Source organism: Lepeophtheirus salmonis, chromosome 3, assembly GCF_016086655.4.
Source record: "Lepeophtheirus salmonis chromosome 3, UVic_Lsal_1.4, whole genome shotgun sequence".
Classification (NCBI taxonomy): Eukaryota; Metazoa; Arthropoda; class Copepoda; order Siphonostomatoida; family Caligidae; genus Lepeophtheirus; species Lepeophtheirus salmonis.
The window spans coordinates 40,835,137-40,907,225 of record NC_052133.2 but is presented as its reverse complement, the minus strand read 5'-3'; the positions used below and the strand labels follow the sequence as shown (position 1 = coordinate 40,907,225).

The 72,089-nt window shown below is 30.5% G+C and overlaps 1 protein-coding gene across 1 annotated transcript; it reads right to left on the bottom strand.

Annotated features, from left to right (window-relative positions):
* Positions 1-18,220: 18,220 nt before the first annotated feature.
* LOC121115121 (ras-related protein Rab-23) lies at positions 18,221-38,300 on the bottom strand. The gene is made up of 5 exons (XM_040709295.2): positions 38,096-38,300; positions 24,172-24,293; positions 21,532-21,774; positions 19,618-19,842; positions 18,221-18,599 (listed from the first exon to the last, which is right to left on the bottom strand). Exons 1-5 carry the CDS (start codon positions 38,141-38,143, stop codon positions 18,386-18,388), a joined length of 852 nt encoding a protein of 283 aa, XP_040565229.1. The 5' UTR covers positions 38,144-38,300; the 3' UTR covers positions 18,221-18,385.
* Between the last annotated feature and the right edge of the window lie 33,789 nt (positions 38,301-72,089).

The following is a 72,089-nucleotide window of genomic DNA, read 5'->3' as shown; positions in this document are numbered from 1 at the left end:
ATTTATTCAGGCTATTCCAGGTTTATGGGCAGTCCTATTGGTCCTTAGGACTGTCAGAAACTAATGGAAAAAAACTAATTAAAAAATCATGATATAAAGTTAAGCGACGCCATCAAGGACCGAACTGATGCATTTAAAACGGTACTATACCTAACTGATATTACAACCAAATACATGCACCAAAAAGGTGTAGTTCAGAAAGTTGGCGTCAGGGCTGTTTGAGGTTCAAAAGTGTCTAATAAGGGTTCAAAATAACTGAAAAGACTCATTCAAAAGAGTCTTGCAACGGTGAAGATGGTTTTTGTTTTCATTGCTGGTATCAAAAGTGGCCTCTTCACCCTCACAAATAACTTTTTTGATAGATATCCGGGCAATCTAGTGTGAAATCCCGAGATCTCTTGCATGGTCGCATCATGGACTTGAGGGGATTGGCCTGGTCTGTTTTCTTTAACTCCTCTGGGTCCATTTTGGCCTTTTTGAAAAGAACCCTTCTTCCTCTCTAACATTTCGGATATGCTGACGGTGCAGACGGTAGTCCGGGAAACGACGAACTGCTTGTAGTGCCGAATTGATATTCGTCAATCCCATTAAATTCTATCACTCTACCTTTATTAATTCTTGAACTAGTAAGATTTTAATGGACCACCAGGTATATGGGGTACATACTTGAATAATATTGCTACAAAATCGATTATTTTGTGTATAAATATAGGAAATATTTGCACAGTATTAGGAACAGATATATTGTATTTATTCAAACTGGACCTAATACATATTTTGCTATTGAATTTGTTAAAAGTGGAAATAATTGGTTTTGGAAGTAGGTGTGCAAAAATAAATATTGTTTGGAGCTCAGGCCTTCCAATGAATAGATAAACAAAGAGGAAAAATGCCAATACTTGTCCTTAAGAAATCTATAAAGAGCAGTCACAACCAATTAGGTACCACAATAAATATATGTCAGTCTCGTCAAACTCCATTATATAAATTTGAAGATCTGTGTCGTCGCAGAAAATGTGCTTATTTTTTTATATTATTAGAAATTAGAAACAATCGGAGACGGTTTATGAACCACGTCTGATTTTCTCCACAATATCCCCAGTTGTTTGGTATCATTAAATGATGGCAGCAGTCGAGTCTAAATTTTTCAAAATGTATTCTCTTTGGCTTAAACATTAACAACTCCTATGTATATTTTGTAAGCTGTCGATTTTCTGCCTCACTGGCCCCTTCTAAGTAGTGCTCTAAACGTTGATTGGTTGAACTTAAATGAACTTTTGTTAAGTAAATGACTACTCCCTACTCGGTTTATAATCTATCACAACCTCTCCTTCAAAAATAAACAGAAAAACACCCAAAATTAGAATTTTAATGATCTCAATGCGTTGTTGAAGCGTGTATCGTTCCATTTTTATTAATGACGCAGTTTGTACCTGTCAAATGTAAACAAATTAGAGCTTCAAGAGTGATATCTACCGAAATATTGGGCTGTTCAAAATAACACCACATATGGGACAACACTTTATTATCTTTATTAAACCTATATAAGGATACAAAGTTGACCTCTGTACCTGAATATGTTCCAAAATTAAGATTGAGTAAGTATATTTAATGTACGTTTTCTCATACCTTGTCCCCTCATAAGTTAAAAAAATAATCTTAAACTAGTCAACCAGCAAAGAAAAGTCTTAGTCACAGCTCTGTCTCTTTTTAGAATATGAGGGATATGCTCTTGCATATATATATAAGTCTAAATACAGGACTGGTCCTACGAGTTAATTTCTGATCAATTTTCCTACTTTTTTTTTTTTTGAGGAGGAGGAAAGGTTTAGAGAGTCCATAAAGATTGCCATGTCTACAGTAGGAATATAATATGTTCATACAATACCAGAAGCTATTATTAATGATATAAATACGTATTTGTTTTTTGTTCGTATATAAATAGGTAGAAAAAGAATTTTAATTAGAAAATAATTAATTAATTTAATGATGGATCACTAATCTCCCCTCCTCTCATCACTAATAGTAGTTTCTTTCTTTAATTTCCCTTACTCTCTCTCCCTCATACTATTATAGAAATCGGTGGGTAATACAGTAATAACGGATGCAAATATGGCAATGGAGTCTCTATGGATGCAATTATTCAAATAGTTGGGTACATAATAGGCCTTCTCTCTCGGGATCCTGGGACTTCTTGTGGCTCTCAATATAACTTTCATTTCATTATCCACCAAAAATTAGCTCATTCACCATTTACTATTTTTGTTGTGGATCAAATTTGGTAACGAAGTTTAAAATTAGTAGCCGCAGGTTCTTAATAACCATAAATCGAGACCCAAAACATACAGAAGTATTTTATTACAATTTCATTTCATTTATTTTTAATTACGAGGTTTCATTTTGTAACCAAACGACAGCTGAAAAAAACAAACCACAACAAGTTGTCTTTTTCATACAATGTGTCTAATAGTGTTGAGTTTCGGTCTTGAAATCCTAGACCGCTCTGAGAACGTTATATTTTTTGGACCGGTGTCATAAATAAATTTGGTCTAGATCCCTCCCAAAGAAAAGTTCGGTATAGTTCGCCCCCAAAAAAATCGGTCTAGACCGATTTTACGTATAAATTGTTTATAACATGACATCATATGTTTTTTCAAGTACTATGACGTTATATAAAGTTTAAACAGATATAACTCAGCTTAACTTTGATCACGCCGTCTCTTATACAGTTGATCTTGAAAAAAATGGTGTTTCATAATATATGAGACCAAAAAAAATGGGTACATAAATTGAAACCGAAAAAAATGGGTCCATAAATAGAGACCGAAAAAAATCTGTCCATAGAGGGATACCGAATCAAAATCGGTCCACGGTCTGTACCGAAAAATCGGTCTAGAAAAAATTACTTAAGACCGAATTGAAAAAAAAATTCGGTGCTGGACCGAGTCTCAACACTAGTGTCTAATTGTAAAGATATCGGAGGAACAACAAAAAGGCAACTCGTGTGTCATCCCCATCACAACATTGTCAGAGAAGAGAAGGCTGCAGAGACTATTTCCAACTCCATTTTGAATCCCTGCATTATCCAGAAGTCTATTACAGCACCATACAGCCAAGAAGAAACATGCAACAATATTGCAGTTTGGGGTGTCTTTGAGATGAATGTCTACCGAACCTCTCATCCAAAATTGTATTTACTCCGAGTTGCTATCATGACAGTGTCGTACGGCACCATGGATACGGTCTTCATTATCAATTGCCGCCAATCTGCTCTCAGGCATATCGAGACTGTTATGGCTTGCAAAGGAGGACATATTGAATAAAAATATAGCTAAACATAGTATTTAAACAATTCTCAAATTAGTTTTGAGTTGCCTTTTCTTGATCCATAAAAGATATGTTTTTTCTAATATATAATAATGCAAGTTTTGAGAACCCACTCTGTAATAGTGAATAATAATAGAAATGATGAGCATGATAAATTAGAATATATTATGAGTAGGATTATCTTATAATTTATTCCTTCTTCCTAAAATATAAAATAAATACTCAAATTTCACAGTATTTATTACTTACTTACCCGTATGTTAAATATTTGTTTGCAGGGAAATTAGAAATAATATAAAGTTCGAATGCCCACAGTTCTATTTCTCGTAAACACCCATAATGACCAAGTATCAATATAATAGATAAAAATGAAATGAAAGCATTAGTCCATGACAAGTAATTAGAAGGACGAATTTTGTAATTGAATTAACTGATATAAGTTAGAACTTGTATACAACAGATACAGATAACCGCTCAATATTTCATGGGCATATTTTGAAGAATTATATGCTTTGTATTGAAATTTTTTGAATGAGTTGAGATGCCCCGAATAATATTAACTATGTACAGTTATGGAACCTAGATACTATCAACTTCATTTAGTTTTCTTCTTTTTCCACTCAAATCATAGATCCTTTTTCTTTATATATAAATATATATGTATATTATACACTAACAGTTCTTAGTACTTAATTTGTATTTAGATACATTTTTCGAAGGCGATTCATTGTAAATAAACATATTAAAGGAATTCTATCATAAGTAATGAGGAGAATGAGGATTTATTGATAAATTTTGCTTTATTATATCGACAAATTGAGTTGTTATAAGTATTTTTTTCTGTTAATTTTTGCATTCGATTAATAATTGTTGGTTAAAACAATGCTAAAACCCCTTCAACGTCCATATTAGTAGTTTGAGCCAGTTTGAAGTTGGCGAGATCTTAAAGAGTCTTGTTAAAGGGATGCATATCATCTTCATCACAACTGATTATACATGATTGCCTGAATGGAAGATTAGGATTTCTGTGATTTCTATAAAAAAAGTTATTTCTCTCTCAAGAATTTTGTCTTATAATCACTTTTTCTGATTCAGAAATTATATTCAGAGAATCATATTTAAGTTGTTTTTCCTTTTCGAGATTTGTAACAGTTTCTGATAAGAATGATTAATTTTAAAAATTAATGCTTAAAAATCAAAAATAATTGCTTAGATAAAAATTTGTATTGAAAAGAATTTCTACATAAATTTGTACTTTGGCATTTAAAAAGTATTCAATATAATATATTTGAACCTTATTTTACTTTGATATATTATTGTATATAATATAAGAAGAAAAAAGAAAGGTTAAAGTCAAAGGTAAATACAACGTAAAAATGCATAATCGACAAATTACTTTGGAAAAATTTCTAATACAAAACTCAATTTGATTTTAGGCGGAGCTTTTGCACGAGTGCCTATTCTAGTACTTTTATTGTGACGATGAGCTTTCGCTATTGTTAAATGCAATTTGCAGTCTCTTTAAATGATTAATTAAATTAATTTGTTGATAAAAATTGATGAATTATCCTGCACAAAGACAGTTTCCCGGGAAATGAGACATCTTAGTACCTAACCTACATACATAATGAGAAAGAGAGAGAGATAGACAAAAAGAAAAAATATATTTACATTTTCACTCTGTTTTTTTTTACTCGTATAAAAAAAAAGAAAGATGAAGACTTAAGATAAGAAGAAGCTAAAGAACTAACGGTTGAAAGGGAAATGTTGCTCCATACCTACAAAATATATATGATGTAGGTACTGTCGTAAAAGTAAGGCCTTAGGGCTTCTCGACCACACGAATAAACACTTGTACACATAACTCAATAACATATACTTTATTCTAATATATATTATAGGTATACATAGGCATTAGGCTGGATTACTTTTCTTTTGTTTGGTTTTTGACATCAGGGGCGAACGCAACATTATATATATATATTTTTTTGGAAAGCGGGCTTGGTTTTTGGATTTTTTAGGATTTTAAAATAAAAAATTAAACTTTTTCGAAAAAAAAAATTCAAAAATCGACAGCTGCTCAGAAAAAAATAAATTTTTTTTGGAAAAAAACTTCAAAAATTAAATTTAAAATATTGAGTATTTTGGATAAAAATTTCAAAAATCCACAGCTACTCACAAAAGATTAAATTTATTGGGAAAAAATTGAAAAATTAAATTTTATGGAAAAAAAAAATCAAATATTAAATTTTCAAGTAAAACGCAATTTTTTTTTTTGGGGGGTACAGCCAATCTAGCCTACCCTTTGCGGACGCCCTGGACAGTCATCTGATTCAGAGCCATTGAGACAGAGGTCCAAAGGAGTGAAAGTCTTAAAAATTGGTTTTAGGACCGGTTCTAAGATGTTATACTACAATGTTTACTTATACTTAGTCAGTACAACTCCATATAACCAATTAAAGGAACATAAATAAATAAAAACATGATTTGGGAGTACTTTAGCACTAAACCTCACCAAAAGTCTCATTCATTTTTTAAAATTTTATATAAGGTACTTCCCCTCTTTCCTTTTTTAATTCTTAAACGCCAGTGAGATTCATTTTATAGACTACTCCCTGTGACTATTTTTCATGCCTTCAGACATAAATAAATATAAGCATTGCTTTATTCATATAAATTAGATAAATCCCCAAGAAATCCTCATTGTTACTTGCCGTTTTTCATAAGTACACTAACACGTAGCTACTCAATACATAGATGTTCTCTCCTTAAGAATAAAAGAATAATACTAACAGCTTCAGAAATAAAATGATGAGCCAGGAAGTACTTTAGTCTCTAGACTGTTTATAAACTTTTTTTATAAGATTGACACAATAATAACTTTAATCAAGATGCGCGACGAAAGATAACATTATAGCCCAACAAAATTTTGCATTGGTTGTTTTCTTAGACCTTTACGGCTTTTCCACATTAGCCGTAAACGAAATTCGAAAAAGGTTAAAGAACAAACATCCCTAACGGGCATTTCTTTTTGGATCTGTTTTATTTGTTTGTGATGTTGGTGTACATATACATATATATTATGAAATTCAAGGAGGAACTTTAATATTCTGACATCCATCTTGAATCCTCTCTCCTCCCTATTTACTTCTTCATTAAAAGATATTTATCAATGTAATATAATGTAAGACATTAATTTATATACTTTTATATTAAGCATACGGGGTGCGGTGTCTTTTTTATAACGTATATAAATCCATGCATTGGCTACAAGATTTAATAGAGAATAAATATTATTTTTTAATACGATAAACTATACATATAAATGATCAAAGTCTATAAAAACAACTGCATTCTTATAGGGAAAACAGTCCGCAGAAAGTGGGCTGGAGGTTCTGGTATCCCCCCCTCCCTAACTAAAAAAAAAATCTCCAAATAATTTTTTCCAAAAAATTAAATTTATTTTGAATATTTGTTGATTTTCAAAAAAAAAAAAAAAAATCTAAATATTTTAGTTTGTGGATTTATTTGTAAAAAAGTTAGAAAAACCAAGCTTCCAAAAATATATTCTTGCAGACGGAAAAAATCGCCTTTGAACATGAAACACAAATTCATTCAAATACGTACCCTTTTATGACAATTTTTTCGATGCTTATTTTGAACCGAAGACCGCAGTTTCATGCAGTTCAGTCTTCGCCTGGTCCAGTTCAGTCCTGCATATCAATCCTTAACCTTCTAAAGTTTGGTTTTTTATTTCTTCTCTTTTTAATCTATCAGTACATTGTACTAACAATTTTGAAGGACCAGTCTCAAGAACTGATAGAGCGGTTGTAAAACTGGACTAGACCGTAAAAATAAGACTAACTCAATAGTTTACATGACACGTACAATAATTTCCGGTAAGGTCTGCACTAGTATTTATCTTTTGGATTATTTTTTTTTAAAGGAAAAATTTTAATGCCCATTTTTGATAATCACCGATTATTACATGTTCTCAAATTGCTCATGACTACTCCTGCCTTTTTGCACTGAATATTACAAATTTCCCTAACATCAAAATTACCAATTGCTATATCCATAAGTTGCTCTCATCCCCTACTTTCGTCAATAAAGATCTGATTTTTAAGTCTTCTGTTTACAATATTATGAAGAAGGTTGTTATCAAAAGGAATTGTGGAAGTGTTAGAGAGGCTTGTAATCTGGTTCATCTGAAAACTCAATGATCTGGTTTTCCACTGGTTTTTAACACAATACGACTGAATACATTAATGGGTGGGACACCCATTTTAATCTATTGGGATAGAAGTAACCTCTCTGATGACAATGTAGTCCTCCTGCAGAATGCAGAACCTTCCCACACATTTAGCAAAACTAAAGCCTTCCACACATTTAAAAGTGACTTGTGGGAGAACGGTTTAAAGTCCTAATGCTAATCAATTAGAGTATGCTATAGGCCCACCAGAGCCGTAAAGTACTTGAAAGTTAGGAGGGGGTAGGATCAGTAATTATTTCCTTAAGAGGGTTTTTCTTAAAAATGACAACTTGTTCTTGCTTTTTTATAAATGCCAAATTTGACAAATAAATTTTCTTTAAAAGAGATAACATTTGTTAAGTATTAGAGTTAAATTAGCAACTTTTTTTAAAGAAATTTTTCAAATTTGGAAGGAATAATTTTGAAAGAATAACTTTTTTTAGAGAAGACAAATTGAAAAAAAAAAAAAAAATCCTAAAATTTGACATTTAAGTTGTTTTTTTATATAAAAATTTTTTTATTGCTATAACTATAAAAATTTATTAAAGGGGGGGGTAATGAACCCTTGCTCGCAAAGGTTCCGATGCTATTGAATAGGCCACATGTGTTGAGTGCAACAGCATTACCATCAATGATATCAAGAACTCTTTCGGTGAGTGTTGCTGGGCTAAGATGTTTTCTCACTGAATAATGAAACTGTATTCTACTTTCAAGCTGTAGCGCCTGGAGATAATAATGACGTCTAAAGGAGGTAAATTAAATAAACAATATCAATAAGTGACAGTTATATGCTATGTACGTTTTCATTTTGGTATAATGGTAAGCAAAACAAGCATTTTTTCATAAAAAACTTGTCAAGTGTCAAAAAATTCTTTTGTGCACCCACTTTATGAAAGGTTTTTAGATCTTCTTAGATCGATGCAACACGGTGGTCCAACCATCCAACCAATCAAGTGTTCTTCGTGTTATTGCTCATACTCCATAAATTATGATGTGATAAAGGAAACACGGCATAATTTGTGAGTGAATTAAACTTAAAGTTATAAATTACTCTATTGTACATTAGGGTGGATCAAACGCACTATGATTTTTACTTATTCTCTCAAATAGCGACACTTGGTGATTGATGCATCTATGCAAAAAATTAACTAAATCGGAGGTGATCCTGTGTGGCCACACAGCCATTTTTAAATATGTCATAACATAAAAATACTTAACTTTATGTACATTAAGAGTTTTTAATTTTGTATCAAACATTACTAGGTTTAAGGAAGTTGAGGATTTTTAGTTTCTGGCCCTAGTACATATATTGGATGTACCTTTGTACCATGAACGAATTTTTCCAAGCTCAACTTAATCACGGTGACTAGCTTCGATCCTAGGCCTAAAGACATGGCATGCCATATTCACGCATTCCTTTAACATCCATCTCCACGGCCGCCTTTAGGTCTTCAACACTCAAATGAGAGGAGGAGGAATAGGGCTTCCTCTCCATGGAACCCCAGTTCCCTTAGTCAAGGAGTTGCAGTCTGTTGAGAACGGAGGCCACATTGACCAGGACCACAAATTTGCCAAGTTGTACTCACACCACTTTTGAGAGTTTTTTGGCTTTTTTAGCCTCTCAAAGATTTTGTTGTCGTCCTTCAGCTTTTTAAATTTGGTAATGAGGCCCTTGGAGCAGGGGAAGATGCAAGAGATCTTGTCATAACTCATTCACGCCTCAAGAAGCACTTACAGACGATTTTTTTAATTCTTCATCTTAGTTGTCATTGGTCGATGATGAAGAAGTTTAGTTTAAAATAATTGTTTATTTTTATTTCTCTACCAGTAATATTAGTGGGGGGGGGGATCCTGTAAACTAATTAGTAATTAGCAACCTTTCCAAAGCTTTATTCACGATTTGCTGGGACACGCTTTGTATAAGCACTTGATGTCACACAGGAATACCTACGCTTTTGTTGATTTTTGCATACATGTTTCTATTACCAAGTGTTATTATATCTGAGAGAATTGATAAGAAAATCCAAGAACATAAGAGCGCTTGATGAACGCTAATGTATGTATATATAAGACTTTTGGATAATCTTTATTTATGGTAGGTAAATGAGGAAGGGAAAAGTGGAGACGACACGACATAGTTTTTACAAAAGGGAGAGAGATAATTTCCTGGATATTGTTGTATTTAAATTCATTGTTTGTCAAAGTTTTTTATTAGTTTTGTGTCGAAAAATTATTCTTTTAAACTCTACATATGTGCTTAGATTTTTTGCACGGACATTGCATGAGGAAAATATATACATTATGTTTAGTGACTTCAAAGAGACTTCCTACGTTAGATGGAGTAAATCCAATACTATATTGTTTACTTATACTTAATCAGTGCAACTCCATCTAACCAATTAAAGGAACATTGAAAAAAATATTTGAAAATTGGGAAAACCTTAGTCGATTTCATATTTTATTATATTAACTTGGTTATTGTTATTGGAAAATCTCATCAAATATTGTGAGTCTTCTGGCTCTGCTGTGGTTAAGTGATTTATAATTCATCACAACTTTTCATGAGGCTTTTCGAATCTCTGAGGAGACAGACTAGACATAAATCATATTTTAGGCATGTTAACCAAATATCAACATGGTAATCCTGACATCCTGAATGTTTTGGTGGAGAGGAGTTTGACTGATCTAATGTTCCATTAGCAGCTGTAATCAAAAAGATGAGAAGAAGGAAATAATCAAGGATATTGGCAGGAATATCTCCGAGGTCGATCCTCAATTATATTCTGAGTCCAAGAAGGACTTACAATTATAAATCACTAACAAATCTTGAGCGTTTCTCTCGGTCTTTCATGATCTCATGCAAATTTTTATCGCACTTTCGTATATATCAATGACAGCTTGTATGTAGTAGAAATGGAAGTTCACTCCACAGAAATTCAATAATAAAGACAACAGTTTAGCAGCAGATAATTCACTTTTCAAGTTGTCATTTTCAAAAAACGGTCAAGCCAAAAAATGCAACCGATTAGCATCACTGTATACAACCACGGTTTTGTAACAAATTGCACGATCTCACAGTTACTTAAAAAATATTTTTTTATTATATTCTCAAAAAGCAAAATAAGAAATTATTTGGAAGTATTTCAGTGAATATAAATAAATTAGAGGACCCTGGACTGGCGTAACCCTGTTTCTTTTTCTTCCTTTAATTTATTGATCAAAGTATAATTGTTTTTAATTCGTGAAACATTTCATTTTCGATATCACTCTATAGAATAGTTTTCTACCGATCCGAGGAATACGAGTTGTACACATAAATCACTTTAAATTTTATATGACGTCATTATTCTGACATTTTAGTTAGAAACACACATGACGTCACCAACAACTCCTCAATAAAATTGGTCTAGACCGAATTTTAAATAAGACAGATCAAAATTGATTTTTTAAGGAACTTATTTAGTCGAATTTATCGATCAAATGTGTCAAACCAACTTTCTTTAAAGGACCAAATTAGTTCGGACCAACAAAAATGTGACCACTCCCAAGCCAGTCTTATATTTTCAGACCAAAATCAAATACTAGTTGTTATATTCGTTGTAACTTTTAGTATTGCTTGATATATTAGTACTAAAGTTGTATTGAGAATTATTGCTACTCAACTAAATCATACAAAATGGTATGTCGATGATTTAAACCCTTATATATTTCTAAATAGAAATATATAAGGGTGACAAGTTGGGAAATATCTTTATCTCAATTTCAGCTGTTAACAAACATGGATTTAGTAGAGAAGATACAAAGAAAGAGAACACTTGTATACTCTTTTGGCCAATCAATTCAAATAACTAAGCTGTTGTAAAAAACACAGCAATAAGTAGGCTTAACATTGAATAGTCTAAATTTGTTCCTTACACCAAAGACATCCCCACCCTAAGTATTTTAATAGCAGCGGAGTTTTTCTAGCCGAGCTTTATATGCAAAAATACCTTACATTACCAAACTGTATTAAAAATAACTTGTTGTCTCTGTAAATTTATTTCTTTATGTCGTAATCATAAAAAGTTGCTCGTTATAAAAAAACCCAAAAATAAAGATTTTGTCATATAAAAAAAAAGTCATTAAATTTCTGAGCCAACAAACCAAATTCTACGTACACAACTTTACGTTCCTGTAAATGTATCAAAAAGTAGTTAAATATACCTAATTTAATATGAGATCCAGTACGAAAATATTTGCATCGTGACAAGACTAATTTGTTGTTTATCAAAGTATTCATAGTTTGATTATTATAAAAAACATCCTGTCATAGCAAGTTAAGTATAAGTTTGTTTTTCATTTTGCATTGCTCTTTATTTCGCCGGGAAACAAGTTTTTAAATTAGGGGAACCGTTAGTAAATAATAAACACTGTGAAGTTCAAGTATTTTTTTTATATTTTACGTAAAAATTATTTTTTTATTCTCCAATCTCATTTCAATAATTATCACAAATTTTACAATGGTTGTTTTTTATTGCCGGCAAGTTGGGTTAATTCCATGGCATTATTTCCTTTTTTCCGCGTATCAAACGAGTATTATATGATGGACTTGTATCTAGATTAATAGGGCAAAGTTTGTTTGTCTGTCTGTACGAAAAAAAGTAACGGGATGAACTGCATATAGTGCTCGTATTAATAAAAATCACTGGTGTGTATATGTAGCATAGAGCGTGTATAGAGAATGTACTGGATATTTTGCTCCCTGACGTATATCATTTATGAACATTTGGTTTGTTTTTGTTATTGCTCTCTTATATGCATTTACAGTATTTAGTAGTGTTGGGGTTCAGCCTGGAAATCCCAAACCGGTCTGAGATCGTTATATTTTTTCTTGGACCGAATTAGTTTGCTCCCAAAAAAATGGGCCGTCACTGATTTTACAGTTAAATTGTTTATAATATGGCATCATATGCTTTTCAAGTACAATGATGTTATACGAAGTTCAAACAGAGATGGCTCGGATTAATTTTGATCCTGTCATCTCTTATATGTATACAGTAGTAGACCTGAAATTACATAAAAAAAGTAGACGACTGAATGAGAATAAAATAGAGGAAGAGGATATACCTACAAGAAAGGATCTATACCGGTCGAGTCGTGAGAAGTATGTGAAAATCTTTCTCCAAGACGAATGTATTTGTTCTAAAACTTATCTTGTACTTTTGAATTTTTTTTGAAAAAATGAATGACAGTTGATCGAGAAAAAAAAATATGAGACCGAAAAATCGTCCATAAAGTGAGACTGAATCAAATTGGTCTACAATGTAGGACCAAAAAAATCGGTCCTCGGTCTGACACTGCAGTCTGGATCGAAAAATTGGTACAAATTCGTCTAGAAAAAATAACTTGAGATGAAACCGAAAAAAATTTCTGTGCTTGACCTAGTCTCAACACTAATATTTAGCATATGGTGATCACTGGTGTGTATGTTTTTGTTAGTGAGTGTTCGAGAGACCAAAGTACTCATAGTTCATCCCATCATATTATTATTATTTTTTAAAATCTAATAATTATTCTTTAATTTGTGAGTACAGAAAAGAAATATATATTATTGTATTGAGTAGTTACGTGTGCTCATGAAAATGGAAGAGTAACACTGAGGATTTTTTGGGAATTCAAACACGATTTGTCTTTGAGCCGATGCCTAAATACTCTGGCAATGCCCTCTACTACCGCTAGTATAACCATATAATAATGTTAATGTATGTTTGGGGTATTAAAAAAAGGGGTATAGGAACGTATAAGATTATTGTTGCAGAAAAATGCAATCATACAAAATATTTAGATATTAAGTTCGGCATCACATAGATTATAGATGAAGTACATATATACTATGCAACAATTATATGAAGGATTTCCCGTATGCGTAAACCCCAAAAAATCCCAGGAAAACGGGATCCTGAGAAAGAAACCCTACTTTATAGATATATACATGAGAAGTCACATGAATAAAATGATGTATCTGTGTACCTCTAAATTTTCCCATACAATAAGAAGCTTAATTGCTGTGAAATGTGTATACTTTATAAATAGAGATAATATATTAAGATGACGCTTTGTCTCTGAAGTAGAAGAAGTGATGGATTTAAATACTGCCATTTAAAGGAATCTTTTGATTTATTGTTTAATGATCACGACCACAACCGAAAGAGTTAAAAAATGATTTATGGCTGTCTATCATAGCTAGGAGATGTGAAAAAATATAACTTTTAAAGTTCATCCAGGAAATTAACTAGAGCAAAAGTATCGGGTCCCCTGACCAGAAGTACAGCCAGAACAGTTTCTGGTTTTTCCTATGAGATAGGGGGAGGGCTTTTACTTTTTAACAAAAAAAATTATAATTTATGTACACAAACTACGACCTTTGGATCAAATGTGGCCCATCAAAAGCTTATATAAAGATTATGAACCAGAAGAAGTTTTTTTTCTTAAATATTTTTAAATATAAATTCATAAAACCCATAGCCATCTTTATAAATTTATCTTTCAAGCTTTTCTTGAAAAATTAGAAGGAAAAACGAACTAAAAATATATAAGTATTTACTCGTTATTCTCATTAGCTATGACACTATTCTTAATTTAATAGTATGGAATTAAAATTCGAACAAACAACGTTCAGAACACTTATAAGTAGTGCTCGAACGGTCTAAAAAAATAAAAAGACTATCGGGGAGTTAGTGCGGTCCTAATAAAATTTGTCAGTCCTAGAACTGGACCTTATTGGTCTTTTATGGTACCTACAACAGCTCAAATGGCGTAGTTTACTAACTACGTTACAGAAGATAGCTAGGACTGTGGGACTGAAAAACCAATTAATTGGCTTGTATGACGGTTGAATAGTAAAAAGATTGGACAATAAAATAAAAAAACGACTGATTAGGAAATCAGTCCTAGGACCGATCCACCAATACTAATTAGAGATAACAGCCACCATTATTTCCGTAATATAAGAATTTAAACTGTATTTAATCATTGTCAGCTGTCAATGTTTCTGCTCCCCCATATCTGTGTGCGGAACGTAGATTAATTGAATTGTAAAGATCTCTTCTTAAGATACTTTGAATAATTCCCTGGCACTATCAAATATTAATTCCATAGGTGGACAAAATTAACCAACAAATCTTGGGCCTACTCTTTTGTCTCCTTTTAAAAGAAAGGTTGCAAAATGCAATGACAGTAACAATATGAAGAAGAGTCAAAAATCAATAGCTGACAAAAAACATAGCAATTGTGACTGATTTGGGTATACCATTGAAAGAAAAAATCAATTATTTTTTCAAATAAATATGTGTTCTATTTTGCCATTTATTTTTTACATATTAAATATTTTCATTGAAATATCTTTAAAAACGTAGTTTTCTATATACAGCCCATTAAAAAATACAATTTCTTTATTGGAGCCAATTTCCTAAAAAGTTTGCCCGCCCTTGCAATATTACACACTTGTTCATTAACGATTTTTCATAAATTACACGGATACAATCAAATGGGAAAGTCTTTTTTTTAATCAATTCATTAAGGAAAAAAGAAATATATACAAAATGAAATTTGTTCGTGGAAAAGTAAATAAGAAGCAAAAAATAACAAAGGAGAACAAAAAAACCAAAAAAAACTAGAATTGCATCTTCATACTCATTAATATTGGTCAGTCCAACCCCTCTTTACGGACTCGAAGTTTTTAATTCACGTGAGACTTGTATTTATTTCCTTCCTTTGATAGATTTCCTGCACCAAAACATTCTTCAAATTGGCAAGGTTACCATTTCATTTTTTTTTTACAAACTGAACATGCTTAATATTTACAACTCTATTCATAATGTTCCACAAAGTACTTTTGTAATATATGAACTAGTATTGTGTCGATCCTTATTTAGGACTGAAACTGCAGTTCATTTCTGTATATCAGTCCTGGACTTATAAAGTTCGGTCCTTGATGAAGTCACGCAACTTCTTCTTCTTTTTTTTGATCAGTTCCAGAAGGACAGTCCGATTGACTGACGGTCTTAAGGAACAGTCCTAAGACTGAACTGGACAGCACCAAATAAATAAGTATACTTGTATCGACTATTATTTAGGACTAAAGACTGAGGTCCCGTCCGGTTTAGTATTGGTTTGGTCTTGTTCAGTTCGGCATATCAGTCCGAAAACTTGTTAAGTTCTATCCTAAAATAGTCACTAAACTTTATGAACTTCTTTTCTTTATAAGTTCTAGTGGTACTGACAGTCCACTGATGGTTTTAAGGACTGGTCCCAATGACTGGACTGGAATGGATTGAATAAATAAGCACTGACACAATATGGACCATCCATTAAATATTCAACTTTTGAAGTACCTTCTCTACAAATGCTGAAAATTCATCATTTAAAATGATACAACTCAATATTCAACTAGTACAATAAGCTTATATAAGTTTTATCTTGTATACGGTATATATAGTGCGTAACAACTGGGTTTTCTCCATACAAAAAGAAAAGAAAATAACCGTTGGTCTGACCTCAAAAACGGATTTGGAAAACCAAGTGTCGTCTTTTTTTATTTTGTTATCTCAAAAAAAAAGAAAAAAAAAAGAAGAGTAATATAATATTTTACATACATACAAGCTTTTAAGCATGTTCTTCTTCATCTTCCAAGAAACAAACCCTTTTAGGTAAACATCAAACTTATACTATAAAAAAACGTTAATAGAACCATGACTGCAGAATATAAAAAAATATGCTCAATGTGTACACATAAAGCAACGACGTAGGGTTTTGCAAAAAAAAAAAGAAAAAACTAAACAACAATAACAAAATATATAGCATATATTTTTTATTTGACCATATGGTTTTAAGACACATACGCACACTAGTGTTGGGTTTCGGTATGAGACCGTTATCATTTTGGTAAGACGTAACCATAAATAAATAAATTCATAGAGCCTTTCCATATTAGCACAAAAATGCAGACGCTATTTTGTTGTCAGATGTCGATGTTTCTACATGTTTTCTCCTAATCAGTGTTCTGAACATTGGTTGGTTAAATTAGAATTAACCATTGATAGCCTATGAACAAATCCCATGAGATTTTGTCTAATTTTCTGTTCCTTTCCTGAAAAAGGTTTGGTGATATGACAAAAGTAACGACGTGTTAGTGTTCTAAATATTGATTGGTTGAATTAAAATTATTTCTCATTAAGCTATAAATAATTCTCAATTCTTTCATATTTGGGAAAAATTGACTAATTACTACCAACTGATTTTGAGCATTTTTTTTTTAAAAAAAATATAGAAAGTTGCAATTTACAATAAAAGTATAACGACGTGAGAGGTGATAAAATGTGCCATTAATTGAGCAAAGACTTAAATTGAAAGAAAGCGTGTATGACGTAACATTTGTTTTTCTTTCTTGCATTAACAGGATATTGATATAATCATTGATAATTCTAAAGTTTTTAATCAAAGTGGCTAACGAAAATCATTCAAATTTTGTTTCAAGGTTTGAGATGTCAGTTTAACCCGAAATATTGGTCTGAAAAATAATCCTTTATTATACGAAATGACCCATAACATTCTGGACAAAATACTCTGCAAAAGTGTTTATCCTAAAAATCTGTGAGAGTGAGCTCAAATCCAGGTTGCTCCTAGAGAAGGAAAATATGTACAATTAATAAGTTAAATATTATATATATTAACTTCAAGATACAGTCAAAACAGAACAAAAGATTTTTTATTTTAAGACAAAAGGTTTCTCTTATCCAAAGTTAATAATATTATATAGTAAAATAATTGTAAATGTTGTAAAATCAACATGGTCACCCTGACAATGGGAGAAAAGCAGATTCGCCGTCACAACCAGTGTAATTTTATCTTTCATTTGGGGGATGGGGTGTGTGTTTTCCCCCGCATTAATTTAGCTGCAAGCAGGGATGAGATGTAACAAATTAAAACAAACCCCCTCTCCGTATCAAACAATGATTCTAGAAGAAATTAATCCGATGTCAATCCTCAATCCTACTCCTACACCAAGGAGGACTCATATTTATAACTCTGCAACAAATCCCATGTGTACCTCTTTGTCTTTCACGCACTAGTGAATACTCTATACGTATTGTTCTCTCTTCAAGAATAAAATAATAATCCAACAGCTTTGGAAAAAGAAAAACACCTTTTTCACTTGGAACTACCATAATTATATGACTTTCATCTATTTGAATTGTAGTACTACAATTTCCTCATTGATGAAATTCCATCGGGACAGTAGAGGGGGGGGAGGATAATCCACAAACCAAACCGGACCAAGCTCAACACTAATACACACATATATATATCACTTATCATGTACATTCATGTTTGAATTCATACACTAAATTTATTAATCACGAATAATTTACAACTTCTATCAACTGAGACAACTGCTGTTATATATGATCAGAGAAAGGCTTTAATTGCCTTTTAAATCAATAAAACAGAGTCTATGTAATTGTCCGCATCAACATATTTTATGTGAGGTATTTAGGAATCAATAAAATATACAATATATCTTTTTACTGCATACGCATATGCCACGACTATCTCATTAGCACAAGACGTCTAAAGAATCATTCTAAAGAAATGAATAAACAATTTGTAATGTCATACCTCGGAGGTACTTTTATATTTTTTTAAGGATTTTTTAAACGTACAAATAAAAATAATAATAATAGTTTTAATATAATAACATACATATATTTACAAATTATTTTGACTAGATGCAACAAGAAATAAAGATGGCGGCCTGCACAGTCCACATTACAAAACCTTACAGCTCCCTTTTCCAAGGGGGATCTTGCGTTGAAACCCATGTTTCTTAAAGTTGACCAAGGGTTTGAGTGTAATGGTACGGTCTGTGGACCAAATGCGACGGTTGTGATGGTGTAGAGAATCAAACATGGGATTATTTAAGTAGTCTTGCGGCGTAAAGGATCCTCGGGTGTAAGAAATGTTCTTATAACTAAAAGGATATCTAAAAATAGAAAAAGACACATATTAATGGGTTTAAGATTACAACATTAGTGTTGAGGTTCGCTCTGGAAATATAAACCGGTTTGAGATGGTTGTAATTTTTGTAAGACCGAACTAATTTAAACAAGTTCTGTCTGTATCGGTCTATAGCCGGGCCGGTTTTAAGAAATGTAAACTGGGGACACTTGCCCAAAGGCGAAACTCTTGACTGAGGGCTATCTGCAATGGATATTTACTTGTTAAAATTAAAATACAGTAAAACTTGTATTAAGCAGTCAGGCATGAAACTTTAGATACCTCAGAAAAAAAAATAATAAAAAAATTGCGAATAAAGACGGTATTTTTCCTTCTTCCCAAATGACACATTTTTTTTATTATATGGGTTGATCATTTTAAGCGAAATGAATCACTCAAAAGCAGAACCATCTTCGATTTTTTTTTTCAAATTTGCCACATATTTTAATATTAGTTAAAAATTCCAAAAATCCAAAATTTCTTATTTTTTTGTTCTCAGGTTTAGGATTTAAAGTTTCGTCCAGGACGCCACTTAAATACTACAAATAAAAATGTGTGCATATGTAGAACAGCAAATTTTTGAATATATATGTATACTAAATATAATATTCGAGTTTTTGCAATATATGTGGATTATATTGGATTACAAAAGCCAGCTTGAAAAAAAAGGTCATTAGAAAAAAAGAAAGGGATCCGCATTTAATTTTCTAAAAGAGTGATTTTTTTTTGGGGTTAAATCAAATTTTTAAAGAAAGAAAAAAGTGAAAGAGCCCCTACACATTTATCTTTCTCCTACGGCCCCACTCATGCAATAACCAGCCCTGGAATACACACAAACAAAAAAATGAAAGAAATTCGATCTACAACCTAAATTTCCATAGACGGTTTCATATCAGGATCTAGATCAAAATGTCGATCTAGAAAAAATGACTAAGACCAAACTCATCGGACCGAGCCTCAACACCAATATTAATGGGCCCTTCATTAAGATAAATTATAATTACTTGTTGGTTTTATTGGAGGATGTGTTGGTGTTGGGCTTCTTAATAATGGGCTTTGTAACACCTATTTGCGAAAGACCATTGGAGTAGTCCTCCAATTGATTTAAATAATAATGAACATAATTTTCTGCCAAGTGTTGAAAAACATTGACTACATTGAGATCTTCCTTTACGGATGTGCGATAGCATTTCATGCGGCAATCATGACACAGTCGATCCACTTCATCGCTGAAAAAAAAGGATAATGAATAATTGTACTGTGTATTCTGGAAACATAACACAGTAGTACCAAACGCTGATTTTGTGAACAAAGGACATTAAATCACTTAGCTTTTTAATCTCCTAAATATATAAGTGTAACTTTTATCAACATTAATACTTTCAAACAATATTTCAATTACTCATGAATCAATAAACGCTGATTCAGTGGCCATATATTAAATTTGAAAAAAAATTAAACTTGAAAAAAAGTATTTCATTTAAAGAAACCGAGGAAATAAATACTTTTCTTACGAATTTAAATTCTTTGTCAATTTAAAATCGGTCTAATGATACAACCATAGAGAAATAAATATATAAGGTGAACAAGTTTTTTTTATGGTAGTTTGCATAGAAAATGTACTTTGTTTTAAATTTATAGCTCGAGAATTCAGCTGTTATAATGATAGATTGGATTGGTTTTATGAACAAATTTGAACTATTCCACGTTAAACCATGGAATTCTATACACATGGAATACTCCCGCATCCTACATTCCTAAATGAGGATAATATAAAAGGAGTGATTGGTTAAAGAAAATAGAAAAGTCTAGTCAATCACAATTTAATGTCATCCTTTATGAGGAAGAAAAGAAAAATAACCTCAGCTGCATACGTGATTATTCTATGTGTCTAGAATTCCATGATTAACCTATAAATTGTTTTTCTTTTTTATTAAATCAGCTAAGTTAATTGAATTGATTCCATGATTGACCAAAAAAAATATCCCAAAAGAAAGAAAAAATCAACTCTTAAGTCTTGGGATAATTAACTCGTTGAAACTAGTGATGGAAACATTAATCGGAATTGGAGAATCAGGTGTTTTTTCTGAAATCGGAATCTGCATGGGTAAATAAAGTTCCATTTGCAATTCAGATTCTTATTTATTTCTGGATTTTAACTATTTATTACTTTTCTAAGTTATGAAAAAAAATCATAAAATACATCCGCCAAAATATAAAAAAAGACCATGTGAATTTATTACTTGAACTTTATAATTTTATAAATATTGCAATAAAAATTGAACAAAAACTAAACGTGAACAAAAGTGTTCTAAACACATGTGGTAGAACCAGATATTGATATTTTAGGGGAATAAGTTTTGTAAAGGGATATAAGAAAGCTCGCCTTTGTAAAATATGTATTTGGAAAGTTTGAGGTTGGATTACTCGAACTGGAAAATTTGTATGGGAAAAAGCTCACTGGTCTGAGAAAACGTCTTCCTTTATTTAATGTCAATATTATTAAATAACCAAAGGTTATTTATTTTATCAATTATAGTTCTTAGAAATTTATAGCAAAATGATATTTTTTTACTATTATTTAAAATATTAAAGAATGTGAATCGGGAATTTTTACTAGAATCGGATCGGAATCACCTCTACTAAATCCATGTTTGTTAACAGTTGAAATTTAGATAAAGATATTTCTCAACTTGTCGTCTCTATATATTTATTTCTATGGTATATGGACACAACTTTCAAGTACCATATCTAATTTCTTGGAAAAGATATCGACTTGATATATGATCATTTTAAAAGGTCAAAATCTTTAATTTATATCCCCAAAAATCAATAACATCTAAAGTGATTTATTTAGCCTATCTGACTGGACCCACTATGCATATGTTTCAAATAATAATAATGAAGTGACGACATACTTATTTACGACAGATTCGTGCTCTAAATCAATTTTGTTTTGAACGAGAACCATTGGAATTGAGCCACACTCATCCTCTACTTTTTTCTTCCATTTCCCCACTGCTTCAAAGGAAGATCTGTCCGTGGTTGAAAAAGCAATGACGCAGGCTTGTGCTCCTCTATAATATGCTTTCGTAATTGCATCAAACTCTTCTTGTCCAGCCGTGTCCCAGAGCATTAATCGTACATCCTCACCACTTATTCTATGAAAAACATAATTGTACATATAATAAACAGAAAAAATATATAATTTTAATTTTTGAGTTTGCCCAAAAGGTAGTTTTTATGAGTTCTCATATTTTATGTTTTCTCCGTTTTTTATGCCAACTTTTCTTTTAAACATATAGCGTCATACGTATTATATGTGATACATGAGCTTTGGATCCCTTGCTTTGAGCAGTTTGACAATTTTTGGCTCAAAATTAATGCATACAATTGCAGTTATATTTAGATCATTAAATCAAAAAAATGGCAATATCTTACTTAAGACCTTCCAGTGTTGGAAAAGTTTTGCTTCATGGAAAAAGTAATACAACCACGTTTTTTTACAAATTAAAAATCTAATTTTAGGTATGTCATATTAAAAAAACCATTCTTTTTTCTTACAAACATGAACACAACCAGTTTGTTTGTTACTTTGAACATATAAAATTATAAATTTTTAAATAGCAAAACTAAAAAAACTATCAATTTTAAAATTTCAATTTTTAAATGTAAAACTTACGATTTTCTAGTTAAAAAAAAATCATATATCTTCGATTTTCACTAATTTTTTGAAAAAACAAACAAAAAAAAACGTTTTTACCCTTAGAGTTGGATAAACATTTTAATTTAAAAAATGTCAGAAAATGACGACTATGTATAAACCTTTTGGGCTTTATAAGGATAATACAAATATTTTGAGTTATCTTTTTCCTGCTCTTTTAAAAATTGATTAATCATTACTCAAATGTTTCGAGTTTTAATTATAATTGGAGTTCAAACAAAATAAATTTTTCTTAGGAAATGCATATTTCGGACGAGTTCAAGTAATTATTTTTTACAACTTACAGATAAAACCCAAACGCCTATATCTTTACAGAGACATATAGATTAAGAAGGTCTTAAATGGTAAAACATTGTACAACCAATAAAGCTCAATGTAGAAATAATAATATGACTCAGCAATGGGATGAAATACATCGTAAAAAGATGTTGAAAATGATTGCTCGTTAGCTAAATTTTAGATAATGGCTCTCACATGTTCAAAAGAAAGTTTCTAGCCTTCATCATAGAACTGGGTTTTTTTGGTAGCAATGGAAGTCGCATTGGGTGGCTATATATTTTTTTTTTTTGCTGATGTAGATTACGCCTATAAGTCTTTTTGAGCTCGTAAGAAGTGAATAATTGCTACTAGATAACCAAATTATATAGATGTGTAATTTTAGCTGTATATATCTGGCGCATCAACATAAAAACACCTTTAAACAAAATTAAGAAGGTGTCAACTTATTTTTTTAACTTCGTATATATATACAGCCCATTATCCCATGGCCCTATTTCGGTAAATTGTATGCTTGTATTCAACTTGGTGGGATCATTTTCTAAGATAGACAAATTTTTTAGCTATATTTTAGTCTGCATTTGATTAAAGAGATATATATTGGCCCCCAAAAAAATGTCCATTTCTCATTCTTTTATTTTGACAATTAATTTTGGGTACTATCCAGAGGAATTTGCATAAATAAAATAAAACATATTCAATTTTGACTGATTTTCAGAAATAATTTTCAAGTTTAGAAATGTACAACGATTCTTATTTTAAAATCCTACAATGATGACCACACATTAACTTTATAAATGTTATAGGGTTAAACTAATAATCAAAGAGTTGATAGTTATAAATCAAACACCCTCCAAAATATCTTTTAAAATAAAACTAAAACTATGAAGAGTTCAAACAACTTTTTTTATATCTATCTTTGATTTGGGGCCTTAATATGACCTCAAATGAGACACACAGTTTAATCAATTAATTAAACTTTTATTTTAAGCCAAATAAGTTCGAATAAATGAAGTAGCTGGTGCTATAACATAAAAATACATCTTAAACGAAAATCAAGAAATTGAGAAAATCCTAGTAAGTTTTTATACTTCATACATTTAATAGCCGGTAAATTGTAGACTGTAAATTCAAATTTGTAGTATGCGTTAAGATGGTCAACCTTTTTAATTATAATTTAAAGTCTATATTTGATTTAAGAGACTTATATTGCCCCCCTCCCCCATATATTTTTTTATAAAATGAAATCTATTAATTTCTTATTCTTTTATAGTGATAATACATTTTAGCTAATTTAAGTGCAATTTGCGAGGCCTCCAAAGAGCTAATAAGAATAATTTATTAATATAAATTGACGATAGTTTGCAGAAGAATACAAATATAATCCACCCTTAATTTTTTAAACAAAAAAATCTAGTTTGCTTCTATGTTGAGGGTACGAAAATGCCGTAAATTAGAATATTTTTTTTCTCAATATTTTTTTACGGATTATCTCATCGACCCTGTACTTGGATCTAACATTAATACGTAACTATAAGTATTTAAATGCATAACATACCGTAAATGTTTTTCAAGGAAATCCACTCCAATGGTTTTCTTGTAATTTTTGGTAAAGATGCCCCGACAGTATCTTTGAATCATGCTGGATTTACCGACTGCACCATTTCCAACAATCACTACCTAATAATATATAATAATACAATCAAGGAAAAGAATCAAAAAAATGTATAAGTATAATAAAGAAAAAATTTCGTGACTTTGATATACAATAATAGTATAAATTTCGTTGACAGATCGCTTCAAGGTTCGTGATATCTCAACTTTCTATTAAACCAAATAATAATAATAAAATAAAAATTATTGACTTCAAAATGAGGCAATATAAATGGTTTCATGTGTGGAAATGAAGAGCAGCATAAACTTAAGAAAAAAACGAAAAAAAAAAAAAAAAAAAAAATTCGTATTTTCTCTTTCTATCTTCATTCTAATGGTGCTCACTAGGGGGTTTGTTTTTGAACGATTTTTGAATTTCGGTTTTGTATCAATTTTTAATTCATTTTGTCTTTATTTATAATTAATTTCACATACATTTGAAGTTAATTTTCATCATGCCTTGTTTGTTTCACATCAAACCGTACCTTTGATTAATTCATTGATAATACCCTGTCCTGCTTTGGCTCAAAGCCAACTACCCCAACATGAAACTATATATGGGAACAAGACTGTGCATCCGCTCACAGGCTCTATAAGTCCCATAAGATATGCACGGACAACATGAACAGCTTCTGGCCCAAGGACTAGTCCTTATCTCCCAAGACCTGAACACTTTAGACTATTTCCTGTGTGGTTTCATTGAGACCTTGGCCAATTCTACCCCTTATCCGAATGTGGAGGCCCTCAAGGCCACCATTGTGATGGAGTGGGCCGCTTATCGTGAGGAGATAATCTGCAACACTTGTCGTACCTTTAGTCAACGTATTGAGTCTGTGAAAGAGGCTAAAGGTGACCACATTCAGTGAGGGCATTCATAATACATTTATTTGTTTGTAAATTAAAAAATATAAATGTTATCTCATTGAATAAAAAGATAGAAGTGCTAAATTTTAAGCATCGTATTTCGGGAAAATTTGCCTCTGCACCCTGTACATTCTATGACACAAGGGCATGATTAAAAAAAAGAGGACTTGTCCTTATAAAGAGAACGACTACTCAATCTAATGTCATACAAGTATTTGGAAGATAATGTCTCTCCAATGAGATACTCCAGGGTATGGCATTACTGGGGGGATGCAAATCAATTAGACTCAAGTGCGGTAGGACTTTACTTTATTAACGAGGAAACTTTCCTGAAGTTGGATACATGAGCAGTGCTTTTTCAGCTGTTATAATTATTATTTCATTCTGGAGGAGAGAACATATAAGTATAATGCATAACTACAGGTGAAAAGGCTCATAATTAACGAAAGGTAAAGCTGAAGATTTGCTCTGGGCTTATAAATGCAAGTTTTTATTGAAATCCATGTCATCTCTCTCTATTTTTTTTTCTCTATGGTGAAGATTTGAGCTCGGTTCTGCAGTTTAAGACGTAAGACTTGAATTGAGCTCAAAATCAAAGATTCAAGACTTGACTTGGTCTCAAAAGGAAAGACTCGAGTCGTCTTTACCCACTTTAATACCATTTCGTATAATTTTTTTCTCACAATCAAGTAAATATTTTTGATTAGAAATAAAGTGTTCAACCAAGTGCATTTGATACGGAAAAAACTCATTTAACATAAGTAGCAAAATAAATTAACAATACTACTTAACTGTTGAGATTTGGCTCGATTGTGAACATTACTTTTGATTTATGAGGTTCATTAGATAAACCCGGATAGTTTTAAACACATATTTATAACAACCTATACAAAAATTAGTACAGGATAATCATCATAATTATCTCTACATTTATTTTTCTATAGGTCTCATCTTTAGGCCACACATCTTGGTCGTAGTTTGACAAATGGTCAAATTTCAGATTTAGTAAATAAAGATTAAAATAAGTACTTATTCATTATTTTGCATAAATCCATTTTGATAGGCATTTGTCTAACATATAAAAAATATTAATATACTTATTTTCTCCAGTCACTGGAGGAAAAAGATAGGATAACTTAAGGAAATTCGGATGATCCCTGAATGGAGCGTATCTTTTCTTTCCCATTTCAGAAAGGAAACATCAAAATATATGTTCTCAAGTTTCTTACTTTATATTTTCTTTTATCCACTACAGAATGACTTAACACAATCAATCTAATAATATTTTTGTTTAAGTTAGAAAAATTTCTATCAAAATTATTTTATACAAAATAAAGAAGAATGTACTATTTTCATATTTATTGACTATATTATTAATGACATGGTGGTAGAAGAATGGAATTTTGAATAGGTTATTGTTTTACTACATAACATTTTTTGCGCACTAGCCGTAATCGAAATTCGAAAAAAGTTGAAATACAAACCGCCCTAATGCTCACTTTTCATTTACTTCATCAACAAAAGAAAAGTTTATCTGAATTTTCATCTCGACTTCTTCATAGAGAGAGAAAAAAAAAAGAGAAAAAATAAAATAAATAAACATGTGAGACCACCCAATCTAGCCACATACTACACCATTGCAAAACCAAACTTATGTATATATGGTTTACTCATTAATAATGAAAACATTATCTGCCTTTTACAGTAAGAGGGTTAATTTTATGCAATAGAATTGTGGCAATGGTGGTTTAACTGGCCCCAAACTTTTTGATGATTTATCATCAAGAAATTATCATAGTCCATGGTCTATCGCAATAAACCAGAAGCAAACACATGAAACTTAAAAACAAGTTGAATATAGAGAAAAAATATTTACTACTTGAAAATGACTCAATCATTAAATAAAAGTCTTGTTCAAAGTAGGATAAAAAAAGAGTTTTGCCACTGATGACGTGATACACTTACGCCCAAATTAAAGATGTATACAAATATACATTTGCATTGATTTTTTTATTACTAAGAAAATCAAGTATGGCTAATATTCGACAAAAAAAAATTTCGCAGTTTTTGGATGGAGACAAACATGTCTCCCACAGGTTTGGGGTCGCACTGTACCACCGTTTACAGGGACAAATATATCTACAACGACACTGGAGAAAATGACAAAGGTTCTTCAATAGCAGTACAACCCAAATCTGTTCGTTAAAAAAGGTTTGTGCAAAATGTCAAAACCAAAGTGCAGGAGAATCCAAGAGCTTCGGTTCGGCAACTAGTGAGAGGAGTGGGTCTGGACTCAAGATGGGACACCCTGTAACACAATCAACACCGTCCAAATCTACCTGAAGAGCAAGTAAGGGTCCAAAGAATTCAGGTCAAAAGACTTCTGGCCGACCTTAAGCCCTGAACTATTTTGTGTGGACGCATCTAAAGCAAAAAGATCTGTGCTATCCAACACCGAAATATGTTGTCCCTAAAAATAGTTTTTAACCTCCACTGGATATCTACCGACAGTCGGAAGTCCGCCTGTAAGTTCTACAGTCACCGTGTTGATGTCTGCATCAGTGAAAATGGTGGAATCTCAGAAAAATAAATATATTTTTTCTGAAAAATGTTGTTGTGGAGCCACTTATTACCGCGATAGACGTTTATAAAGTTGAATATAAAAAGTGTACCCCATTTTTCTGAACACCCGGTATTGTTAGCTACTATCATACATTTTTGTCTACCAAGGGGCTCTGAGGGCTCCACGAATATTACTATATATATTTTTAACTACCCAATTCCCATGAACTCACTGACTTAAATGATTATTAACAAGGTGAATTCTAGGATTACTCATATTGTCTTTGCAAAAATAGAAAAAATGCATACGTTACGAGGAAAAATGATTAAGCAACGTCATTGTTCGCATCTCAAAATATATATCTTGCGGCGGAAAAAGTTTTATCGTTGATATGGGTATATCTTCAAGCCAACATATTTGTTATCGTTTCTTTGTTTTATAGTTTTGGTGTATTCCTCACCTTCTTATATTTGTTGTATCACGTAGCATTTTTCTCCGAAAAGAAATAAGGCCCAAAATCCGTTAGTTGTTTGTCAATTATTCGCAACTATGGAATTTATATTGAATTATTCCTTCAGCCAGTGCCAAAAACATGCTATTTGAACAAAAGATTGAAATGAAATATTTAACTTTCAATATTTAGTTAGCTATATTTTTACCAAAATTGATATTCAAATTTTGCAATCATTAATATAATCTAGCCACTAGATTGTAAGTTTTTAATTATGTATGGCTCGAATAAATATCAAATTTATAAAATGCATTTACCAGATAGTTTTTGCAGACAAAATATCTTAAATTTCGAGCTAAACTGTGCTATCTGGTATGGAGGCTATATTATATTTTACACTACAAGGATATGTAACTATTTTATTGAACTATGGGAAGATACAGTTTACTAAAAATATAGTCATAAATTCTCTGAATGAATGCAACACTGCTTTGCACTTAGGTTCCAGGGGCGTCCCCAGAATTATATTGGGGAAGGGCTTGGTTTTTTGGAGTTGTATAGAAAAAAATATCCAAAAATTTCAATTTTAGATTGTTTTTTAGAAATCGAAAGCTATTCTAAAAAAATCCAAAATTAAATGTCAAATATGATTTTTTTTGCAAAAAAAATTCAAAAATCCTTAGCTTTTCACGAAAAAATTATTTGTTTTGAAAAAGGAAAGTTCAAATATTACAATTTTTCCCCAAAAAATTGTAATATTCATAGTTATTCACAAAAAAAAAATAATCCAAAAGTCCACAGTTGCTGAATTTTTTTTCGAAAATTTCAAAAATCCATAGTTATTCACAGAAAATTGAGTTTTTGAGATTTTTTTTGTGAAGAATATTTTTATTTGGAAATTTTGGATATTTGGAGTAGGAGCTTCAGCCCCTCCAGCCAACCACTTGCGGACGCTCCTCTGTTTGGCAAAGTCACATAACATGGTTACCCTCAAAAATTTCTTGAAGTCATTATTTTTTGCCAGTTATTATGTTTTCGTGCAAGGGGTAACGAATTGCTGGGAATTAATCACTACTTAAGAAGAGTTTATTCTAATTCAATCAATCAACTGAAAACTGAGAAGGGGAAAAGAAGCAGAAATATCGGCAACTGTCAAGAAAATGCACTAAGTGAGGTAACGGTCCGCCCTACATTGACAGAAAATATTTCACTCTCGAAAATAATGCTTATTGGCTCCTCATTCATCATTTTTATTGCCCAATTAATAGAAATAACAAGTAAACAAATATGTTTCTATTTTAATTGGAAGCTTTCTGCAGAAAAATCCGTAACCAACTGACGCAAAGTATCTTCAACGGTATAAAAAAAAAAAGTTTGAGTAACTTAAAAAAATAAAGATTAAAAATGTTAATTTGCCTTATTCTACTTATGATAATAACGTAAGTAATGAAAGAAACATGGGGGATATTATGAGAATAATAATTATAATTACTCACATATGTTGAAAATCTCCCTTCTTCTAAAAAGATGTTCCACAAACCCTACCTACAGGATGACACACTTTAATCTGGACAAAGTTTAAAGACTAGTAGCGGCCAAGTTACAAATTTTATAAAGAACACATTTCGTGTAAAAGATAAGATAGGGTGTGGGTCTGGCTACAAAAAAAAAATCAGCTGAATTTTCACACAAGCCAAAAGATATGCCATTTGTAAATTGGCTACAATCCCAACACTCCAGCAGCCATTTCCAAGGGGAAATACAAGCTGTACAGGAGTAGGCTTATAATTGCTAGCAGCATCAACATGTTTCAAGAAGAAACCTTCCTGTGTAAATGGAGGGAAAAATCGAATTTCTCGTATATCGATACAACCATTACCCAAAAAAGACTGGGAGACAATGAAACAGGTTAACAAGATTGATGTCGAATATATAAAGGGCCATATTCTTACCAACTCGATGAAAGTAAGCGAGAGATGAGCGATTGAAGGAACTGCTGAATCTCTTGTAACGGAACAAAGACAAAGTTATCTTCATTAGGGACAGGGGAAAAAATAGACTGTTAACATACATAGCCTATCTGCAGATTCTTTTGTTTAAATCAATTTTTCCCAATATTTAATAGATTTTTTTTCAAATCAAAACGCATATATGAAAGCCTTTTTTTTACGATTGAAGGTTATTTTCTTGTTAAAATGAATAAAATTCAAAATTAAAAAAAACTCTGCGATACCAAATTTTGAACTTTTCTCATTTTGATACAGTCTTCATTATATAATGTGTTCAAATTCCAAACACAAATACAGGATGTCCGCAGGGGAGGGGGTGTTGGAGGGGATATAGCCTACAAATTAAGGAATTATTACTTTTAATTAGAAAATTAAATATTTGATTTTATTTTTCAAAAAATTAAATATTTGAAATTTAATTGAATATTTGAATTTTTTTTTCTACAAAAAATAATTTTCTAAATATTTGAAATTTAATTGAATATTTGAATAGCGATATATTCTTAAATTTTTAGAAGAAAAATTTAAAATTTGATTTTTTTTTTTAAATTTAATATTTTGAGACTAGCTTTGGATTTTATGTATATTTGTACTGAAATTATTTGATGGTTTAGAGGGGGAAAAGTGGGGATTCGTCTTGGACGATTTAAAAAAAGGAAGAATTAAGGCTCTCATAAAATCAAGCCCCATCCCCCCCCCTCCCATCCAAAATATATATATAATCCTGCGGACGCCTTGATATAAGTTCAGTTCAAATGACCAAATTTATATTACTCATAATTGCAAGATACATAATTTATTATTTCAATCGATCAAAACCAATAAATAGTCTATAATTGTTGTTATAATTAAATATGGTGTTATGAGACGTATAAATTTTAACTTGCAGATTATACAAGTTACAATTTGTAAATAAATAATTAATTGTCCACAATAATTAATATAAATATATATGCATATTATATCAAAGTAGTGCTCCAAGAAAAACAAATGGTACTAAGAGACATGTGATAATATGTAGATCCACATCACAACCCAACTCATTCAACAACGCCCCAGGTCAAACAGACAACAACAAGCTCCCACAAGATAAGTACCATCACGAGTCGATGGAGGTATAAATATGTATATGCTTAATTGAATTAACCACAGAGTAATTAAACTTTGTTTTTGTTGTTTTGTATCTATCTCTTCCCTATATAAATAATTATTATATTTTTCGAATGAGGAAGTGAGGTCGACTAGAATACTTGAATATTATTGTTGTTGGTGGGATATGTTTGTAATAATTTGTGTTGAAATTCGGTCCAAGATTGAATTTTATTCTGGTTATTTTTTCTAGACCGATCTGGACCGATGTTTTGGTCCAGACTTGTTCGGTATACGGATAAAATATTAATAACAAAATATTAATGCATTTAAAACGGTATTATTATGAATAGGGGATGATCAAACTAAAAATGTATAAATTATCCGCAAGGCGGTGTGATAGTCTATAGCTTCTTGTTTAAAAAATGACGCATGCTAAGAATAATTTTCACAGCACTCTCTATATGAGTAACATACCAATTTATTGAGTCCAATTTAATTTGGTATTAAACAATAATATTATCTTTCATAGTCAGCTATTAAACTTTGCCACAATACGGTACCACTCTCTGCCATTTTGTTTTCAAAATAATATAAGTAAACAACAGTCATGTCCCATGGGTATCGGAACCACGACTACTTACTTCAGCGACATTCCATCATAAAAATAATCTATGGACTTGAATCCCCTAAATAAAATCAACAAATCCTTTGAATTCCCCTTCTCCCACTACCTAAAACAGAAAATTTGCCCCTATAAGTGCATTTGAATTGGTCTTTTTTGTTATGTTATCAAAGAGTATCTACCTAAATACTTTTTGCTCCATGAAGCTAGCTGAACCGCTACAAAAAAATTGATATCGTTACAACAATATTCTAAAACGAAATGCGTTATTTTTGAACAATCTGGAACGATATTTTGATTCAAACCAAAATACAAACCATTGACCAAAATTCAGATCTTGAACCTTAATTATAATCGTACCCCAAAAAGATGCTTTTCTAATAACGCCATAATTGTTTTCTCTCAAATTAATTTTCTAAAAAAAAATCACTTGAAACGGGATCAAACCCGTTTTTTTACTACAAGATCGGGTCCAGATCAAAATTCGACCGAACTAGCTAAAAATATATCTGCCTCAGACCAGTCAAGGATTTCTAGACGGAAGCCCCACCCTAGTGATACATAATATGTACTGAAATTATTTGCTGGTTTGAGAGGGGGGGAAAAGTGGGGTTTCGTCTTGGACGATTTAAAAAGAAGAAAGAAATAAGGCTCTTTGTAAGGTATTTAATTTCTCTAAATTATACATAATTGGAGGAGGCTTTAAAAAAAGAAAACACAAAGCAACGGAACTTTTTTATGAATAATTTTTCTTTTCTTTATTTCACCAAAAAGCCACATGAGTTTAAATGCCTCTCCCAACTTCCAAACTAATTATTTTCCTCGACAAAAGTGACTCATTTATATATTAATCATTATATACATATGGTAAAATATCATAAGTTTGAATTCCAAACAGCATTTAATTTCAAACACTTCAAAATCAGTACATATAGAATCTTGTATAAGTAAATTGTGCAAATAGCAATTTCTTCGTCTTAAATTATCTTATTTTAACTACAACACTGATCATTTTAATTATCAACTATTAATTGATACTATCATTTCACTTTTTTCTATTAAAATTACTTATTTAACATTTATTTATGAGTAATATGGCTGAAAGCATTTGGACTTTATGATGTGCTCCAGAACACATTTGATCAATTACTAATTCTCATAAATATACGGACTATCCACAGAACATTTAATTCTTTCATGATTCTCATCAAAAGTACTCTTAATTCTTTGATTTAAAAGTATTTTCTGATGCACAATATATATATTTACCACCAGTGTAAGATTACATTCAAATGAGAGTTCCTTAATCAAACTGGGCTGATGCATATTTTGCTTTGAATCAGTTAATAGTGAAAATAGGACTGTGACGATTCACGATTCTTTGAAACCGTGAATTAGAGTCAATTAAAGATTAACTGTCAACATAAGACTTACGAATCAAATTCCAAGACTATTTTAAATATATTTTTTAATAGACCAATGATAGCAATACATAAAATAAAGCATATTATACTTATTGTGTGTTAATTAAATAAAATTCATACCTGAAGCAACTTAATTGTCTACAATATAAATTTAGTCTATGTTTATATTAAATGAAAATTTGACCACCAATGTTTTAGCCATATTTTTAAAATGATTTAAAAACAGACAAATTATAATTTTATCAACAAATAAATAAATTTCGAATATACAACAAAAATATATATATTGGATTTTGAAACATGGATTTATTTTTTGACAATAAAAATTTTGTACAAAATATTATTTTCTTCTTGATTTTTGTTCTAGATTATTGTTATTGTATTAACACACAAAAATCGTTCACCTATTATATTGTTCCCTCCCCCCCCACCAGTCATGTCCCTACTATGGTATAAATGGCGAATTGTGACTCACGATTCCCCATTGTTTCGGAATCGTCTCATTCCTTATAAGAAATAATCAATCAATTTTTAGGACTTGTGGTGTGTTAACACAGGAAAACAATCTTGAACAAAAATCTGGAAGAAACAGAAACAAGTCCAATATTTCATGGAGATGTATTTGGGTTAATTATAGTTATTTTATTCAAATTGCTGGGATGATTTGAGATGCCTTAGAATGTTTGCTATAGTTTAAACTTAAAACATTTTTTTAACTTATTACAAAGTTAATTTGTTCCCAATATGGTCCTTTTCAGGGGCGTCCGTAGGGGTTTGGCTGGAGGAGCTGTAGCCTTCTCTAAATTAAGGAATCTTGATTTGTACTAAAAAAATTAATATTTCAATTTTTTTACCAAAAAATCTAATTTTCAGGCAAATAGCTTTGGTTTTTTTAAATTTTTCTCCAAATATTTAATTTTCTATGAATAGCTAGGAATTTTTGAAATTATTATAAAAAAATTTAATGTTTGAAATTTTTTGTGAACATCTGTAGATTTTTAAAATTTCGTTCCAAAAAATTTAATATTTGGAATGAAACTTTAGAATTTAGTGTGAACTGCTTTTAATTTTAAAAAAATTATTTTTTTTGGAATAGCAATGGATTTCTGAAAAAAAAAATTCAAAAATTTCATTTTTTGTTAATAGATTTTTGTATTTTTTTTTTTGCAAAAAATTTAACATTTGAATTTCAATTTACAAAAAATAAAAATAAATTGAGAATAGCAATGTATTTTTGAATTTTTATTCTAAAAAGCTATATATTTTGTGAATACCTCTGAATTTTTGAAATATTTTTCCAATAAATTTTAATTTTTTTAAATTTAAAATCAAAAAAATTAGAAAAACCAAGCCTCCTCTAAAATATAATCGTGCGAACGTCCATTGTTTTAGATAAGACATATAAATTTCTAATTATTTCAATGTGAAAATTAAATTTTTGGCACTTTAACTTGAATAATCTACAGTATCTCCGAAGGACTAATCAAAATAATTTGTCGATAGAATTTGAAAATATAATCACGAAAAGGATACAAATGTAATCTGTACAAAATTTTAATAAAAACATTCTAATTTGCTCTTGTAATAGTATAAATATATCGTATATACAAGGTATTTAAATATATTCTTATTTGAAGGATGCAATGCAACTCACAGAGAAAGTTGAGATAAACAAAAAATCTGATGGGTATTATAATACCATGAAACAAATATAGGATAAAAAATATATAATACTTACATAAAACTATTTTTATATTCTTTAAAAAACCGCAAAATTACAGCCTTAAGACATTATTAAATTTATATTAGTATACAAGCTGAATAAAAGTAAAAAGTACACCCACAATGGAATTTACCTATAATAATAACAATAATTATCATGATTAAGAGAAACTTTATTCCCCCCCCCCGAACTAATCATCATTGGGGATGCAATCATTGATTTTTAAATAGAAATATCTTATAAGTCTACATAATGACAATCTCTATAGAGCGTTTTCACTCTCGTAATAAGCATGATAATTCAAGGCAACGACATCTTGGGGGCTCATAGTTGATATTCTTACAACATAAAATAGACAAATTTTCATTTAAATTTTTAAAACTTCATAAAATAGCTTTACTACTGGGCGATCCATTGAAATCTATACACTTTGTAATTCAATAATTAATAAAGGTTTAGAAAGTGAAATTTAATTCATATTTCGCTATATTAAAGCATAAACAATTAGTTACAAAACAAAACAAATCTGAGCTCTCTATCTTACGAAAAAGTCGAGAAAGTGACATTTGAATGTAATCAACAAATTTCCATTCTGGCATTGCTTGATGCTGTGCAGGACCACTGTCTACGCAGTTAGTAAGTCTGAAATGTTGGAGAGGAAGAAGGGCTCTGTCAAAAAGGTCAAATTGGATCCGTAGGAGTTAAAGAAAACAGTCCAGGCCAAAACTGTCAGGAGAGATATCCAAAAATTGGATAGAATGAGCCTTTTGAGTTTGGAGAGGCCAGTTTGACACCAACGATGAAATAAACCCATCTCCTTTGTTGCAAGACTCTTTCATCATCTTCAATTAGTCTTTTGAGTTCTTTCAAACTCTTTTTTTGAAACTTTTGGACCCTCGATTATTTGGGGTGCATATTGAGGGGAAGGCCTCCAGTTTCCGTCATCCAAATATCGAAACCCTCAATGCCACTGTCAGTCAGCACTGGTATCCCAGAGGACTACAGTGGGTGCCAGGCCTTCTGCCTCTGCCACCTGAAAGCCATCATTGCCGTTAAGGGTGGTTAATGATTATGAGAGCTCAGACACGCATCTATTTATAGTATTAATTTTGTTGAAATTCTATTGTTAATTAATAAATTATAGCTTGTTGAAGTTTAAAATTCAAAGTTTTCAGATATTTGATGGACCACTCAGCAAATAAAAAAACTTAACACCTGCATTGAATACTACTTAATGTCAACGATAATCAGTGACATTTGAGTGTATTTAAGTACTATATACTAAAATCCCTATGAAATGGATAGATTTTTACAACAAATTATTTTTTTGGTCGATTTTGGACGAGAGAAGTAAGAAAATTAGATAAAAATATGTTATTCTTGCAATTGTAATAGTTAATTTTGTGTCTATAATGTAAAAATAATACAATATAGTATTATAATATCATATTGTGTATACATATTAGGGTCTGACATATAATAAAACTAAGCATTAGAGCAGTAGTTCTTAAACTGAGCACACAGGTGCATCTCACAGCTTTTTCTGGTGTGCTCCGTAACATTCCTAAAATTATATTCTAGAAGGATTTATATATTCTATAACTCTAATATGTTAGTCCTATTTTCTATATAGAGTTGTGGCAAGTTAGCAAGTATCTGCAGTATTGCAAGAACACTCAGACCGAATAAGTTTGAGAACCACAGAACTAGATGTATAAATATTTGATGGAATATAAGGTTTGATCGATTGACGTCCATTTACACAGTAAAAGCTTATCATTTTCCTTAATCTTAATTTGAATTTTTTTTTCTAAAACTTGCTTTATTAGACCCTTAAGATGGCCAACATCAACAATAATGCTGACGTAGCTGGAAACTCCTTTATATTGATAAAAACCATGTATACATGTATCATAGTTTGGTTTTTTAGGGATAAACTAGTAAACGGATCAACTGAAATTTGGCAAGTGAGTACTTAACTGCGTCGTTGGTAACCTGACCAAATAAATGTTGCCATTTTTGTTTGCAAAAAACTCTTAAAATAGCAATATAAATTGGGTTTCTAACTTTTTTTTATAGGACAAATGAACTAAAAAATTTATTAGCCTTAATATGTCATATTTGAGTTTTGGAATCTCATATTTTAGTCGGATAACAATTTTTTGAGTTCAAAAATTCATGGATGCAATTGTAAATATATATGTTAATGAAACATTGGAGAGAAAATAAATGGTTTATTTCTTTAATAAATAAAGAAACTTTGATCCAAAACAATTTTCAATTTTAATAGGAAAAAATTAAAAAATCTTTGATTTTGTACAGATTTTCAGAAAGACTAGCATTTTCATGCTAAGAAATGGACAAAGATTGGAATTTCAAAAATCATAAAAGTCTGACCACAAATTAACCTATTGTCCCTATAGGGTCCAAACTAAGAATTAAAAAGTAGGTAACCATTAATCTTATACCCTCACCCCTATGTAAATTCAAATAACCCCAGGGAGACTGTTTAAGCCAAAATATCTTATACAGAAAAAAAATCAACATTTTATTTTTGAAATGAAAAATAAAGCTGTGAAGATTTCAAGCAATTTTTGTAGCTGTTATTATTTGATTTGGGGCCTTGTGTGGCCTCAAAATGGCAAAAAGTTTGATTAATTAATTAAATTAAAAAAACAAAACAAGTTTAGGTCAATGACATATATGGAGTGTCAATATAAAAACAATCTTGAACATAAATCAAGATAATGAGAAAATAAAAAAATAACTTCGTAAATAAGTACAGCCCAATATTTCAAACAAATTTGATTCAATTATAAACTTATTATTCAAAAATGTGGGATGAGTTAAGACCTAAAAGTTTAAGCTATAGTTTAAAACCTTTATTTGTTTTAATAGACTTATATTGGCCACCATATGAGCTTTCAAATAAAATCTTTCAACTCCTCGTGTTTTTACTGTTGCAATCAATTTTGGCTACTTTATTTGCGGCGCCTTAAAGGATTAATAATAATAACTAGTTAATAGAAATGGATGATAATTCGTCCAAGAATACAAATGTTACCAACACTCAATTATTACCTTTATCGATATCTCCAATTCATCCTCTTGTAGGTCTGTAATATACATTTTGTAACGTGATACTTTTAATTACAAAAAAAATATGTCAAAATCACTTTTATCACTAAATAATTGCAACAAACTATGTAGTAGATACGATTCAATAAATATTAATAATTAGAGACTTTATTTCACGAGTGAACCCACAAACGGCAAAATAGAAACTGATGAAGGAAATACAACGATTTATTTTTGATAATATTTCTATAACGTACGTTTTACTTACTCTTCTTTTGACTGACGGGCACGCTCAATTCTTTTTCCCCCCTTTGTTTTTTACGTACCACGTAGGTACGTCCACGGAGTCCACAACTACCACGACCACACCACTTATCTTCTTTTCAACTCCCATTTTTTATTTAGCGATAATAATATGTAAATTAGGTTTTAAAAATATTTTTTATATTATAAATAGCTAATAACATTTGGTAACCCTTGATTGATAATATCAACATCATGAAATGAATGGAATTGATCTAGAATATGGTTGTCCATCTCAGCTCATTAGACTGTCCCGTTTTTGGGCTTAATATTTTTTCCCTCAGTGCAAAAACTTTTTGCGTTAGAGACGATAAAAAAACTGACTTAGATAAAGTTTGAGGCCTCTCGAGCCATTTTTAGGGTGTTACATATAATTTTAATTTGAAAATATAGGATTATAGGTCAAAATTTGGCATTTTTAAGCCTCTTATACAGAACTCAACAGTCGTTAAAATTAGGCACTAAACAAAAAATCTAGTCAATTATTTTTTTACTAGACCCCACAAAATATAAACTTCTTATATACTTGATATATATAGGGAGATATTTGATTGGCTTAGGATTCGAAGGGTAGTACATAAATAATCCAATTTTACTAATCAGAAACAAGGACACAAAGCACTTTACAGAAAATGCAAAATAGATCCGTTGTTACTGAAATTGAAATTTACAGAGTGTTCCACGCTTAAAAATGACGGATTTGTTTAAAAAAACAAAACATTTCCAAACTACACAAGAAGTGAAATATTACAAAATTAGTCTTATAACATGTGCTCAATGATTTTTAAAATTTGTTTTAAAAAAGATAATCTTTCTCCTTTTGGTTCAAAAACAATTACTTCAACTAGGGATTAATCTTGCTACAATGTTAATATCATAAAACAGAGAAACCGCAAATCATTCAGCACATCTTAGTAGCTTAATTAAAATTGTATATTTGGACATCTTATACCGCCCAGAATATGTGTCATAAATTGTACTTTTTTTAAATTTTAGTCTTTTATCAGTAAATTATATTGTGGATTTTGCTCATATTAATTTAAAAGGTCTACGAAGATGTGCTCAGAGATTTGTCGAACTATTCTATTTTCGGTGCAATATCCCCTCCTCTCCACAACAAAGATATTTTTTGCTGGAGGACACACGGATTTTAGTTTACTTTGAGGCCTATCAAGCCCTTTTGTTGTGGTACAGACCTTTTTTTTTTACTTTTAATCATTTAAGATAGAGGGTCTGTATTCTTTTGGAGAGTAGGGCCAAACAGCTGAATTGATGTAGAAACATGGAAGAAAAACCATGTTATTGTATATATAACTAATTTTCTGGGTGTTTAGAGTAAACATGGGTTCAATATAATTTTATTTTAACAGTATCCTTATTTTTTTCTACAGGAATAATAATACAGAAAGGAAATAAATACACAATTTAAAAGAAAAATCTATATTTTACTAAAAAAAGGAAAGGTAGAAAACACTAATTATTTAATGAAACACGTGTTTCTGCGTATTTTGTGATACTATATCAGTTGAAATATTTCTCTATGACAGGAGACACTTATTTATAATGGTTATCTTGAGTTTCTTAGTGCCGTTTAAGGTTAGAAACATCCATTTTGGATAAGTATGCCTATATTTAGATGATTATCCATGATAAGATGTTGGGCCAGTCAAAATTCACTCGTAGGCCGATATGGCCTACAGGACAGGGATTGCCGACCTCTTATTTAAGATGTGCTCAATGATATCCAATTTCCATATTTTATCAAAAATCATGTTCCTCCTTTTGGTTCAGGAACCTTCACCTCAACTAGGATTACATTTTGGCATGTTATGTTGGATAAAAACAGTGAGATTACAACTCTTTTAAGACATTTTCGTAAACCCTCAAAATCAAAGTGTACTATGTTTTTAATGCAGAGTCGTCTGAGTATTATATATATATTTTAGTTTTTCTCAAAAAATTTCAAAAATCTAAAACTGTTTACAAAATTTTTTAAAAGGTTCATAAATGTTTAAAAAAATCAAAAGCTACAGCTGCTTACAAAAAATTCCAAAATTATATTTTTTGGAAAAAAATTCCAAAATCTACAGTTGTTGACAGGAAATTAACTTTTTTTGAAAAGAATTCCAAAAATCTACAGTTGTTGACAAAAAATGAAATTTTTTGAAAAAATATTTCAAATATTAAATTTTTGGAGAAAAATATGAAAAATCCATATTTATTTACAGAAAATTGTACATTTTTTGGAAAAACATTTGAAAAATTACATTTTCTAGTAAAAAATAAAATTTCTTCATTTGGGGAGGGGTCTACAACCCCTCCAGCCCACCCCCTGCGGACTCCCCTATACTAATCTAATACTAAAAAATACAATTTTTGACTCATAGCATTATATTTGGATGGTAGCAAAGGACTTAAAATGACCAATATTGACCAAAATATCCCATTTTTCAAATTTGTATAGCCTCTAGCATGCAAAAAATGGTATGAGAGCAAACTCAAACTTTGCCAAATTTAGTTTTTTGATTGTTCCAACAGATAATGTCTTTGTGCATGATGAAAAAAATATCAACATAAAAAGGGACTGTCTATGTAGTTATCATCCATCTTACTAACATGAAACTTGCCAGTCATTCTTTATATGTTACATATAATGAGGACTAGGAATTACCCCTAGGAAATCCCTGTAGGTACATATATAAATTGGTATAAAAGCCTTGCTATTAGTTAATCTAAATCGTTTTTATTTTCAAATATAGATGAAGATCTTCATACGTCATGGGTCTCAGGAATTGATTAATTCATTCCACCTTCTACCAATCAAAAAACCAACGTACTAAATACAAAATTTGGTATCTAATTTAGTACTCTTATAAGTAGTGTTGGATTCGAGTTATAACTATTGAGTTCAAGTAATCCTGCCCTATACGACTTAAGGTATGAGGCATCAAAAAATATTTTTTCATTAAATTGATCAGTTGGACTACTTCAATAATACAATAGTATGTAAGTGAATTTTCCATAATTTTTGGAGAAAAAGAGTTACGCTCCAAAAACTGAAATACTAGCAACAATATGACAAACATATTGATAAGGAATTATTCTATAAATATATAGAAATTACTGGAGATGAAATTAATCTATACTTGAATATTTTGAGTTCATGTTTAGTCGAGTTTTTCAAATAATATTTCGGGCAAAAATGCCTATTTTTAGTAGAAAAAGAAATTTTGCCCTACGATATTAAATAAGGCATGAACGTTGTTCACTTATATTTGTTTCTAAAACGACAGAGACTCTTGTGGCAAAATAATACAACTCCCTGAATAATAATATTATTTAATAAACAATAATATACGTATGTTTCTTACATAGAGATGGCTCCTGAACTTTTTTCTAAGGATGCCACTTTTTTTGTAATCAACAAACTATAGACTGTCATACTATCTTGCAGATAATATATAGGATAAAACGACTCAAAACTTAGAATCCTCGTCGAGGCCGTCTAGCCTCACTTCTAAAAATATGACAATTTTGTACTTTATGAAATTCGAAAGAAATATATAAAAAAGCTACAATTGGATGTCGATTTGGTTTTTTTGATATGAAAAATGTCCGAGCAAAAAGGAAAACGGAAATGTTTGTGCAATTTCCTCCGAGCACTGTTTTGATCAGGATAAATGATCGCTTCTTGGGTGACTCTACCTGATTGAAGATTGTAAATTATTCTCTTGAACTCAATGTGGTAGGTTTGCAATTATAATTAATCAGTCCATTACGAAACACAAAAACTTATGAAGCTCGGTGGATAACGTACTACGGAGAAGTTATTATCATGACGTCAATGTGAGTAGGTTATATATATTCGGTTCCTCTTAGAATAGGAAATTATATAGAATTGTATAAGATATGAACTGCAGGTATGAAAACGTAAAATAAACTGAAAATTTACACCGTAACCCTGACAATTGTAAGAGTATTTGGGAGGAATGCAGCTTAGCTGACGTTTCATTAGATTAGCTGAGAGCAACTCTCAAATAAATGACAAAATTTAGATTCCACTCTGTGATCTAAAGGACATTGGCTGGAATTATTCCGATGTCGATCCTCAATTCTAGTCGGAGTCCAACGTGGACTTGTTTATAAACTCCTCAGTGTTACACTCTCTCATTGATGAGCGCACAGACTAGTGATTACTTTTTTCCTCAGATATATCCTCCTTATGAATTAAAAATAATGATAACAGATTTTGAAGAATTAAAAATACATAACAATTATCACATTGTCAACTAGAAAAACAAAACAAAAAAACACGCGTTAAGGGCATATTTTATGCAACTATTGACTTCAATTTCCTAAGTCAAATGGATTAATTAAAGTATATATAAAAATGTATACTTATACCTTTTTGGAGGAACTCCATCAGGCCAATAGAAAAAAGAAGAAACCCAATCCAAACATCTCGGGCCGGGTCTCAACACTAATATACATGCATAGTATTTGCCTCGTCAAAAACCACGTTTTACAACATCTACATATTTTAGTATCCATGTATGTATATACAATATACTATTAAGTAAAAGAGTGCTATTTAATTGGTTATGAAGATTCACATAAAGCAATAATAAATGCTGGACAATAAATTTTTAAAAGCATATACAAATATGTATAAATAATATATATATATATATATTTGGTTTTGATTTAAAAAATGATTTTTTATTTGATTTTATGACTCTGTTAAGATGTAGTTGGAGGAGAAATAAATTTACTAGAGTCCATTATGTTTGACTCCCACTCAAAAAATATCTGCAACAAATTCATTTGTTGTTACCATGCTTGTCTGTATATAGGGAACACTGGAGATAGTTGCAACCAGTGGCGGTTTTAGAAGGGAGCAATTTGCACTAGGGCATACGCTTTAATCCTCTGCTACATTGCTGGGGGTGTTTGAAAAGCCCAGTTTAAAAAAAAGTTCTTATTGCCTCACTTTTTTTCCTTCTTTTTCCAACATTAATTTAATCGAATAATAGATGGAAAATGCAGAAACTGTTTATCAATTTATCATAAGTTAATCCAAAATATTTTGTAATCATTTTTTTTTATAACTGTCATATTATGATTATTTGTGTTAGAGTGAATAAGAAACCCCAGGAAAGTAATCATGTTAAGATTTGAATAGAAAGTTACAGAGTGTTAAATGTAACAAAAAATGGAGATTCCACATACTGTGAATAAAAACTTTTAAAAGGTCAATTAAATAAATCCGGACCATTTCAAACTTATTATAATCTTTAATAATATATAATATAAAAATAAAAAAATATATAAAAAAGGATTACTTTCAAGAATTATCTGGTTAATATGGGTTAAAAGATAAATATTCATGCATTTTAGCGTCGAAAATATCGGATTTTACATATGTATTTAACGATTGTTTCAATAATCTTTACATAGTTATATCTAGGAAAGTGTAAGTAAATTATTTATTAGTAAATAATAATAAAAATTGTGTTTTATGCAATGAAATTCTTGGTAGCATTCTTAGTTTGTAATAAATATATTTCAAACTTAAATTTTATATATCAGTAGTGTTATATATACATTTAAATATTATATATTTTTTTTTCTTGGGGTATGTTTCTTATATTCAAAACATTGGAAAAAAGTAGTAAGAAACATATTGTTTATCTCATATCAAATAAACAATGATTGTTAAGATAAGGAAAAAACCTAAGAGATTTAATTGTAGAATTTGTGTACAAAGGTTACTGTTAAAGTGCAATAAAAAATAATTTTGGTTACACCTAGAGTCATGAATCATGCCAGAAATTCCTGGGAGAAGAATGGGAAGAATGTTAAAAAAATCTACAAGCCAAGGTGTGACAAGAAGAGACCCCCATTTTTGCTGTTAACCTAAGAGGATCAATCAGGTCAAATCCTTGAATCCTATTAGTACGTTGACCTAGAAAAAAACGCAATGAGAGGCATTCAACTAGTGTTGTGTCTGTACCTTGTCCAGTTCAGTTCAGTCTTAGGACCTTTGGTAATATGTCAGTACTAGAACTGATTAAAAAAGAAAATAAATATAGTTGAGTGACGTCATGGAGGGCCGAACTTTATCAGTTTTAGAACGTATATACAGGACTGGAACGAGATTGTACTTCACGGGACTCCAATCTTCAATCCTAAATAACACAACATTCAATTATTCTCAGGGCCAGTAATTTAGACTTAAACATGAAGCTCTACAAACGACACATCTTTACAAAAAAGTATTTAAGTCAAATTGTTCATTAAACGACGCTGAATGGAGAAGGAATCATCCTCTTTAGGTGGTGAGATGAATTGGATTGCAAACAGATGTTCAGAATGATCGCTGGGTAGCCAAAGGTTGAGTTGATGGCTCTCACATTTTCAAACAAAGTCTCCAGCCTTCATCATGATCAGCGATGTCATTAGGTTGCTATCGTTCCTGTAAATGGAGTAAATGCCTGTAAGTCTATTTTACCTCGTATCTGAGGAATGATTGCTGCAGAAGGTAAAAAAAAAATGGAACTAAATTAGTTATTTGTTGTTCAATATACCGGACCAACCGTAATTATTTATTATCTCCATTATCCAAATTTTGATAAAATAAGAGACATTTTTTTACAATTTTACTATGAACAATGTTGCAGAGCACATAATTACCTGTCGATGAATGCATGGAAGACGTTCTAAATCGTCTTTCTTGATGCCTAAGTCTGCTCTCCAATGGCCAATTGGGAAAACTCCGTGCGGAACCTCTCAAAATATGCATAATAAAGATGAGTAAATAATAACTGTTGGCCCGGTATGTAGTTCACCCTAACTTTTTTAGCCTATTTTGTCTAAATGTTGATTTGAAAACGTGTTTAAAATTGGTCAGACTTCTTTAGTCGACTCTGCAATAAACTTGGCAAAAAATGAAATGATTTTGTCAACCTGTTTAATATTGAACAAAAAAAAAAAGTCATTATACATTTGGAAATATCTACATTTGCATAATAAATGTCAAGACGTGAAATAAATGTGTTTTTTTTTAAATATGATATTTGTATAAAAAAAGATACATCATTTATAAAAAATGTATGTTTAATTTGATATTAAAATAAAAAAAAAGACATTTGAAATTTATCTTAAATAAAAATAGAATCTCCGTAATAAAAAAATCCCCTCAGTCCAATGAAAAATCTGTATCACACTTTTAAAATGACCAATTTTGTCTTTGGCTCAAGTTCCTCTTACGTTTAAAGTTAACTCTCTAAAGACGTGACGGTTGCAATCGTTCCTAGATAAATACTTAGAGAGTTGAAGCCAAAACTTTCATTTAATTACGATTTTATCCTGGTTATTTTTAATTACAAGGTGTTTTACACAACCAAACGACAGCTAACACAAAAATAAACAAGTTTTATATTTATCTCATTATCTCTAAGTGTAGTAATGCCAAAGCAAAACAACAAAAAATACAACGTATGTGCGACCTCCTCTGCACCAGTGTCAGCGCCGAGAAGGCTACAGAGACAGCTGGCATATCCATCTGGACGCCCTACAACATCAATAAGTCCATTAAATCCTAAAGCCTAAAAAAACTTCTAAAGCAGCAATATGGCTTACTTCTGGCCAGCCTCCATGTGGTTTTGCATCAGCTCTGACCTCAACCACCTGGACTTTGATTTTGGGGTGTCTTGGAGAAGAATGTCTGTCGCTCCTCTCGTCTAGTTTTGGATTATATCCGAATTGCCATATGACAGTGTGATACTGAGCTGCAAATTTGTTGGCCGGCGCATCAAGGCTGTTACTCCTTGCGAAGGAGGTGTATGTATTAAGAAATATAGCTAAATGTATTTTTTATACATATAAAAAATTGGTTATGAGCTTTTTTTTGTTTTTTAATAGTTATGCTACTAGTCCCACTTTATGATTATTAAGCTAATACTTTGAGTTATATGCGTCTCTCAACATTCGAGTTTTTGAGATAGAAGTGGAATTAGGAGAAACAATCCAATCAAGAGTTCTTGAGGACAGGGCTCCTAGAGCCACGTCAAGCTAATTTCTTTAAAAAGTTATGTAATTGTCTGGTCATAATAATTACTTCATTTTTTTAGGTGTTGCATTAATTATGCACTCCCAAATATCAATTAAAATACTAAAAATACTTGTATAAATAATCAACATTGAGAAAAAATAAATCCAAGAAGTCAGAAGGAATTACAAGGTAAAGAATTTTAACCAAAACCTCATTCACTTAACCTCAATTAAAAAATTACTTAATAAATTTAAAAAAAAAAAATTGCAACGTTACAGGAGCAAACTGAAAAGTATTGGCGATAAAATGTAGGCTTAAATAATAAGAAGCATGTTTTTTCAGTCTTGGGGTTTAAAATATCCCAGTTCAACAACGAAGGATTAAAATATCATATATATTGTTAGTATACAATTTTGTAAAATGACAATTTCAACTTTTGTACTTGTGTGATGAACATATTACATGTCAGACCTGTGAAAAAATAAAAAATAAAGTTATTTCTTATGAAATGGATTTCTTAGTCTTATAATCTCTGTCCAGGAACAAATGAAACTCAGTTGTCTAGACTGTTATGATTTGATCATAAGTAATGAAATATATTTTAGGATAAGAAAAAGTCCTAGTCCAGGAATTGAAAAGGTAATATGTATTTTTTGTTAATAACCCTCAAAAATTGAAAAAAAAAAAAAGTTAGACTCTGGCGTTTTTATGGACACAATCTTTTATTTTTTTGTTTTTGTTTGAGCCTGGCTGTGGTTAGCTGTATTATAATTTATTATATATTATATTTAGGATATATATATATTTATTTCTATACATATTTGATAATAACTTTTGATTTATTAATAATTATTCCAATTATGAAAAAACAAGAAAAAAGAAGTAAATTTATAGTTCTCCCTCCTGAAGAATATAATGTGTAATCAACCTTGGTCGACTACAAAGTATATAGCAAGAAAATTAATTGTTAATTAGTCTCTATTTATTATTATTATTGCAGAACCGATACATGAATTTTGTTATTCGGTGGTGGTAGGGATAGTGATGGCCGATCGTAGTAGTGGGGAACACTAGGGAGGAAGTGAAACTTTGTTCACACTCTATACATCCGTATTTTAGGAAAACTCTTTCTCCTTGTATTTATTACCAATAAAGGGATGTGTTAGGGAACTATTCGTACCCGGAAATTTAATGGAAAAAATTCTCAAACCGTTATATTGGTGGATAAAGTATCATAAAAGTATTCAGATCTTTATAAATTGCCAGGCAACCGTTTTTATCCGAGTATTTGTTATTTATCATACGTTTTTGACTTGTAATTTCAGGTCTGTCTCTTTTTGCATGAGTCAGTGACGTAAATATGAGGACCTTCCCCCCAAAAAAAGGATATATGATTGCAAGCACATTGTATCTAAAGTATAGAATATTGTGGGGGGGGGTGTTCTTGACAGGGAAACACTTTAACTATCTAATATTGAATATCCCTTTTATAACGTATTTGTTGAGCTAGGTAAAAACAAACACCAAAAATATAACTTAATTGATTACATCATAAATAGTTGAACGCTTATAATAATTGCTTTATTTGAATTTTGTAGCAATGTCTTAACTAATCCATCTCTTTTGCACTCGTAAATATCAATTCAAGTGCTAAAAATATTTGAATGAATATAAACCATTTAGAAAAATAAATCATCATTTTAAAATAATCAATAAGATATAATTTTGTATTCAAATTGTAAAAACATTAAACTTTTATTATTAATAAAGATTTATTAGTAATAACCATCACGTACTTTAGATAAAGTTTGAGAATCAAATTAGTACTCATAAGTTTTGATGAGGATGTAGGCTACTAATAGCTACAATATTATATTTTTGTAGCTACTGTGCTACAATGTAACCCTCATTCCACACGGCTAGTTTATTTTAATATAAACAACGATATAGTACATTTTCTTTTTAGCTATTTTTATTAATTTTGATAAGTTGACTCTACGTATAATGAACTTAAAAAAGGTATTGATATGATTTTTATATTAATTTGTATCAATCAAGGGTCTTCGTTTAGAGGATGAGAGTACGTACAGGATATGTCCTAATTTTACAACATAAAAAAATTCAATTGCTCTCTATGCATAGAAACGTCACATGAAAACGGTCAAAAGTCACAGAGTATCCAGTTCAAAAGGACTCAAGGGGAAAAGTGGACGATCAGATGAGGAAGAGCATGTTTTTTCCTTCTCTTTGCGGATTGGCTTCAAATTGTCAGCTGCCATAAGGTATATTACTTTGTGTCCTTAATTTAATTATTTATCATAATTAGCCAATATTTATTAATTGTAATATATTTTTAATAATACTAACGTTTAGTGTAGTGTAATAATAGATCAACTTCGATAAAAAAGTATCTAGATTTTAATTTTCCAAAAGTCATTAATCAAATTGATGAGGGATTTTCATTCACTTTAATTGTAGGATTTACTCAAGATGCTGCACAATATTTATTCAGCCTTATTCGGTACAAGAAACCAACTCCAACATCATTAGTGGCTCTAAATAATCTTAAAATAATTGATTTATGTCAGTTCATGAATATAAAGGGGTCTTCCAATCATCAATATGAGGATGGCGAATATCTAATAGATTTCTTATATGATTTAAAAGAAGGAAGAAATAAATGAGACGAAGCGGATGATGCATCTTTTCTTCAAGAACTAATTCCTCGACTACAAGAAAAGACTTTATTCTCCAAACAACAAAGTTATATTTTATTTTATATTGCTGGCTATATTTAAAAAATACATTAAGACATATTATTTGGGACTATCTTAGTTCTGCTATTTTGGAAATTTAATGATTTAAGAAATAGAACACAAACCTTGCAAGATCAAATTGTAAAAGAAACAACAAATATATTCCTACCCGATTCTTATAATATTGAGACAAAAATTATTCAAAAATAAAAAAACGAAAAAAAGTTCGTTTAAAGATACATGCAAAACTTTCTTGGAATAGACGAACAGAGTAAGAAGGATTGAGGAACAATGTTCGGGCTAATAAATGTGCAAGTATGCAATGAAATTGTGCAAAATGTTATTAGCAACATTCAATTATAATTAATTATTTAAATGTATTATATCCTAATATTATTTAAGACGATAGTGTAAAATTCACTAAAGTATTTAATATTTAAAAAGTAAATTCGGTTGTTAACTTTATATTTATTTTTAATTTAAAAGTTTTTATATTATTTTTTTAATTTTTAAAGACGTTATTTCTTTCCCTAATATTTTTGTTGTAGATTTTTTGTCTGTCCGCTCTTTGCACTGAGTCCTTTACCCGAGAACAAAATTAAATTGCCTGTGCCTACTCGGTTCGAGAGACCAAACAACAACCGAATCCCATCCCCTATTACTAATAAATGATGATGACGGTAATGCTCTTGAAGTGAGTGATATTTAAACATCATTTAACAAAAATAATATTATTTTTTCTACAAAATACATGTCTAAGGAAGGAACATATTATATCCATCACGATATAATTGATTGCCATTCTCTCTATATTGTACCTAAAGTAAGTAACTATGTTTGTATTTTTTGCATTCATGTGAGTTTTATACAGATGTTGTTGATGCATTCTATTAGCACGAACTCAGTTTTTTTCCCCTCATAGAAAATATTATTATACCAGTAATTAGATTTAATTATTTTTCTTGGCATAATAATAATATAATTTCTTACCATTTCATCTCATTACCATTTCACTTTTTCCACATTTCTGTTTCTAGAAGAAGTATCTATGTAAATCAGTGGTTCTCACACTTTAGTACGTGGATATCTCATTTGTGAATATGAGAGCTCCCTTTAGTGGAACATGAAGGCAGACTACGGGTGTCTATGGGGAAGAAAGAGTATACTTAGTGGCTTTGATCGTTCACAATTTCTTTAGTCAAGTCCAGTCATAAGACAGATATATCAGTCCTTGGGAACGGTTCTCACAACTATTGATCCTTAAATTGTTCCCAAAAAAAATGGAAGTACCTCTCAAAAATAATTTACTTAGTATTTAATTGTCAGTTGTCGATTTATCTGCTTCTTTTTCCCTTATCAGTAGTGTTTTGAAGGTTGATTGGTTGAATTTGAACTAAATAGTTCTTGTTAATCTCTGTACACTTTTTAAAAATTTTGAAAAATGATTTCATAGTTGAAGGGAAGAATTGGCTAATTACCAACAGAGTTTTGGGGCTTTTTTTAGTTTCATTTTAGTGGAAAGGTTGTTAAATACAATAAAGGAGGTGAAAAATGTCCATACATGGAGCCAATTAAGCCAAATATAATGTATGGGATGTGTATTAAGAGTATCGCACATATTTTACAAAACAATATTATTTTTTTATCATTTTCATGAAAATATTATGTATTTAATACAATATTAAAATAATAATTCGAATAATTAAAAAGGACGGAAACACCCTCGATGACGTCTGGAGAGAATGATTTCATCATTTTTATCGGAAAAACCAATGGGACTAGACTGTACCGTTGTTCTCCATTCTATACTAGAACCGACACAATACAAACTATACTCCCCTCACTAAGATCACCTGTTGTTGTTTAAAATATAATCATGTTGCCAATTTTTTTTAATAACACAATGAGCTATATATAGATAGCTTATAATATATAAGAATTATCTAAAATTTTCTGGTGAAGATGCATTTGGAGAAATATAACTAAACATTTATTCAAAATTTATACGCCAGATTAAGGTTTAATAACAAATTTATTAACAAATCCATTTTTTTTAAGTTAGCATCTCAACAATACAATATATATAAAACTACGAATTGAATAAAAACCAATAAAATAAGTAGGACCTACAAACATCAATTCGCTATTAAAAAACAAGGACACGGCTATTCAAACTGGAATTAATTTGTAGGAAGAGTCGACCTCTGTAAAGATCAAAGCATATAAAAAATAATCTTACCGAATTACTATGAGTACCAGCCATGGTCTAAGTCTCATGTTAGTGGGATTTTGATTTTCTCAGGTGGTACATATTGTAGTTTGAGAACCACTTATCTAAGTCATATGTTATATTTCTTCTTTAACTAATGAAATAATATATGAATAACATATATTTTAAAAGTATGCAAAAAAAAAAAAATATTTCATAACTTTTTATTTTATGCAACTTTCTTTATACATATGGGTTTTTTAATATTTATAATACCTAGTAATAATCATTTCTTTTTCGAGACTTGCATTTGTTCAAAATTCTATGGATACTCCTACAATTCTTTTTTTTTTTTTTTGAAGGATTCACATATGAATTATAATAAATAATGACTCTGGTTATGGCACTCTCTGGGACACAAAGGAAGAATGAAAATCAAAAGGAATCATCCCATACCTAGATGTTGAAGTAATTACATTCAATGAATCCCTTTTTGAAAAGTTCATTCATTTACCCGTTACAATCCAATACCAAATAGGAGTAAGTATTACAATCATTTATCTAAAAATAAAATACGAATTAATTTTCTTTCTATTTTTATTTTATTTTATGGACAGTAACACCATGAGAATCGAGATGTATTCAAGGAACAAATTTTCATTGATATACAATATTAAGAAAAATATGAACTGGTAGGGTCAAACGATTCGGCAAGTATAGACAAGAGCTTCTTCAAGCGCAATTTCCTAACAATGATGTGTAGGGATGGGATTTTTATGGAGAAACACAGAGTTAAGTAATTAGAAAAGAAAACAAACAAATTGTTCCGAGTCCTCTTTTTTATATTTTTGATTCATTCTTTAATAGATCATCGTGTTGTAAAGTTATATCACTGAAGTAAGCATGATTGTCTATCTTTCTTGTAAATTGTTTTAAAAATGGATAATGAAATAGTTATATATATATTTAAATATAGTTAGAATTCATATAATAAGCAGCTGATATCAATTCAGTATTATCATATCCCTCACTCCCGCCTTCTCCTTTTCTTTTGTTCTTAAAAAGTCCCATCTCTTTTTGTTATGGATGTTTAGCAATTAGAAAATAAGAAAAAAACCAGTGGGTGCGTGTCCTCTTTTTTATTCTTCTTTGATTCTGTAATAGATCCTCGTGGTGTGAACATCTTCCACACTCCTAAAGAAGAATATATATTTAAATATGACTATAAGATTTTCCCTTTACCAATGACGTTTTAAATGTAGAAGGCTCTCCTTTTTATATCAGTAATTCACCATGTCTTCTCCAAAATTATATAACAAACAGGGTGTGTGAACAATTATATTAATGCAGTAACACCATAAGTCTCGTTCACGCTCTTCAAAAATCCTATACCTCCATATGGAATATGGTCCTTACGACTTACGATCACCGTCCAGCTCCTTGTTAAAGTCGTATTACTATATTTATCAGGGAGGGAGTTTCCTTAACAGTTTATAACACGTACCAGTGTTATAAACTTTCATTGGTTGAACTCAAATTAACTTTTGTTAAGTAATAAGCAACTCTTTACTATGAAATGAAAAAAAAAAAATCCATATTTAGATAGAATTGGCAGACTAATACCAACTGATTTTGGGTCTTTTTTTTCTATTTTTTTAAAGTAAGGGTGGCAAACTACAATAAAGGTATCGAATATTCTTAATTTAACACGGTATACAAATACAAATTTATACTCTACTTGGTTGTTAGATGTTGATTCTTATTCCCTTTATCAGTGTTCGGGACGTTGTTTGATTGAATTCGAATCCGGGCATGAGCGTTGTCTTCTTATATTAGTTTGTAAACAAAGCGAGAAAGAGTTTTATTGTTCTTGCGACAAAATAATACAAAATTCCCTGAATCATAGTATTTTTTAATATGAAATATAGTTATGTTTCTCACATTGAGGGCGCTGTTAAACATTTATGTTATGCCCCCAAGTTACTGACCGTCTCACTACCTTGCAGATATTTTTTGCTTGTTTGCAAATTCTCTATTAGTACTTATTATGTTAGCTGTGGATAGTCCCTAAGAATTATTATTAAAGAATAATTCCATGAGTTGAGAAAAATTGATACCAAAAGATTTTGGGCCCTTTTTTTTGTTCCTTTTTGAAGGAAAGGTTGTGAGATACAATGAAAACAACGATGTGTTATTTGTTATAATTAGTAATCATTTATCAAAACATAAAACAGGAAGTTATTTCATTTATTTTTTGAAGAAAAAAAAACAATTAATTTTGGTAGTTGCAAGATAGGGAGAGTTCCAAATTAATTTCTAAGGCAATTGATGTTGTTTTGTTGATATGATTAGATATCATCAATCAAATTCAACTAGATTTTTTGACTTGATGGTGGAACCGTACAACTTTTTAGAAAGAGCCTGAAGAAACGAGAACAATGACCCCCCCGGGAGTATTGGAGTAGAAAAAAAAATGAGATGCATTTTTAGGATTATTCATGCAATTACTTGATTTTTTATTATGAGTTAAAGCCAGAGTACTACAATTACTACATCTGACCTAAGAATTTGGCCTTCCAACTTTATATAAATATAGTTTATTTTCTTTATTTAGGAACGACCGAGTTTTGAACCTACGCCCATTAGGTTCAACATAATTATTTATCCCAATCATTTTGTCCATTGAGCTACGTCGTTGTTTTATTTTATTTTTTGTTATCCTCTTGAGATGTTAATGTTTTTAAATTGAATTAATAAAAATGAATATATGTAAGCATGAATCTGTTAAAGGAATTTAAAATAAACCACACAGAAAGCGTATCCTTAGACAAACATAAAATAATTATGGGGTTGGGGCATGCATCCGCACGAGGCCGGCGTTCCGTTTAATCTAAAACAATATTTTTTTAAAGAGCGTATAGAAAAATTGACAATGCTGTTTAAACACTTCTCAATCTGATTGAACCAGTTGTCATTTTTATAAACAAATTATTTCAAATTAAAAGTAGTTATTTTTTACAAGTCGAATGTGCTCATTTCCCCTTCTATAATAATAAGATTTTCATCACAAATTAGTAGAGATTGGATTTTTACAATAGCGCAGGGAGAAAACGGGAGCAAGGCGTATGGTATCACTGAATTAAGACCCATATTAATATCAGCTCCCTTTCGTATGACTTTAAAGGGATAAAATTAATTACTGCTATAAATCCGAGAACCCCTTTACATATAAAATAGCTATTTAAACTCATATATAAATATATTTTAAAACCATTTACACCAAAGATAGGCGAGAATGCTTACTTTAGAAGGAGAAGCGAACACGACGACGAGCTATTAAATAATGAACAAAGGAAAAAAAAAAAAAGAGCACACACAACAACCGTTTTTCCTTTCCTAATGGTTAAAATTAGTTTTTTCTTTACAAGAATCCCTTCTTTACTCATTATTCATGAGATTCATGAACATTCTTAATCGGCTAAGATGAAGAAGAGTTCTTTTTCTTGTAGAAGTGTAACTTTTTGAATCCAAACAACTTAAAAATATCAGCGTTTTGGAAAATTTGCTGTGTGGACGAGGCCCAAAATATAATGTTTGATCATTTTTCTTTTAATGTAACTTTACTATAACTTTTTTTTAAATAATAGAACGATTTATGTGACGTCAGCATTCTTAATGTGGGCCATTTTGGGGACCTTAACAATCAAGTTTTTTTAACAATGAACCACTTTTTCATTAATATAATTAATAATGGGATGTCAAACTGGGATCAACAAATAAAAGAACTTAAGCCCTACAGCCTATCAAAAATTAATCCTCTTTATGCCTAGTTTCATTATATACCAAACCATAATAAATATGTTGTTATATCGTTATACAATCTTATTTCCATATTGTAGACAATAAATTAACCATTACAATAGAACGAATGAGATATTTTTTTCTATTTATCCTAGTTTTATTGTACCTAATTGATCAAAAAAAAAAGTACAAATCTAACCATTTTTAGGGATTTTCAACAACTATCAAAAAATTTAATCATAATATCAGTATTGATCATTTGCATCAAGTAGTATTCAATGCAGGTGTTAGATTTTTGGTATGCCTAAAGCCATTTAATAGAGTTTATTTCAGATTGATTAAAAATTATTGCCTTATATGTAGTAAAAATATCAACTTTAAGCCTCCAATTTAGCGTCTCCTTCAATTATGATGCAATATATGATTTCAGTAAAAACACTAGATATACTAGAGATGGGGAAGGTCTTAGATCCGGATTCGTAATCTTATAGTATTCCTTAATCCTAGTATAAAAAAATATATTTATTTTCATTGAACGTAGCATTTGTATTTATCCTGATTAATGGTTAGAGCGATATCTACATAAACAGTTGCATTGTGCACGTTGTTACCTTTATTGTATCATTCAAGCTTCCCCCCGAAAATAACATGAAAAAAGACACAAAATCACTTGGTTGATGGCCAATTCTCCTTAACTATTAAATAATAATTCCTTAGTTCGGAAGAATTGACTAACAACTTAAAAGAAGCTATTTCCATCAATCCACCTTCAGAACATTGATTAAGAGAAAATAAGCAGAAATATCAACAGCTGACAGCAAAATACACCGTATACTTCGGGTCAGAGAGGTAATGCAGTGCCCCTCGTTATTACACATAGCTTGACCTCACTAACATAAAAGTTTACACTGTATTTGACTGTCAGCTGTCGATGTTCATTTTTCTTTATCTCTAATCAGTGTTCTTAATATTGATTGGTTGGATGCGAATAAGTTATTAGTAATCTGTGACCTATTATCAATATTATTATTTATTAAATAATTTGGGTCTTTTTTTTGTTTATTTTTGGATAAGAGGTTTCGATATATAATATATGTAATAACATGTCCAATGCTATAATAACAATCATTTTATTCTAAAATTGGCTTATTCAGTGTTTTGGAATCATTAATCAGTAAAATTGTAACCGTATTCGGGATCCAATTTCATTAAGGTCCGAATTTTTGGTAAATTGTTTATAAATGTTGTGATAAGAGTCCGTCTAATTCCGAATGTTCGGGTACCAGAATTTTGAAGTCTAAAGATCTGAACGGATTTATATCCATATTTCCTATCTTGATGTTCCTGGTGGACAAAAAGGTATTAGTGTAGCCATTTATAGTAGACAAGTATCAATCAGATGTTTTTCGTTTCACCACTTTGTGAATCGCAATCTTCTTGAAAATATATCAATGTATAAATGGACATTAATTGTATTTCTTCTTCTTAAAGGGTACAAAGTAAAATTATGATGACGTTGATTATAACGTCAGTGAAAATGTTCTATTCATTTAACATTGACAGATAATTTAAATAAAGGTATTTAAAAAAAAGTATATTTATAGAATTATGGTTTACGATACCAAAGGTATCGGTATGCATTAAAGATATAACCTTCATTTAAGAAGATTTATATGTGTACATTGTAGATGATAATGTATGTTGTTTTTATTTCATCCAGAATATAGGACATATTATTCTAGAGCAAGGATAACCACCTATAATTATACACATATTTATTTTAAAGATATACATTGGCTATCAAATCACTTTCACCTATCTATCAGTAAAATGCACTTTTATCTATAATAATCATTATTATCAGTGTGAGGATTATATTATTTTTACTTTGGCACACACGCACATCAATGGCAAAATGATTCATTAATATTTTGAGTTGTAGGAAGATTTGCCAGTGATATTAGGTTTTATGTTTATTATTTCCAAATATTAATAAAATAAAGTATATCTGTATGTATGTGTCTCTGTAGGTTTGAGTCAGTTCTTATTTATACGGGCCAGTTAAGTCTAAGGATCAGTCTTTGGATCAAAAAATGAAAAAGTATAAATGAGTAAGGTCATCAGGGGCCGAACTTTATAAGTTTTGAGTACTGATATGCAGAACTGAACTGGACTGGACCGAGACTGAACTGGACGAGACTGCAGTCTTCAGTCATAAATAGGGACCTTGTCTATGTAGAACGTACAGTCATTTTTGACTGCAAGAAATAACAATACAATCGAGCGTGCGCGTCGTATCTTTTTCTTTAGAAGGGAGTTTAAGTTCTTGATTTATATAAATCAATATAAAATAAATATCATATCTTTTTGATTTTATAACACTCTGATTCAGATGTTTAAAATCATACAAGAGTCAGCTGACAGCAAAAAAGATAATAATATGAACGACTAAAGCTATAAACTAAGGAGCGAAACGCACCAGTTAGTTGGAGTAGATCCTTGTCTTATTTATACATTTTCCCCAAGCGAGATGTTGCATTTTATGATAAAAGGAATGACGTCATTTTATCGTTTTCGACATTTTTCCTTTTGGCCTTTGCAATTTTTTCTTCCTTTTGGAGAATCCCCTTTCTTTATTGAGTTAAAGGGGTCAATTCATAGTGGCTATATAGCTAGTTATAGAGTAATATTTAAATAAATTTTAAAACATATTTGGAAAAATATTCATCACGTTTTTTTTGTTTCGCCACTTGGTTTATAGCTTTGGTAACGACTAGCTTTTTGAAATTAACAAAGATATCAAGGTTATTAGAAATACAAGGTTATACAATAACGCCTTTCCGACACTTTTTAATATTGACGTCAAGGGTATAACTGTTACTAAAAGTTATATACCGCCTTCCTGGACTGATACTGTTAGAGTACACTATAACGCAAAAAGCTGTCTGTCTTGCCCAGTAGTCGGTATGGTACATCAAATTGAAAAATTGAGTATCTTTGTGTATTTAAAAAAGTTAATAGGCATTTTTTTACAAATTTAATGGTCTCTTACCATACATAATTTTAGTATTAAGTTTAATCCACTTCAATCTATAACTTTGGCCGTAATCTTGGTGACTAACAAAGAAACAGAGGCAAAAACATAACTTCCGTTCAACTTTGTTGTGAAGGTAAATATGATTACGTGTGTATCAATCTCTCAAGATTTTGTATCAAATCATCCTATACTTTTATAAAACCTAAAGAGTTCTATATAGAAAAATATAATCAAATGTAAAACACAGTGATGATTGGAAATACAAATATGGGAGTCACCCTCTAGGTTGCTTACTTATTACTCCTACACTTTGAATGTTTTGATCAACTACACTTTTTTTAAATGGACAGTGTCAATTTCATCTTCAAATCATGAATCTATGTATCTATTTCTATAGAATCGTGAAAAAAAAACAGAAAAATCGATAGAAAACAATAAAATATAATCGTAATTTTTAAATTAGTGAGATAACACATTATTTGGAAGGTGCTAACAATCACGAAGTCAATTTCTGATACTACCCAGTAGGAACACCAAAAAATATATACGTACATTATATTTAATGAATCTTTGGATTGAAGTTATTGGATAGTAAACTTTCAAATGATTACTCAATGTTCCTTCATGATCTATCAACCAACCTATACCGCCATGCTCATCATATGCAGAAAAAAAAACCCGCCCACGTGATGATTAATATAACATATATCACATACTAGTTTTAGTATATTTTGCTAGTACATCAGTTTGAACATACAAAATATTCCTACTTAATTATTATAATACAAAATAATAATGTATTGATATTTTTTCATGAAATACAAAAAGTATTTATGCAAATAATAATTAATTTATTTTGATTTTTAACTACATGGGTATATGAATGTGGGGAGCTTATGCAAAAATAATCTTGAACAAAAATCAAGAAGAAAAAAAAATGTCCAATTAATTTTTTTTACATTATCTGCATATATATAAAATAGAGTTTATGTGTACATATGTGTGTCCATTATGGGTGCCCACACTGTTGAACCTAGGAAGCTGAAATTGTGCATGGATACCTCTTTTTTTGGGGTCATATTAGGGGACCTTATTCAATACCCTAAAGACAAAAATTGTTTCTTGGTGCTCAAGGAGAATAGATCCTAGGGTGTTGATTTATAAATCAGAAAGTGACCCATATGAAAAATAACGTTTTCTTAATTTATTCAAAATCAAAAAAGTTATGGGCGAAATATTAAATCCGTGAAAGTAGTTATTTCTTTTTTTTCAAGTGTAAAAAAAGGGATTTCTAATGAAGTATTGGATTCCTAGATAAAATAAAGTTTGTAGAAATTTGTCCGGAGATTTGTTTGCATATAAATGTGACATATACAAATTTTGTTTAATTGAAATATTTATCATTTTCTGAATTTGTTCTCTTTTTTTCATCAAAAGATAATTTTTCAATTTTTTAAAAAGAAATGCCACAATATGATGCATTTTGGGGATAAAATTTTCTTGTATCATTTATCAATAATGTATTTTTAATTTACGGAATATTTTAATACATAATTTTTGCAATATTAGCAAAAATGAGCCAGTTATAAAGATTTATTTTTTCTACTACATTATTATTCATAACTTTTTTGTCTTTGCATGTATGAAAAGCATCTTCGTAGGTTTGAATTTCTTACGACAATTCCAATAAATTATATATTTATATATATACTTTTTTTTTGTACAATTAGGATAAAAAAGTTTATTTTGCAATTTGCTGCGCGAATTTTGATTTAGCAATTGTTTGACAAAAATAAAAGATGGAGTTCTCATCTAAACCATTTTTTTATACATATATGTTGGTATGTTTATTTAAAGCTTTTAACACATTTTTTTTTAAAATTCATAATAAAATATATATTATAATGTTCGCCCACCTCAAAGGGGTCTAATCATTAAGAAGAAATAATATTGACCATTGTCAATGTGATTCCCTGCTCCTTCCCAGATTTGCCCGAGCAACTCTGGATAACCCTTTGCTTATATGTATATATATTAATAGTTTTTTTCGATTTACCGGTACTATTCATTCTTGTAACGAGGTATTGGTGCATTGAAAAATATTTAGTACTAAATTGGTATTAAAACTGGTAATTGCAGCGTCAATACGTTATACAAATATTGTACCGCTGTGATGTAGCCTAATGCTGTTCCGGTCTATATTTATTCGGAACACTCTAATGTTAGGACTGATCCTATTGGTCTTTAGGCCAATGGACCTTACGACCGGTCCAATGAATTTTTCCTAAAAATTTCGATGGTTTGTGACATCAAATATGAGATATGTATTAAAAGCATTATACATATCTTGCAAACTATATTCATGTTTTTATTATAATGCTAAATAATACGAGCATATTATATTTTTACTTAGCTTTAAAATTTGTTCTTATATATTAAGGAATGAATAAAATAAGGAAAAACAGCCTCAATGACGTCACAATTAGTAAACTTTAGCTTCTTTAAGGATTAAACTGATAGAACGGACTATACCGCAGTCCATAGTTTTAAATAAGGACTTACACAATACTAACGTAACCCCTTAATTTCTGAGCTAGACTCTGTTCCCCGGAATGCAAAACAAAACATACCATATAAATAGAAAAAAAACAAGAATGTAAATGGTATTTTATTCAAAGAAAGTATTCAAATTTCTTATCAATTCTGTTTCCTTCAGTATCCAAAATAAAAATCCATGCGATTTATCGAAATACAAGAACAGAAGTAAAAATATTGGATTCGTGACAAAATAAGATAAAATGCTTAATGCATTTTTTATTCCAGATAAACATACTGGCCAATATTTCAAAGATGTACTTTGGTCAGTTTTAGTTTTTGTATTTAAACTTCTCGGATGAGTTATGATAACCAAGAATGTTGACTGTCGTTCAACATCTTTATTTGATTTATTAGACTTCATTTTACTCATCTATGGACCGTTTTAAATGCATAAAATCTATCAATTCCAACTTCTTTCAATGTGACGATGAATTTTTCCATAGTTGTGCAACTTTCAAAGGATTTAACATAACAATAGGTTCATATAAATTAGCAATAATGAATAAGGGTATGTGTAAGAAGGTCTTGTGGCATTGATAGAGGTCATATATGTCATAGAGAAGAATTAGGTATATACCTCACCAGTGGTGTAGCTAGCCTTTTTAGAAGGGGCCAGGGGTATGACCCTTATTATATAATATTTTTGTACAAGTCGCAATGCTTGTACGAGTTGTAACTAGTATTCACACATTGCACCATTTACAAGTTCTACGTTTTAAAATGCATTATTTAATTGCAGTATTGGTAATTTTAATGACCAACTATACATTGATAGTACTATCATCTTATTTTGATCTACTAAAATTATATGGTTATTACATATTTATGACTAATATAACTGTGGAAATTGAAGCTTTATAATGTGCTACAAAATACTAATATTGTTGTGTTTTGTATTAAAATTTTAGCCATTATTATCCATCGAGTATTCAATTATCCTCATCCTAAGTACTGAAATTCTTCGGTTAATAAAACTTGCTTGTATAAGTTACAACTTAAACAAACTTGCAACTTGTATAATGCACATACATATATATTCCAGGGTGGTCTGAAATGTGTCAGACTAGACATTTTTTTCTTAATTTTTATTCAGATTTTCGTACATAGTCTCCTTGTGAGCCTACAAACTTCTCCCAGCGATGCTCCCATCTCTGTAGCACGTCCAAATAGTACTCGGCGTTTTTCTTGGCAATATAATTGTTCACGAAGGTGATTGCATTTTCATTTAACGAAAATCTGCCTTCAGCTTATCAAGTAATGATAGGTAGTATGCTCTACTAATGGTTTTTACTTTTTGAAGATAATCGATTGAAATAACTCCATCACTATCCCAAAAAAAGAGTCCCCATCACTTTCCCAGCCGAACAAACAGTTTTTGTCCATTGTCACAAGAAAACTCACATCAACTCACTCAAACAAGTGTTACATAAAAACTATGGGTCCAAAATTGCTTTAACTTTGTTGAATAACTTTCAACAGATGCTAGATAGAGCTGACTAGCTTCTACTTACGTGTGCTATCATCTTCACGTTGAGGCCGGAAACTTATCAAATCACACTCGTAATAAATCCAAATGATGAAAGCTAGCAATACCCTTAGGATATGGAAAATTTTGAACCTCAATTCCATTGGATGAATGGATACCTCACAAAAATGGAATAGCTATGATCCCAAACGAAGCATAAAATGTGTGAAATCGCTGTACATACATTGGGGACAGATGTTAAGGTCATGGGCTTCTACTACAAAAGTATTACTTTATTTACTATTGTATATAAATCAATGATAATTAATGGAAGAATACAAATTTAATCCAGACGTCATTTTGAGATAAATCATTCTATGTTGCTTTTGTGCTGACGAGACACATTTAGTAAAGGCTAAAAGATTTTTCAAAATATGTTTGTATTTACAAATATATATTGTCGAATATAATTGTTTTATTGTTTGATGGTGGAGGAACCTCACTGTGAGTGAGAGATAATCTCTTAAAACGAAGAGTTAACACAAAAGGTAATAAAATTTATTAATCATATTTGATTATTGTACATTCCCTCTCCCAGACATACAAGTGATGTACCAACATTAGGGAGGTTGGTTTTTAAGGTGTGTAAATGACATTGTTTTTGGATGTCATCTTTAGATCGCACATTTCTGCGTACGTTTGGAAAATGCAAAAATTATTTATTAGTCAATTTAGATTGGAAAAAGAGCATTATTTGTTACTTCGCACCTAAATATATCTTGACAGACTTTTATCTAACATAGAAAAAATATTTATGGGGTAATTTTTTAGAATCGCTCAATGGGGCAAAAAATGAGAATAATATCAGAAAATTTTGATAATCTGGAATAGTGCGCATCTATTTTTACATTTTTTGATAGTTAAGATCAAAAGAAATTGTAAAAATATTCTCCCTTTTTCCTCCATTGAGCAGTGATTCTCAACCTTTTGATAACTATGAGATCAATTATGGGGGCGGGGTTAATTGTGGATTTTTAACCATTTTCCCGTGAAAAATTTTAAAAAATGCCTAGCTATGCAAACAATTTCAAATTTTATCAAATATAACTTTTTGGTTTTTGCAGATATATAATTTTTTATTTTAGATAACAAGCAGGGCATATTTTTTTACAAATTACAAACATTACAGAAATTGGAGCACTTGAAATTGCAAGTGGATAAAAAAATCGAATGGCTATTTTTTTCAAAAAAAAAAAAAATTATATTTGGAATTTAATTTTTTAAACTTTTTTCGTACAAATATAAATAAATTTTTTTTATGCTTATCGAAAGTTTTTACAGTTTAAAAGAACTACTGATAATAATTTTTAAAATGAACACAATGCTAAAAATACAAATAAAAAATGCACACAAAACATTTTTCAGGGAACCAATAAAATTTTTCTCAAGATAACAAACGAGTTTAGCCACTTTGTATTCACTTTTGACTTATACGAACCATTAGTAATAGACAAATCGACACCTCAAAAGAAATACAGTACAACCCAAAATATGGACCTTGTAGAACGCAAATCTGCGCCTATAGTAATTTTTCCAAAATACAGGCACCAATTGGAGCTGTGTAACTCAATATGTTAGGAAGTATTTTTAACATTTAATTCTACTTTGACCTTGACTCTCAAATTTTATGTCCTCTTACTGTGTACATATATAATTTTCGAACCAAGCTAGATCAAAATCAATTTTGTAACTTTTGCCTGCATTCTGGTGACCAAGAGACAAGGGAACAAACTGAGGTAAAAACCAACAAAGGTAATGAAATTACGCATTGTTGGTTTTCTTTCCACAAGACAACTTTTCCGCACAATCTGTGATTGAAATTTTTAAAAAAGTTGATAAACCCAACCACCCTAATCAACATACCACATGTATGTATGGGATATTCCTGGATGAGAACAGTACATTGTAAAGTATATATATATATATTTACTTCTTAGCCATATATACGAGATATCCATCTTCTTTGGTGGTCAACAATACAGTCTTTACGCATATGGAAATATGAATTATAAATCAATAAAAGAATAAATTGTGTTAAAAAAGAATTCAAGAACCACCACCACTCAAAATATAATCAAATCCTGATAAACAACCATCCCTTTTTATAGTTTTATGATTGCTACAACAACAAACAAAGACTCCTCCGTGGGATTTTATGGACGGAGGACAAAAATGAAATTCCTATCATTCAAAAGGTATTTATTTTTTGTTGAAGCTTATTGATTGACATATTTAATGGTTTATAATAATGGTATTACCATCAGTGTGTGTATATTTGTCGTTTACAATATTCCATAAATCTGATAAAAATTGTTATTTTTCCCTTCTTTTTCTTCCCCATTATTCTTCGCTCATCAATCTCATGTTTTCATTTCTATCCTTCAAACAAAATATATTTACAAAAAGATAGGAAAATATCCTTGGTAATGATCAAAGGAGGGATATGTTTCATTTTCAATCATGATGCAAATGGTAGCTTAGAATTGCGAGGGATTTGGACTCTTAGGTAGTACTTGTTTTAATTTTGAATAATAATTAGGAGATGATGTGTAGGGTTTATCATTCCCTAGGAAAGTGTGTTTGAGCGAGATCCACGTTTTATTTTAAATAGCAGGATCACAGGGAAACTAAAGGATCCCATTAGTAAATAATAAATGCAGTAAAATACATTAACCACGTGCTTCTTTTCTAACATAATTTTTACCCCACCTATTCCCCCCATGTGGACCTACAGGGGTTCTTTTCTATACTTCCATAGAACAATGTATTTTTTTACCCCCTCTCAAAAAATAGAAAATGAAATGTTCCTTTAATTTGTCAGATGGGTACTTTGATGTCCCTCGGATTGGCTCGTTGCAACGTCTTCATGGTATAAGGATTAGTGTTAGATTGAGTGGCTTATCCCCAAAGGACAGATTATAATATACGCAGATAAACCTTTGTGTATCCATGAATCCGTCTCTTAAGCAAATATAATCATCAAGTCCATCTCCATCGATGAGAAATATTAGTATTTTGTATGTGTTTATTTGTGATGAAGACTGCAATCCGATCCAGTTCAGTCTCGGTCCTGTCCAGTTTACTCCTGTATATCACTCGTAGTAAATCATTCTTAGGTTCAGCCATTGATGACGTCACACAACTTTATTTCTTCTTTTTTTAGTCAGTCTTGTACTGACAGTCCGAAGGACCATCAATCTTAAAGGAGTGGTCCCAAGGATTGATAGGACCGGTCCTAAGACTGGACTAGACCAAATTAATAAGGAATGACACCCCAATAGGAAAGAGCGGACAGACAAACAACTTGAGGAATTTTCTAGAGCTTGAAGGATCATTTCACTCGAATCTAGATGCTCCACTGTGAATAAAAGTTCAATAGTTTGGTGGATCCCCTTTTTTCAGAATCTTTTTGCTGGCTAAGAAGGTATAGTTAAGCTTGAAATGCTGGAGGTCTATAAATTTGCAGATGGAACATATCCTTTCATGAGCAACTGTGGTGATACTAGTTCCAGTAACTCATTACGAATATCTCTTTCATAACAGTCTTGGCTTAAATGATTGCTGCAGAGGCGAATTTTTTTTGACTTGAACTTGTCTTTTCTTTTGCAGGCCTTCAGCCAATTTTGGTACAGTGCAGGATCCTTTGAAAAACTTTGATATGATGTATCAGTTGGTAATGGACAGGAGGCTACGGCGCACGGAGCACAACTATGACGTCGTTTCTTTGACTGTAGTTATTCTTGGGGTTATTGAAATTTGATTTCCGGGGGAAAATAATTCAAATAATTTACAATGGAAAGTAATATATCAAGTCTTATGAATAAATCTAAACCCCTGTTTGTCCATTTGTGCAACCAATAATAATTAAGAAGACCATTTTTTGGCATTAGTTAACCTACAGAAATAGTCCGAATTTTGCTTGATGAAAATATCACACAAGAAGGATATTGTAGGAGCCGATGGCGGCATGGATGAGGACCTCGGAGCAAACAAGACTTTAGAAGCAGCAGAGAGAGTAAATGAGGTCACAAAAGAAGATACAGAAGCCACTCGCGATTCAGGTACTGATGAATAAAATTATGACTTTTCCATATTTGAGGCCAAATATGGGTTTGTATTTTGCTAAGTGAAAGGGTATATAAATTCTCAACTCACGTTGTTATATTATTGTTTTAATTAATGAGTGACGTTACAAAATTTGTGACGTCACTCAGTTCAGTCAATCACAATGCAGAAGCTAAGATATATACCTTTATTCTCACCCACCTTGCTCGAGATCTTCTATTCTTGATCGGATTTACCTATCAGTTCTCTGTATCTATCGGGTTATCTTTTTTGTTTCACCCCCTCGTCGTCGTTACCTTTATTTTTAAATTAAACTTACGAGTATCGTTTCATGTTTTTGGGTATTTTCTTACCCAAAGTATATAAATAAAATGTGTAGTTAAGTTACATTTTTCAGTAAATTAAAATTTTAGCTATAATAAAAAATTGGTCAGATGGAGTTGCACTGATTAAGTATAATTAAACTTGATTGAATTAAAATTACTCCATTTGACCTAGGAGTTGTCTTAAAATCCCACATACATATAAGCCCATTTCCTTCTCTAGGAACGACCGAGTATAGAACCTATACACAATGTGTTCAAGATAATAATTTCTCCCGAGCACGTTTTCCTTTGAGCTACGTTGTTGTTGTCCTTTTGTTGGAAAACAACAAAAATATTTTTAAGTTGCGTTTTTTACTCTATTTATTAGAAAACTTTTTTCTTTTAGAAAATATTGTTTTTATTTAAACAAACTTTTTAAAAGAACTTCTTATAACCTCTTTGAAATAATTCTATACAATGACGTATTTTGAGGAATCTAAGATTTCTTTATTTTTCTAACATGACCTTTTTTTTTTAAAAAAAAGGTCGATCTTTAAAAAAAAAGAAAGTCGATACATTTTATATTTTTGCAAATTTTGTCCCCTATTCATGTATGCCAACTTTGCATATTATTTAAGCCTACGTGGTTTTAACGAGGATAGATGTGGTTTTAGGCCTATTCCCCACTCCCTTCCTCTAATTGGCCACAGGTTCCACTTTTTCAATTCTGTAACGTGATCCAACACACAGACATGCAAAAAAAAACTTATCTAGTAAATGACGAATGAGCTCATTATTGCAATAAAATTTTGAACTTAATCTTTTCGTGCATTAATATTTATTATTGCTATATTGTCTTGTCATGCACATTGTCTTGAATTTGTATGACATCGTGTGATTTTTTGCAAGCTTCCTAGCTTGTATCCCCATTACAAAAGACTAACCATATTCATAACAAGGATGGGTGGAATTTTTTAATAGTTTATATGTCTAATGTGTCAATATATAATGGTACATATACCAGGAGTGTCGGCAAGATTATGCATATTATATATTTATGAGACATTTAAAATACAAAATTTTTACTTTTCCTAGTGTTAACTTCCGTATTCAATGGTAGTTGTACTTAACACTTTGATCATAAATCTGTAATTATTTTTTTGTATCAAATCTGGTTTTTGAGAAATTTTGATTTGATTTTTTCCAGTATTTTTCCCCCTTTATAGATTTAAGGCAACTTTTGAGCAAAAAAATAACTAAATGTTGAATATAAAATCATCTAATCCTAAGAAAATGAAGAAAAAAAAAAAGTGAAAAAACCACCATGTTGAAGGGTTTTGTTTGAAAAGGAATAACACCTCAATTCATCAATTATTTTTATGTCCAAAGAATTTATTTACAGCACAAATAATTGAGGTTATATTACTAAAAGAGTATTTGTTTTCTTAAACGTATAATACATCTGTAATATTGATTTGTTTTTAAACTATGGAAAAATAAATACAATACAAAATTTAAAAAAAGAATATCTAAAAATAGCATTGTTTATCTATTTATAAAGGGTTTATTTTTTTATACAATTTAATCCATTATGAAATTATTTTTAAAATTACACCACTTAAACCCAATGAATTTTTACGCTCATGTCTCACTTAATGAATAATTTGAAGGAGGCTACGAAGTTAGTTATATATAGGGATGGTATTTTTGGAGAGCACAAGGAGAAGGCAGAAGTGGGTATTACGTAATTAAGACCCTTGTTAAAATGAGCTGCCTGTTATGATTTTGTGGGGCAAAAATGAATTACTACTATAAAGAGGAGCACCTTCTAATTTTAAAATAACACGAGTGTAGGAAAAATATTACAATTATAATTAAATTCATATAAATTTATTTTATTATACATTTTAAAATCAATTTACTCCAAATATAAGGGATAATTCTTTTTTCAGAGGAAGATATTAACAACACGAGGCTTTATTAAATTTCCTTTTCTAATCTCTAAACCGAGTTTTTTTTTTCCTACAAGAATCCCATCTTTATACATAAAGTAATGGTTGTCACCCTTAGCCCCTTTACTGGACAAAAAGTGTACTCGACACCCATTAAAGTTGGATAAATATATCTCACATTGTCACTTTTTCCCCATTTGTAAGTTACTCGCTTTGATTTCCTCTATTAAAGAGACATGGGTACATTGTTTTTTTGTTGTTGTTTTTTTAAAAGTGCATAATAATAATGTACTACTTAATCGTGTTGGAACCCATTTACTCGTGAGTCATATATACATTCTTGGATCGAAGTATGCATGGAAATATAATAATAATACATAAATTAAGAGGCATGAGGCAGTATAAATCAAAGGTAATAAAAATGTTATTTTCAAACTGCAATAAAATCAAAATTCTAATAATTATGACAATATACTTTTTACTCTTTTTTTTGCGACCATTCCCAAATATTAATGATATCAAAATGAGTAACATTGGTATTGTTCGGTATACCAGAGCTGGGTTGATTCTGGGGTACTGATGCATTTAAAAGGTTGCTATACTACACTATAGTACTTAAAGCTCGACTATCAATGTTATTATAACAAGGCTAGTCTGCAGTGATTTTGAGTTTTCACTGAATATTTATAAGCATAACGGACGACGTCATTAGGATCCCAAACACAGGAATATAACTAAGGAAAATAATTGAAGAAAATAAATTTAGTATTAATATATAAGGATTCAATTGGAAAAACACATTTCAATGACTATATTTTTTACATTTTATATATTACATTTACCCAAACAAATGCATCATATGACGTCACCAGAAAAAGAAAGCGTGACTTAATCAATCTGCTATGCTTACCCTACAACTTTCTTGTTGCCTAATAACATTGTCCGCTCCGCTATCATAAAAATTAGCCCACAAATTATGCAAGCCCTTAAATTTCTGTTAAAACCACCGTTTACCCCGAACAAAATTGTCCTTGACAAAAAAAAAAAAAAAAAATGAATAAAATGTTTATCTTATTAAAAAAAAAAAATTCAAAATTTATGAGCTAGCTCGCACGTCAAACAAAAACCCTTTCAGACGCCTTTGTAATTGCATGTGAATTACAATTTAAATTGAAAATTAGCGATATACTGAAAACGAATTTTGGTAGATAATCCAGTACGGAAATATGGATATCGTGACAACACTACTATGTATCATTAATACTTTGAATGGAGATCAATATCTACCAGGGCTGCAGGAGTCCAAAAATTTGGTCCGACTCCGGTTACAAAACTTATTATAATTTATGTAAATAAAACTTATATAAAATTTAATGCTTAAATTTAGTGTACTTAAAGTTTATTCCTAAATGATTATAAATTTTAGGTATTAAGTACTATTTTAATTTATGAAACATGAAAGTTATTTCACTATTCATCAAAAATTAATTTTTTTAAAAAAATTTCAAAAGTTCATAGCTATTCTTAAAAGTTAAACTTTTTGGAAAAAAATTTTATAAATCTAAAGCTCTTCAGATAAAAATAAAAAATTGAAAAAATTCAATTAAATTTCCAATATTAAACTTTCTAGTACAAAGGAAAAAATCTTTAGTCATTATTTATTTTTTTTTGTTGTTTGGGGGGTTCTATATCCATTCCAGCCAACCCCTGGAGACACCCCTGAATACGCATGATCATCGACATTGTTCGTGAGCTTTTCTTTGTACTGAACACTGGGTCTTCATATTTTGCACAAGGTAGCAGAATTGAATTACATCCAATGTTTTGATATCCACTTTGAAACTAAGTAAAAAAATGTTGTTGTGAAATCTAGGTATGTAATGGTTATCTTTTTTTACTGCGTCACAAAATGACAACATGGTCATAAAAGGCTAATTTTGTGGGTGTTTTTTTTTTTGGGGGGGTTAAAATTGGATAAAAAATAAATAATGTTCAGAAAAAATAAATAATTGACATAAAATATTTAAATTATGTACCAATTTGACGATAACTTCAGGAGTATTTTTTAGTGAAAGACGCTATCAAAGGCTCGAGCTCCCACATAACCAAGGTTAATAGAAATACAAGGTTATATCATAATGTGTTTACGACTGATGTTTGACATCTACCACGATTTTTATACTGACGTCATAGTGTATAAGTAGTTGCGTGTTTTGTTTACATTTTCCATCGTATAAAAAAAGAAACAATCTACATTCTTGATTCTACAATTTCATTTTAATAAAAGACATTCAAACCAATTGAGAATCTTCTACATTGTAGTGAAGCATATGAAGCTAAGTCTCAATTTCTACAGAGGATCATTTTGCCATAGTGGACTACAGCGAGGAACGAAGAAGAGTGTCGGATTTCACTCAAATCCATTAGGTAAATTAAATTCTGTGTTAACTCTTCAGCCTTGTCATCATCAATTCTATCATTCAATCCAAGAACAATATATTCAATCCATATATTTTGTAATTACTTATAAGTTATTTGTATTGACTGTCATTTCTTAGGATGGCTATAAATTGTCATAAGTATTCTTCATCAAATAGAAGATACTAGACGAAGACTCCTTGGAGAATGTGTGGAGTTCAATCAAACAAAAGATATTGTTTCTTCGTCACTCCCGGCATTAAAGAATAGGTCATTGTGATAAAGTGCAACCTAATTACATCTACTAGGGATCGTGAATTTAAAAAAAAATCATAATATGCATTGTTATGATATGATTTAATTAAACTCTAGTATCTTAAAACGAATACTTTAATGAAATAGAACTGATTAATCCAGAAACAGTTTCTATATTGACTCTTTGTGGATTTGACACAAGAAGAAAACTCCCAATAGCATTACAGTTGTGTTAAAGAAGAACTCTTTTACTTCGAAAAAATTTGTTTGCCATCCAATTTCTGAGGAATTGCTTGACAAGATTTTTAGAGTTAGCTAGATCATAGGCACTCACATTTCGAAAGTTTATTGTTTAAAATTAAATAATGAGCCTAAAAAAAATATATATATATATATATAATTTCCGTCTCTATTTTTTAACCAATAAAATGAGCAGTTTTTCGCGCGTACTAGCTATTTTTCTTTTTTGCAACTTTTGTTTACAATATTAACATACTTTAGTCTAATGAATGTACGAATGCGAATAAATTTTTTAAACTTCTTATTCTTCATTAGGATACTTTTCCACAATTATGTTGTTGAGTCGATCCATCACATATGGTTCGGTGTCAAAAAAATTCCCATGAAACTTATGAAATGCTTCTCCATTTTTTGCAAAATCCCCTGATCTCCCCTAACAATGTTTTAAGGCATGGATTTGGAGGAACTTGGATACTGGAA

Bases quoted from the DNA above. Each gene is read 5' to 3' on its own strand.
- LOC121115121 (XM_040709295.2), bottom strand. From the start codon at position 38,143: ATGTATATTACAGACCTACAAGAGGATGAATTGGAGATATCGATAAAG. The intron at 24,294-38,095 runs GTAATAATTGAG...ATATATTATTAG, and splicing joins AATTGGAGATATCGATAAAG to GTAGTGATTGTTGGAAATGG. The intron at 21,775-24,171 runs GTATGTTATGCA...TGTTTTTCATAG, and splicing joins TTCCTTGAAAAACATTTACG to AATAAGTGGTGAGGATGTAC.